We start from the raw sequence: 72,089 nt of genomic DNA, 5'->3' as shown, positions 1-72,089 counted from the left end.
GAAGAACAACAAGAACAACATGAACAACAAGAACAATAAGAACAACAAGAACAACAAGAACAACAACAAGATCAACAAGAACAAGTACAACAAGATCAACAAGAACAACAAGAACAAGTACAACAAGATCAACAAGAACAACAGCAACATGAACAACAAGAAAAACAAGAACAACAAGAACAACAAGAACAACAGGAACAACAAGAACAACAAGAACAACAAGAACAACAACAACAATAACAACAACAAGAACAACAAGAACAAGAAGAGCAAGAAGAACAACAAGAACAACAAGAGCAACAAGAACAACAAGAACAACAAGAACAACAAGAACAACAAGAACAACAAGAACAACAAGAACAACAAGAACAACAAGAACAACATGACCAGCAAGAACAACAAGAACAACAAGAACAAGAACAGCAAGAAAAACAACAACAACGACAACAAAAATAAGAACAACAACAACAACAAGAGCAACAACATGAACAACCGGAACAACAAGAACAACCAGAACAACAACAACAAGAACAACTAGCACAACAACAACAAGAACAACAAGAACAACAAGAACAATAAGAACAACTAGAACAACAAGGACAACAAGACAACATGAACAGCAAGAACAACAAGAACAACAAGGACAACAACAACAACAACAAGAACAACAAGAACAACAAGAACAACAAGAACAACAAGAACAGCAAGAACAACAAGAACAACAAGAACAACAAGAACAACAAGAACAACAAGAACAACGAGAACAACGAGAACAACGAGAACAACGAGAACAACGAGAACAACGAGAACAACGAGAACAACAACAACAAGGACAACTAGAACAACAACAAGAAGAACAACAAGAACAACATGAACAACAAGAACAATAAGAACAACAAGAACAACTAGAACTACAAGGACAAAAAGAATAACAAGAACAAGAAGAACAACAAGAACAACAAGAGCAACAAGAGCAACAAGAACAACAAGAACAACAAGAACAACAAGAACAACAAGAAAAACAAGAACAAGAACAACAACATCAACCAGAACAACAACAACAACATCAACCAGAACAAGAACACCAAGAACAACAAGAACAACAAGAACAACAAGAACAACAAGAACATCAAGAACAACAAGAACAACAAGACGAAGAACAACAACAACAACAACAACAAGAACAAAAAGAACAACAACAACATAAACAACAAGAACATCAACAACCAGAACAACAACAGCAACAACAGCAACAAGAGCAACAAGAGCAACAAGAGCAACAAGAGCAACAAGAGCAACAAGAGCAACAAGAGCAACAAGAGCAACAAGAGCAACAAGAACAACAAGAACAACAACAACAACAACAACTAGAACAACAAGAACAACAAGAACACCAAGAACAACAAGAACAACAAGATCAACAAGAACAACAAGATCAACAAGAAGAACAACAAGAACAACAAGAAGGAGAACAAGAACAACAAGAACAACAAGAAGAACAACAAGAACAACAACAAGAACAACAACAACAACAACTAGAACAACAAGAACAACAAGAACACCAAGAACAACAAGAACAACAAGAACAACAAGAACAACAAGATCAACAACAACATGAACAACAAGAACATCAACAACCAGAACAACAAGAACAACAACAGCAACAAGAGCAACAAAAGCAACAAGAGCAACAAGAACAACAAGAGCAACAAGAACAACAAGAGCAACAAGAACAACAAGAACAACAAGAACAACAAGAACAACAAGAACAACAAGAACAACAAGAACAACAAGAACAACAAGAACAACAAGAACAACAAGAACAACAAGAACAACAAGAACAACAAGAACAACAAGAACAACAAGAACAACAAGAACAACATGAACAGAAAGAACAGCAAGAACAACAAGAACAACAAGAACAACAAGAACAACAAGAACAAGAACAGGAAGAACAACAACAACAAGAACAACAAAAACAAGAACAACAACAAGAACAACACGAACAACAACAAGAACAACAACAACAACAAGAACAACAAGAACAGCAAGAACAACAAGAACAACAAGAACAACAAGAACAACAGGAACGACAAGAACAACAAGAACAACAAGAACAACAGGAGCAACAAGAGCAACAAGAACAAGAACAGCAAGAACAACAACAACAACAACAACAAGAACAACAGGAACGACAACAGCAAGAACAACAAGAACAACAAGAACAACAAGAGCAACAAGAACAACAAGAACAAGAACAACAACATCTACCAGAACCACAACAACATGAACAGCAAGAACAAGAACAACAACAACAAGAACAACAACAACAAGAACAACGGGAACAACAACAGCAAGAACAACAAGGACAAAAAGAATAACAAGAACAAGAAGAACAACAAGAACAACAAGAGCAACAAGAGCAACAAGAACAACAAGAACAAAAAGAACAACAAGAACAACAAGAACAACAAGAACAAGAACAACAACATCAACCAGAACAACAACAACAACATCAACCAGAACAACAACAACATGAACAACAAGAACAACAACAGCAACAACAACAACAAGGACAACAAGAACAACAAGAACAAAAAGATCAACAAGAACAACGAGAACAACGAGAACAACGAGATCAACGAGAACAACAACAAGAACAACAAGAACAACAAGAACAACAAGAACAACATGAACAACAAGAACACCAAGAACAACAAGAACAACAAGAACAACAAGAACATCAAGAACAACAAGAACAACAAGACCAAGAACAACAACAACAACAACAAGAACAAAAAGAACAACAACAACATAAACAACAAGAACATCAACAACCAGAACAACAACAGCAACAACAGCAACAAGAGCAACAAGAGCAACAAGAGCAACAAGAGCAACAAGAGCAACAAGAGCAACAAGAACAACAAGAACAACAAGAACAACAACAACAACAACAACTAGAACAACAAGAACAACAAGAACACCAAGAACAACAAGAACAACAAGAACAACAACAACAACAACAACGAGAACAACAAGAACAACAAGAACACCAAGAACAACAAGAACAACAAGATCAACAAGAACAACAAGAACATCGAGAACAACAACAACATGAACGACAAGAACATCAACAACCAGAACAACAAGAACAACAACAGCAACAAGTGCAACAAGAGCAATAAGAGCAACAAGAGCAACAAGAGCAACAAGAACAACAAGAACAACAAGAACAACAAGATCAACAAGAACAACAAGAACAACAAGGACAACAACAACAATAACAACAAGAACAGCAAGGACAACAAGAACAACAAGAACAAGAACAGCAAGAACAACAACAAGAAGAACTACATGAACAACAACAACAAGAACAACAAGAACAACAACAACAACAGGAACAACAAGAACAACAACAACAACAACAAGAATAACATAAACAAGAACAACAACAACAAGAAGAAGAACAACAAGAAGAACAACAAGAACAACAAGAACAGCAAGAGCAACAACAACAACAACATCAACAACAACAAGAACAACAAGAACAGCAAGAACAGCAACAACAACCAGAACAACAACAACAACAACATGAACAACAAGAACAACAACAACATGAACAACAAGAACATCAACAATCAGAACAACAAGAACAACAACAGCAACAAGAGCAACAAGAACAACAAGAACAACAAGAACAACAAGAACAACAAGAACAACAAGAGCAACAAGAACAACAAGAACAACAAGGACAACAACAACAACAACAACAACAACAACAACAACAAGAACATCAAGAACAACAAGAGCAACAAGAACAAGAACAGCAAGAACAACAACAACAACAACAAGAACAACAAAAACAAGAACAACAACAACAACAAGATCAACCGGAACAACAAGAACAACAAGAACAGAAAGAACAGCAAGAACAACAAGAACAACAAGAACAACAAGAACAAGAACAGGAAGAACAACAACAACAACAACAAAAACAAGAACAACAACAAGAACAACACGAACAACAACAAGAACAACAACAACAGCAAGAACAACAAGAACAACAAGAACAACAAGAACAACAAGAACAACAAGAGCAACAAGAACAAGAACAGCAAGAACAACAAGAACAACAAGAGCAACAAGAACAACAAGAACAAGAACAACAACATCTACCAGAACCACAACAACATGAACAACAAGAACAACAAGAACAACAAGAACATCAAGAACAACAAGAACAACAAGACCAAGAACAACAACAACAACAACAACAAGAACAAAAAGAACAACAACAACATAAACAACAAGAACATCAACAACCAGAACAACAACAGCAACAACAGCAACAACAGCAACAAGAGCAACAAGAGCAACAAGAGCAACAAGAGCAACAAGAGCAACAAGAGCAACAAGAACAACAACAACAACAACGACAACAAGAACAACAACAACAACAACAAGAACAAGAACAACGGGAACAACAACAACAAAAACAACAAGAACAAGAACAACGGGAACAACAACGACGAGAGCAACAAGAACAACAAGAACAACAAGAACAATAAGAACAACAAGAACAACAAGGACAACAACAACAACAACAACAAGAACATCAAGAGCAACAAGAGCAACAAGAACAAGAACAGCAAGAACAACAACAACAACAACAAGAACAACAAAAACAAGAACAACAACAACAACAAGAACAACCGGAACAACAAGAACAACAAGAACAGAAAGAACAGCAAGAACAACAAGAACAACAAGAACAACAAGAACAACAAGAACAAGAACAGGAAGAACAACAACAACAACACCAAAAACAAGAACAACAACAAGAACAACACGAACAACAACAAGAACAACAACAACAGCAAGAACAACAAGAACAACAAGAACAACAAGAACAACAAGAACAACAAGAGCAACAAGAGCAGCAAGAACAACAAGAACAACAAGAACAACAAGAGCAACAAGAACAACAAGAACAAGAACAACAACATCTACCAGAACCACAACAACATGAAGAGCAAGAACAAGAACAACAACAACAACAACAAGAACAACAACAACAAGAACAACGGGAACAACAACAGCAAGAACAACAAGGACAATAAGAATAACAAGAACAAGAAGAACAACAAGAACAACAAGAGCAACAAGAGCAACAATTACAACAAGAACAACAAGAACAACAAGAAAAACAAGAACAAGAACAACAACATCAACCAGAACAACAACAACATGAACAACAAGAACAACAACAGCAGCAACAACAACAAGGACAACAAGAACAACAAGAACAAAAAGAACAACAAGAACAACGAGAACAACGAGGACAACAACAAGAACAACAACAACAACAACAACAACTAGAACAACAAGAACAACAAGAACACCAAGAACAACAAGAACAACAAGAACATCAAGAACAACAAGAACAACAAGACCAAGAACAACAACAACAACAACAACAAAAAGAACAACAACAACATAAACAACAAGAACATCAACAACCAGAACAACAACAGCAACAAAAGCAACAAGAGCAACAAAAGCAACAAGAGCAACAAGAACAACAAGAACATCAAGAACAACAAGAACAACAAGACCAAGAGCAACAACAACAACAACAACAACAAAAAAAACAACAACATAAACAACAAGAACATCAAGAACCAGAACAACAACAGCAACAACAGCAACAAGAGCAACAAGAGCAACAAGAGCAACAAGAGCCACAAGAGCAACAACAGCAACAAGAACAACAAGATCAACAAGAACAACAAGGACAACAACAACAATAACAACAACAAGAACAACAAGAACAGCAAGAGCAACAACAAGAACAACAAGAACAACAACAACAAGAACAACGGGAACAACAACAGCATGAACAACAAGGACAAAAAGAATAACAAGAACAAGAAGAACAACAAGAACAACAAGAGCAACAAGAGCAACAAGAACAACAAGAACAACAAGAACAACAAGATCAACAAGAAAAACAAGAACAAGAACAACAACATCAACCAGAACAACAACAACATGAACAACAAGAATAACAACAGCAACAAGAACAACAAGAACACCAAGAACAACAAGAACAACAAGAACATCAAGAACAACAAGAACAACAAGACCAAGAACAACAACAACAACAACAACAAAAAGAACAACAACAACATAAACAACAAGAACATCAACAACCAGAACAACAACAGCAACAACAGCAACAAGAGCAACAAGAGCAACAAGAGCAACAAGAGCCACAAGAGCAACAAGAGCAACAAGAACAACAAGAACAACAAGAACAACAACAACAACAATTAGAACAACAAGAACAACAAGAACAACAAGAACAACAAGATCAACAAGAACAACAAGAACATCAAGAACAACAACAACATGAACAACAAGAACATCAACAACCAGAACAACAAGAACAACAACAGCAACAAGTGCAACAAGAGCAATAAGAGCAACAAGAGCAACAAGAGCAACAAGAGCAACAAGAACAACAAGAACAACAAGAACAACAAGAACAACAAGATCAACAAGAACAACAAGAACAACAAGGACAACAACAACAATAACAACAAGAACAGCAAGGACAACAAGTACAACAAGAACAAGAACAGCAAGAACAACAACAAGAAGAACTACATGAACAACAACAACAAGAACAACAAGAACAACAACAACAACAGGAACAACAAGAACAACAACAACAACAAGAATAACATAAACAAGAACAACAACAACAAGAAGAAGAACAACAAGAAGAACAACAAGAACAACAAGAACAGCAAGAGCAACAACAACAACAACATCGACAACAACAAGAACAACAAGAACAGCAAGAACAACAACAACCAGAACAACAACAACAACAATAAGAATAACAAGAACAACAACAACATGAACAACAAGAACATCAACAATCAGAACAACAAGAACAACAACAGCAACAAGAGCAACAAGAACAACAAGAACAACAAGAACAACAAGAACAACAAGAACAACAAGAGCAAGAACAACAAGGACAAAAAGAATAACAAGGACAAGAAGAACAACAAGAACAACAAGAGCAACAAGAGCAACAAGAACAACAACAACAACAAGAACAACAAGATCAACAAGAAAAACAAGAACAAGAACAACAACATCAACCAGAACAACAACAACATGAACAACAAGAACAACAACAGCAACAACATCAACAAGGACAACAAGAACAACAAGAACAAAAAGAACAACAAGAACAACGAGAACAACGAGAACAACGAGAACAACGAGAACAACAACAAGAACAACAACAACAACAACAACAACTAGAACAACAAGAACAACAAGAACATCAAGAACAACAAGAACAACAAGACCAAGAACAACAACAACAACAACAACAACAACAAAAAGAACAACAACAACATAAACAACAAGAACATCAACAACCAGAACAACAAGAGCAACAAGAGCAACAAGAACAACAAGAACAACAAGATCAACAAGAACAACAAGAACAACAAGGACAACAACAACAATAACAACAAGAACAGCAAGGACAACAAGTACAACAAGAACAAGAACAGCAAGAACAACAACAAGAAGAACTACATGAACAACAACAACAAGAACAACAAGAACAACAACAACAACAGGAACAACAAGAACAACAACAACAACAAGAATAACATAAACAAGAACAACAACAACAAGAAGAAGAACAACAAGAAGAACAACAAGAACAACAAGAACAGCAAGAGCAACAACAACAACAACATCAACAACAACAAGAACAACAAGAACAGCAAGAACAACAACAACCAGAACAACAACAACAACAATAAGAACAACAAGAACAACAACAACATGAACAACAAGAACATCAACAATCAGAACAACAAGAACAACAACAGCAACAAGAGCAACAAGAACAACAAGAACAACAAGAACAACAAGAACAACAAGAACAACAAGAGCAAGAACAACAAGGACAAAAAGAATAACAAGGACAAGAAGAACAACAAGAACAACAAGAGCAACAAGAGCAACAAGAACAACAACAACAACAAGAACAACAAGATCAACAAGAAAAACAAGAACAAGAACAACAACATCAACCAGAACAACAACAACATGAACAACAAGAACAACAACAGCAACAACATCAACAAGGACAACAAGAACAACAAGAACAAAAAGAACAACAAGAACAACGAGAACAACGAGAACAACGAGAACAACGAGAACAACAACAAGAACAACAACAACAACAACAACAACTAGAACAACAAGAACAACAAGAACATCAAGAACAACAAGAACAACAAGACCAAGAACAACAACAACAACAACAACAAAAAGAACAACAACAACATAAACAACAAGAACATCAACAACCAGAACAACAACAGCAACAACAGCAACAAGAGCAACAAGAGCAACAAGAGCAACAAGAGCCACAAGAGCAACAAGAGCAACAAGAACAACAAGAACAACAAGAACAACAACAACAACAACAATTAGAACAACAAGAACAACAAGAACACCAAGAACAACAAGAACAACAAGATCAACAAGAACAACAAGAACATCAAGAACAACAACAACATGAACAACAAGAACATCAACAACCAGAACAACAAGAACAACAACAGCAACAAGTGCAACAAGAGCAATAAGAGCAACAAGAGCAACAAGAGCAACAAGAACAACAAGAACAACAAGAACAACAAGAACAACAACAGCAACAAGAGCAACAAGAACAACAAGAACAACAAGAACAACAAGAACAACAAGAACAACAAGAGCAACAAGAGCAACAAGAACAACAAGGACAACAACAACAACAACAACAACAAGAACATCAAGAACAACAAGAGCAACAAGAACAAGAACAGCAAGAACAACAACAACAACAACAAGAACAACAAAAACAAGAACAACAACAACAACAACAACAACCGGAACAACAAGAACAACAAGAACAGAAAGAACAGCAAGAACAACAAGAACAACAAGAACAACAAGAACAACAAGAACAACAAGAACATCAAGAACAACAAGAACAACAAGACCAAGAACAACAACAACAACAACAACAAGAACAAAAAGAACAACAACAACATGAACAACAAGAACATCAACAACCAGAACAACAAGAGCAACAAGAGCAACAAGAGCAACAAGAGCAACAAGAGCAACAAGAGCAACAAGAGCCACAAGAGCAACAAGAGCAACAAGAACAACAAGAACAACAAGAACAACAACAACAACAATTAGAACAACAAGAACAACAAGAACAACAAAAACAACAAGATCAACAAGAACAACAAGAACATCAAGAACAACAACAACATGAACAACAAGAACATCAACAACCAGAACAACAAGAACAACAACAGCAACAAGTGCAACAAGAGCAATAAGAGCAACAAGAGCAACAAGAGCAACAAGAACAACAAGAACAACAAGAACAACAAGAACAACAAGATCAACAAGAACAACAAGAACAACAAGGACAACAACAATAACAACAAGAACAGCAAGGACAACAAGTACAACAAGAACAAGAACAGCAAGAACAACAACAAGAAGAACTACATGAACAACAACAACAAGAACAACAAGAACAACAACAACAACAGGAACAACAAGAACAACAACAACAACAAGAATAACATAAACAAGAACAACAACAACAAGAAGAAGAACAACAAGAAGAACAACAAGAACAACAAGAACAGCAAGAGCAACAACAACAACAACATCAACAACAACAAGAACAACAAGAACAGCAAGAACAACAACAACCAGAACAACAACAACAACAATAAGAACAACAAGAACAACAACAACATGAACAACAAGAACATCAACAATCAGAACAACAAGAACAACAACAGCAACAAGAGCAACAAGAACAACAAGAACAACAAGAACAACAAGAACAACAAGAACAACAAGAACAACAAGAACAACAAGAACATCAAGAACAACAAGAACAACAAGACCAAGAACAACAACAACAACAACAACAAGAACAAAAAGAACAACAACAACATGAACAACAAGAACAACAAGAACAACAAGAACAACAAGAACAACAAGAACAACCGGAACAACAAGAACAACAAGAACAACCAGAACAACAACAACAAGAACAAGAACAACAAGAACATCAACAACCAGAACAACAACAGCAACAAGAGCAACAAGAGCAACAAGAGCAACAAGAGCAACAAGATCATCAAGAGCAACAAGAGCAACAAGAACAACAAGAATAACAAGAACAACAACAACAACAACTAGAACAACAAGAACAACAAGAACACCAAGAACAACAAGAACAACAAGATCAACAAGAACAACAAGAACATCAAGAACAACAACAACATGAACAACAAGAACATCAACAACCAGAACAACAACAACAACAACAACAAGAACAAAAAGAACAACAACAACATGAACAACAAGAACATCAACAACCAGAACAACAAGAACAACAACAGCAACAAGAGCAACAAGAGCAACAAGAGCAACAAGAACAACAAGAACAACAACGACAACAAGAACAACAAGAACATCAAGAACAACAAGAACAACAACAACATGAACAACAAGAACATCAACAACCAGAACAACAAGAACAACAACAGCAACAAGTGCAACAAGAGCAACAAGAGCAACAAGAGCAACAAGAGCAACAAGAGCAACAAGAACAACAAGAACAACAAGAACAACAACAACAACAACAATTAGAACAACAAGAACAACAAGAACACCAAGAACAACAAGAACAACAAGATCAACAAGAACAACAAGAACATCAAGAACAACAACAACATGAACAACAAGAACATCAACAACCAGAACAACAAGAACAACAACAGCAACAAGTGCAACAAGAGCAATAAGAGCAACAAGAGCAACAAGAGCAACAAGAACAACAAGAACAACAAGAACAACAAGAACAACAACAGCAACAAGAGCAACAAGAACAACAAGAACAACAAGAACAACAAGAACAACAAGAACAACAAGAGCAACAAGAGCAACAAGAACAACAAGGACAACAACAACAACAACAACAACAAGAACATCAAGAACAACAAGAGCAACAAGAACAAGAACAGCAAGAACAACAACAACAACAACAAGAACAACAAAAACAAGAACAACAACAACAACAACAACAACCGGAACAACAAGAACAACAAGAACAGAAAGAACAGCAAGAACAACAAGAACAACAAGAACAACAAGAACAACAAGAACAACAAGAACATCAAGAACAACAAGAACAACAAGACCAAGAACAACAACAACAACAACAAGAACAAAAAGAACAACAACAACATGAACAACAAGAACATCAACAACCAGAACAACAAGAGCAACAAGAGCAACAAGAGCAACAAGAGCAACAAGAGCAACAAGAACAACAAGAACAACAAGATCAACAAGAACAACAAGGACAACAACAATAACAACAAGAACAGCAAGGACAACAAGTACAACAAGAACAAGAACAGCAAGAACAACAACAAGAAGAACTACATGAACAACAACAACAAGAACAACAACAACAACAACAACTAGAACAACAAGAACAACAAGAACACCAAGAACAACAAGAACAACAAGAACATCAAGAACAACAAGAACAACAAGACCAAGAACAACAACAACAACAACAACAAAAAGAACAACAACAACGTAAACAACAAGAACATCAACAACCAGAACAACAACAGCAACAACAGCAACAAGAGCAACAAGAGCAACAAGAGCAACAAGAGCCACAAGAGCAACAAGAGCAACAAGAACAACAAGAACAACAAGAACAACAACAACAACAATTAGAACAACAAGAACAACAAGAACAACAAGAACAACAAGATCAACAAGAACAACAAGAACATCAAGAACAACAACAACATGAACAACAAGAACATCAACAACCAGAACAACAAGAACAACAACAGCAACAAGTGCAACAAGAGCAATAAGAGCAACAAGAGCAACAAGAGCAACAAGAGCAACAAGAACAACAAGAACAACAAGAACAACAAGAACAACAAGATCAACAAGAACAACAAGAACAACAAGGACAACAACAACAATAACAACAAGAACAGCAAGGACAACAAGTACAACAAGAACAAGAACAGCAAGAACAACAACAAGAAGAACTACATGAACAACAACAACAAGAACAACAAGAACAACAACAACAACAGGAACAACAAGAACAACAACAACAACAAGAATAACATAAACAAGAACAACAACAACAAGAAGAAGAACAACAAGAAGAACAACAAGAACAACAAGAACAGCAAGAGCAACAACAACAACAACATCAACAACAACAAGAACAACAAGAACAGCAAGAACAACAACAACCAGAACAACAACAACAACAATAAGAACAACAAGAACAACAACAACATGAACAACAAGAACATCAACAATCAGAACAACAAGAACAACAACAGCAACAAGAGCAACAAGAACAACAAGAACAACAAGAACAACAAGAACAACAAGAACAACAAGAGCAAGAACAACAAGGACAAAAAGAATAACAAGGACAAGAAGAACAACAAGAACAACAAGAGCAACAAGAGCAACAAGAACAACAAGAACAACAAGAACAACAAGAACAACAAGAACAACAAGAACAACAAGAACAACAAGAACATCAAGAACAACAAGACCAAGAACAACAACAACAACAACAACAAGAACAAAAAGAACAACAACAACATGAACAACAAGAACATCAACAACCAGAACAACAACAGCAACAAGAGCAACAAGAGCAACAAGAGCAACAAGAGCAACAAGAGCAACAAGAACAACAAGAATAACAAGAACAACAACAACAACAACAACTAGAACAACAAGAACAACAAGAACACCAAGAACAACAAGATCAACAAGAACAACAAGAACATCATCAACCAGAACAACAAAAACAACAAGATCAACAAGAACAACAAGAACAACAAGAACAACAAGGACAACAACAACAAGAACAGCAAGGACAACAAGAATAACAAGAACAAGAACAGCAAGAACAACAACAAGAAGAACTACATGAACAACAACAACAAGAACAACAAGAACAACAACAACAACAGGAACAACAAGAACAACAAGAACAACAACAACAAGAATAACATAAACAAGAACAACAACAACAAGAAGAAGAACAACAAGAACAACAAGTACAGCAAGAGCAACAACATCAACAACATCAACAACAACAAGAACAACAAGAACAGCAAGAACAACAACAACAACAACCAGAACAACAACAACAACAACATGAACAACAAGAACATCAACAATCAGAACAACAAGAACAACAACAGCAACAAGAGCAACAAGAGCAACAAGAGCAACAAGAGCAACAAGAACAACAACAGCAACAAGAGCAACAAGAGCAACAAGAGCAACAAGAGCAACAAGAGCAACAAGAGCAACAAGAACAACAAGAACAACAAGATCAACAAGAACAACAAGAACAACAAGAACAACAAGAACAAGAACAGCAAGAACAACAAGAACAACAAGAACAACAAGAACAACAAGAACAACAAGAACAACAAGAACAACAAGAACAACAAGAACAACAAGAACAACAAGAGCAACAAGAACAACAAGAACAACAAGAACAACAAGAACAACAAGAACAACAAGAGCAACAAGAACAACAAGAACAACAAGGACAACAACAACAACAACAACAAGAACAAGAACAGCAAGAACAACAACAACAACAACAACAACAACAACAACAACAACAACAACAACAAGAACAAGAACAACAAGAACAACAAGAACAACAAGAACAACAAGAACAACAAGAACAACAAGAACAACAAGAACAACAAGAACAACAAGAACAACAAGAACAACAAGAACAACAAGAACAACAAGAACAACAAGAACAACAAGAACAACAAGAACAACAAGAACAACAAGAACAACAAGAACAACAAGAACATCAAGAACAACAACAACATGAACAACAAGAACATCAACAACCAGAACAACAACTGCAACAACAGCAAGAAGAGCAACAAGAGCAAGAAGAGCAACAAGAGCAACAAGAGCAACAAGAGCAACAAGAACAACGAGAATAACAAGAACAACAACAACAACAACAACAACAACTAGAACAACAAGAACAACAAGAACAACAAGAACAACAAGAACAGCAAGAACAACCAGGACAACAACAAGAACAACAAGAACAACAAGAACAACATGAACAGAAAGAACAGCAAGAACAACAAGAGCAACAAGAACAACAAGAACAACAAGATCAACAAGAACAACAAGAACAACAAGAACAACAAGAACAACAAGAACAACAAGAACAAGAACAGGAAGAACAACAACAACAACAAGAACAACAAAAACAAGAACAACAACAAGAACAACACGAACAACAACAAGAACAATAACAACAACAAGAACAAGAAGAACAACAAGAACAACAAGAACAACAAGAGCAACAAGAACAAGAACAACAAGAACAGCAACAACAAGAACAACGGGAACAACAACAGCAAGAACAACAAGGACAAGAAGAATAACAAGAACAAGAAGAACAACAAGAACAACAAGAGCAACAAGAGCAACAAGAACAACAAGAACAACAAGAACAACAAGATCAACAAGAAAAACAAGAACAAGAACAACAACATCAACCAGAACAACAACAACATGAACAACAAGAACAACAACAGCAACAACAACAACAAGGACAACAAGAACAACAAGAACAAAAAGAACAACAAGAACAACGAGAACAACGAGAACAACGTGAACAACAACAAGAACAACAACAACAACAACAACAACTAGAGCAACAAGAACACCAAGAACAACAAGAACAACAAGAACAACAAGAAGAACAAGAACATCAAGAACAACAAGACCAACAAGACCAAGAACAACAACAACAACAACAAGAACAAAAAGAACAACAACAACATAAACAACAAGAACATCAACAACCAGATCAACAACAGCAACAACAGCAACAAGAGCAACAAGAGCAACAAGAGCCACAAGAGCAACAAGAGCAACAAGAACAACAAGAACAACAAGAACAACAACAACAACAACAACTGGAACAACAAGAACAACAAGAACAGCAAGAACAACAACAAGAAGAACTACATGAACAACAACAACAAGAACAACAAGAACAACAACAACAACAGGAACAACAAGAACAACAACAACAACAAGAATAACATAAACAAGAACAACAACAACAAGAAGAAGAACAACAAGAAGAACAACAAGAACAACAAGAACAGCAAGAGCAACAACAACAACAACATCAACAACAACAAGAACAACAAGAACAGCAAGAACAACAACAACAACAACCAGAACAACAAGAACAACAACAAGAACAACAAGAACAACAACAACATGAACAACAAGAACAACAACAGCAACAAGAGCAACAAGAACAACAAGAACAACAAGAACAACAAGAACAACAAGAACAACAACAACATGAACAACAAGAACATCAACAACCAGAACAACAACAGCAACAAGAGCAACAAGAGCAACAAGAGCAACAAGAACAACAAGAATAACAAGAACAACAACAACAACAACAACTAGAACAACAAGAACAACAAGAACACCAAGAACAAAAAGAACAACAAGAACAACGAGAACAACGAGGAGAACAACAAGAACAACAACAACAACAACAACTAGAACAACAAGAACAACAAGAACAAAAAGAACAACAAGAACATCAAGAACAACAAGAACAACAAGACCAAGAACAACAACAACAACAATAACAAGAACAAAAAGAACAACAACAACATGAACAACAAGAACATCAACAAACAGAACAACAACAGCAACAAGAGCAACAAGAGCAACAAGAGCAACAAGAGCAACAAGAGCAACAAGAGCAACAAGAGCAACAAGAGCAACAAGAACAACAAGAATAACAAGAACAACAACAACAACAACTAGAACAACAAGAACAACAAGAACACCAAGAACAACATGATCAACAAGAACAACAAGAGCATCAAGAACAACAACAACATGAACAACAAGAACATCAACAACCAGAACAACAACAACAACAACAACAAGAACAACAAGAACAACAACAACATGAACTACAAAAACATCATCAACCAGAACAACAAGAACAACAAGATCAACAAGAACAACAAGAACAACAAGAACAACAAGGACAACAACAACAAGAACAGCAAGGACAACAAGAACAACAAGAACAAGAACAGCAAGAACAACGACAAGAAGAACTACATGAACAACAACAACAAGAACAACAAGAACAACAACAACAACAAGAATAACATAAACAAGAACAACAACAACAAGAAGAAGAACAACAAGAAGAACAACAAGAACAACAAGAACAGCAAGAGCAACAACAACAACAACATCAACAACAACAAGAACAACAAGAACAGCAAGAACAACAACAACAACAACCAGAACAACAACAACAACAACAAGAACAACAAGAACAACAACAACATGAACAAAAAGAACATCAACAATCAGAACAACAAGAACAACAACAGCAACAAGAGCAACAAGAGCAACAAGAGCAACAAGAGCAACAAGAGCAACAAGAGCAACAAGAGCAACAAGAACAACAAGAACAACAAGATCAACAAGAACAACAAGAACAACAAGAACAAGAACAGCAAGAACAACAAGAACAACAAGAACAACAAGAACAACAAGAACAACAAGAACAACAAGAACAACAAGAACAACAAGAACAACAAGAACAACAAGAACAACAAGAACAACAAGAACAACAAGAACAACAAGAACAACAAGAACATCAAGAGCAACAAGAACAACAAGAACAACAAGGACAACAACAACAACAAGAACATCAAGAACAACAAGAGCAACAAGAACAAGAACAGCAAGAACAACAACAACAACAACAAGAACAACAAAAACAAGAACAACAACAACAACAAGAACAACCGGAACAACAAGAACAACAAGAACAACCAGAACAACAACAACAAGAACAAGAACAACTAGAACATCAACAACCAGAACAACAACAGCAACAAGAGCAACAAGAGCAACAAGAGCAACAAGAGCAACAAGAACAACAAGAATAACAAGAACAACAACAACAACAACAACTAGAACAACAAGAACAACAAGAACACCAAGAACAACAAGATCAACAAGAACAACAAGAACATCAAGAACAACAACAACATGAACAACAAGAACATCAACAACCAGAACAACAACAACAACAACAACAAGAACAACAAGAACAACAACAACATGAACTACAAGAACATCATCAACCAGAACAACAAGAACATCAAGATCAACAAGAACAACAAGAACAACGAGAACAACAAGGACAACAACAACAAGAACAGCAAGGACAACAAGAACAACAAGAACAAGAACAGCAAGAACAACAACAAGAAGAACTACATGAACAACAACAACAAGAACAACAAGAACAACAACAACAACAGGAACAACCAGAACAACAACAACAGCAAGAATAACATAAACAAGAACAACAACAACAAGAAGAAGAACAACAAGAAGAACAACAAGAACAACAAGAACTGCAAGAGCAACAACAACAACAACATCAACAACAACAACAACAACAAGAACAGCACGAACAAGAACAGCAAGAACAACAACAACAACAACAACAAGAACAACAAGAACAACAACAACATGAACAACAAGAACATCAACAATCAGAACAACAAGAACAACAACAGCAACAAGAGCAACAAGAACAACAAGAACAACAAGAACAACAAGAACAACAAGAACAACAAGAGCAACAAGAACAACAAGAACAACAAGGACAACAACAACAACAAGAACAACAAGGACAACAACAACAATAACAACAAGAACAGCAAGGACAACAAGAACAACAAGAACAAGAACAGCAAGAACAACAACAAGAAGAACTACATGAACAACAACAACAAGAACAACAAGAACAACAACAACAACAGGAACAACAAGAACAACAACAACAACAAGAATAACATAAACAAGAACAACAACAAGAATAACATAAACAAGAACAACAACAACAACAACAAGAACAACAAGAAGAACAACAAGAACAACAAGAACAGCAAGAGCAACAACAACAACATCAACAACAACAAGAACAACAAGAACAGCAAGAACAACAACAACAACAACAACAAGAACAACACGAACAACAACAACATGAACAACAAGAACATCAACAATCAGAACAACAAGAACAACAACAGCAACAAGAGCAACAAGAGCAACAAGAGCAACAAGAGCAACAAGAACAACAAGAACAACAAGATCAACAAGAACAACAAGAACAACAAGAACAAGAACAGCAAGAACAACAAGAACAACAAGAACAACAAGAACACCAAGAACAACAAGAACAACAAGAACAACAAGAACAACAAGAACAACAAGAACAACAAGAACAACAAGAACACCAAGAACAACAAGATCAACAAGAACAACAAGAACAACAAGGACAACAAGAACAACAACAACATGAACAACAAGGACAACAAGAACAACAACAACATGAACAACAAGAACATCAACAATCAGAACAACAAGAACAACAACAGCAACAAGAGCAACAAGAGCAACAAGAGCAACAAGAGCAACAAGAGCAACAATAACAACAAGAACAACAAGAACAACAAGAAAGACAAGAACAAGAACAACAACATCAACCAGAACAACAACAACATGAACAACAAGAACAACAACAGCAACAACAACAACAAGGACAACAAGAACAACAAGAACAAAAAGAACAACAAGAACAACGAGAACAACGAGGACAACAACAAGAACAACAACAACAACAACAACAACAACTAGAACAACAAGAACAACAAGAACACCAAGAACAACAAGAACAAAAAGAACAACAAGAACATCAAGAACAACAAGAACAACAAGACCAAGAACAACAACAACAACAACAACAACAAGAACAAAAAGAACAACAACAACATGAACAACAAGAACATCAACAACCAGAACAACAACAGCAACAAGAGCAACAAGAGCAACAAGAGCAACAAGAGCAACAAGAGCAACAAGAGCAACAAGAGCAACAAGAGCAACAAGAGCAACAAGAACAACAAGAATAACAAGAACAACAACAACAACAACAACTAGAACAACAAGAACAACAAGAACACCAAGAACAAAAAGAACAACAAGAACAACGAGAACAACGAGGAGAACAACAAGAACAACAACAACAACAACAACTAGAACAACAAGAACAACAAGAACAAAAAGAACAACAAGAACATCAACAATCAGAACAACAAGAACAACAACAGCAACAAGAGCAACAAGAGCAACAAGAGCAACAAGAGCAACAAGAGCAACAATAACAACAAGAACAACAAGAACAACAAGAAAGACAAGAACAAGAACAACAACATCAACCAGAACAACAACAACATGAACAACAAGAACAACAACAGCAACAACAACAACAAGGACAACAAGAACAACAAGAACAAAAAGAACAACAAGAACAACGAGAACAACGAGGACAACAACAAGAACAACAACAACAACAACAACAACAACTAGAACAACAAGAACAACAAGAACACCAAGAACAACAAGAACAAAAAGAACAACAAGAACATCAAGAACAACAAGAACAACAAGACCAAGAACAACAACAACAACAACAACAACAAGAACAAAAAGAACAACAACAACATGAACAACAAGAACATCAACAACCAGAACAACAACAGCAACAAGAGCAACAAGAGCAACAAGAGCAACAAGAGCAACAAGAGCAACAAGAGCAACAAGAGCAACAAGAGCAACAAGAGCAACAAGAACAACAAGAATAACAAGAACAACAACAACAACAACAACTAGAACAACAAGAACAACAAGAACACCAAGAACAAAAAGAACAACAAGAACAACGAGAACAACGAGGAGAACAACAAGAACAACAACAACAACAACAACTAGAACAACAAGAACAACAAGAACAAAAAGAACAACAAGAACATCAAGAACAACAAGAACAACAAGACCAAGAACAACAACAACAACAATAACAAGAACAAAAAGAACAACAACAACATGAACAACAAGAACATCAACAAACAGAACAACAACAGCAACAAGAGCAACAAGAGCAACAAGAGCAACAAGAGCAACAAGAGCAACAAGAGCAACAAGAGCAACAAGAACAACAAGAATAACAAGAACAACAACAACAACAACTAGAACAACAAGAACAACAAGAACACCAAGAACAACATGATCAACAAGAACAACAAGAGCATCAAGAACAACAACAACATGAACAACAAGAACATCAACAACCAGAACAACAACAACAACAAGAACAACAAGAACAACAACAACATGAACTACAAAAACATCATCAACCAGAACAACAAGAACAACAAGATCAACAAGAACAACAAGAACAACAAGAACAACAAGGACAACAACAACAAGAACAGCAAGGACAACAAGAACAACAAGAACAAGAACAGCAAGAACAACGACAAGAAGAACTACATGAACAACAACAACAAGAACAACAAGAACAACAACAACAACAGGAACAACGAGAACAACAACAACAACAAGAATAACATAAACAAGAACAACAACAACAAGAAGAAGAACAACAAGAAGAACAACAAGAACAACAAGAACAGCAAGAGCAACAACAACAACAACATCAACAACAACAAGAACAACAAGAACAGCAAGAACAACAACAACAACAACCAGAACAACAACAACAACAACAAGAACAACAAGAACAACAACAACATGAACAAAAAGAACATCAACAATCAGAACAACAAGAACAACAACAGCAACAAGAGCAACAAGAGCAACAAGAGCAACAAGAGCAACAAGAGCAACAAGAGCAACAAGAGCAACAAGAACAACAAGAACAACAAGATCAACAAGAACAACAAGAACAACAAGAACAAGAACAGCAAGAACAACAAGAACAACAAGAACAACAAGAACCACAAGAACAACAAGAACAACAAGAACAACAAGAACAACAAGAACAACAAGAACAACAAGAACAACAAGAACAACAAGAACAACAAGAACAACAAGAACAACAAGAACAACAAGAACAACAAGAACATCAAGAGCAACAAGAACAACAAGAACAACAAGGACAACAACAACAACAAGAACATCAAGAACAACAAGAGCAACAAGAACAAGAACAGCAAGAACAACAACAACAACAACAAGAACAACAAAAACAAGAACAACAACAACAACAAGAACAACCGGAACAACAAGAACAACAAGAACAACCAGAACAACAACAACAAGAACAAGAACAACTAGAACATCAACAACCAGAACAACAACAGCAACAAGAGCAACAAGAGCAACAAGAGCAACAAGAGCAACAAGAACAACAAGAATAACAAGAACAACAACAACAACAACAACTAGAACAACAAGAACAACAAGAACACCAAGAACAACAAGATCAACAAGAACAACAAGAACATCAAGAACAACAACAACATGAACAACAAGAACATCAACAACCAGAACAACAACAACAACAACAACAAGAACAACAAGAACAACAACAACATGAACTACAAGAACATCATCAACCAGAACAACAAGAACATCAAGATCAACAAGAACAACAAGAACAACGAGAACAACAAGGACAACAACAACAAGAACAGCAAGGACAACAAGAACAACAAGAACAAGAACAGCAAGAACAACAACAAGAAGAACTACATGAACAACAACAACAAGAACAACAAGAACAACAACAACAACAGGAACAACCAGAACAACAACAACAGCAAGAATAACATAAACAAGAACAACAACAACAAGAAGAAGAACAACAAGAAGAACAACAAGAACAACAAGAACAGCAAGAGCAACAACAACAACAACATCAACAACAACAAGAACAACAAGAACAGCAAGAACAAGAACAGCAAGAACAACAACAACAACAACAACAAGAACAACAAGAACAACAACAACATGAACAACAAGAACATCAACAATCAGAACAACAAGAACAACAACAGCAACAAGAGCAACAAGAACAACAAGAACAACAAGAACAACAAGAACAACAAGAACAACAAGAGCAACAAGAACAACAAGAACAACAAGGACAACAACAACAACAAGAACAACAAGGACAACAACAACAATAACAACAAGAACAGCAAGGACAACAAGAACAACAAGAACAAGAACAGCAAGAACAACAACAAGAAGAACTACATGAACAACAACAACAAGAACAACAAGAACAACAACAACAACAGGAACAACAAGAACAACAACAACAACAAGAATAACATAAACAAGAACAACAACAAGAATAACATAAACAAGAACAACAACAACAACAACAAGAACAACAAGAAGAACAACAAGAACAACAAGAACAGCAAGAGCAACAACAACAACATCAACAACAACAAGAACAACAAGAACAGCAAGAACAACAACAACAACAACAAGAACAACACGAACAACAACAACATGAACAACAAGAACATCAACAATCAGAACAACAAGAACAACAACAGCAACAAGAGCAACAAGAGCAACAAGAGCAACAAGAGCAACAAGAACAACAAGAACAACAAGATCAACAAGAACAACAAGAACAACAAGAACAAGAACAGCAAGAACAACAAGAACAACAAGAACAACAAGAACACCAAGAACAACAAGAACAACAAGAACAACAAGAACAACAAGAACAACAAGAACAACAAGAACAACAAGAACAACAAGAACAACAAGAACAACAAGAACAACAAGGACAACAACAACAACAACAAGAACATCAAGAACAACAAGAGCAACAAGAAAAAGAACAGCAAGAACAACAACAACAACAACAACAAGAACAACAAAAACAAGAACAACAACAACAACAAGAACAACCGGAACAACAAGAACAACAAGAACAACCAGAACAACAACAGCAAGAACAAGAACAACAAGAACAACAAGAACAACAAGAACAACAAGAACAACAAGAACAACAAGAACAACAAGAACAACAAGAACAACAAGAACAACAAGAACAACAAGAACAAGAACAGGAAGAACAACAACAACAACAACAAGAACAACAAAAACAAGAACAACAACAAGAACAACACGAACAACAACAAGAACAAGAACAACCGGAACAACAAGAACAACAAGAACAACCAGAACAACAACAACAAGAACAAGAACAACAAGAACATCAACAACCAGAACAACAACAGCAACAAGAGCAACAAGAGCAACAAGAGCAACAAGAGCAACAACAGCAACAAGAGCAACAAGAGCAACAAGAACAACAAGAATAACAAGAACAACAACAACAACAACAACTAGAACAACAAGAACAACAAGAACACCAAGAACAAGAACAGCAAGAAAAACAACAACAACGACAACAAAAATAAGAACAACAACAAGAACAACAACATGAACAACCGGAACAACAAGAACACCAAGAACAACCAGAACAACAAGAACAACAAGATCAACAAGAACAACAAGAACATCAAGAACAACAACAACATGAACAACAAGAACATCAACAACCAGAACAACAACTACAACAACTACAAGAACAAAAAGAACAACAACAACATGAACAACAAGAACATCAACAACCAGAACAACAAGAACAACAACAGCAACAAGAGCAACAAGAGCAACAAGAGCAACAAGAGCAACAAGAACAACAAGAACAACAACGACAACAAGAACAACAAGAACATCAAGAACAACAAGAACAACAACAACATGAACAACAAGAACATCGACAACCAGAACAACAAGAACAACAACAGCAACAAGTGCAACAAGAGCAACAAGAGCAACAAGAGCAACAAGAACAACAAGAACAACAAGAACAACAAGATCAACAAGAACAACAAGAACAACAAGAACAACAACAACAACAGGAACAACAAGAACAACAACAACAACAAGAATAACATAAACAAGAACAACAACAACAAGAAGAACAACAAGAAGAACAACAAGAACAACAAGAACAGCAAGAGCAACAACAACAACATCAACAACAACAAGAACAACAAGAACAGCAAGAACAACAACAACAACAACCAGAACAACAACAACAACAAGAACAACAAGAACAACAACAACATGAACAACAAGAACATCAACAATCAGAACAACAACAGCAACGAGAGCAACAAGAGCAACAAGAGCAACAAGAGCAACAAGAGCAACAAGAACAACAAGATCAACAAGAACAACAAGAACAACAAGAACAAGAACAGGAAGAACAACAAGAACAACAAGAACAACAAGAACAACAAGAACAACAAGAACAACAAGAACAACAAGAACAACAAGAACAACAAGAACAACAAGAACAACAAGAACAACAAGAACAACAAGAACAACAAGAACAACAAGAACAACAAGGACAACAACAACAACAACAACATCAAGAACAACAAGAGCAACAAGAACAAGAACAGCAAGAACAACAACAACAACAACAACAAGAACAACAAAAACAAGAACAACAACAACAACAAGAACAACCGGAACAACAAGAACAACAAGAACAACCAGAACAACAACAACAAGAACAAGAACAACAAGAACAACAAGAACAACAAGAACAACAAGAACAACAAGAACAACAAGAACAACAAGAACAACAAGAACAACAAGAACAACAAGAACAACAAGAACAACAAGAACAACAAGAACAACAAGAACAACCAGAACAACAAGAACAAGAACAGGAAGAACAACAACAACAAGAACAACAAAAACAAGAACAACAACAAGAACAACACGAACAACAACAAGAACAGCAACAACAACAAGAACAACAAGAACAACAAGAACAACAAGAACAACAAGAGCAACAAGAACAAGAACAGCAAGAACAACAACAACAAGAACAGGAAGAACAACAACAACAACAACAACAACAACAGGAACAACAACAGCAAGAACAACAAGAACAACAAGAACAACATGAGCAACAAGAACAACAAGAACAAGAACAACAACATCTACCAGAACCGCAACAACATGAACAACAAGAACAAGAACAACAACAACAACAACAACAACAAGAACAACGGGAACAACAACAGCAAGAACAACAAGGACAAAAAGAATAACAAGAACAAGAAGAACAACAAGAACAACAAGAGCAACAAGAGCAACAATAACAACAAGAACAACAAGAACAACAAGAAAAACAAGAACAAGACCAACAACATCAACCAGAACAACAACAACATGAACAACAAGAACAACAACAGCAACAACAACAACAAGGACAACAAGAACAAAAAGAACAAAAAGAACAATAAGAACAACGAGAACAACGAGAACAACGAGAACAACGAGTACAACGAGAACAACGAGAACAACAACAAGAACAACAACAACAACTAGAACAACAAGAACAACAAGAACACCAAGAACAACAAGAACAACAAGAACAACAAGAACAACAAGAACAACAAGAACAACAAGAACATCAAGAACAACAACAACATGAACAACAAGAGCATCAACAACCAGAACAACAACAACAACAACATCAACAAGAACAAAAAGAACAACAACAACATGAACAACAAGAACATCAACAACAAGAACAACAACAGCAACAAGAGCAACAAGAGCAACAAGAGCAACAAGAGCAACAAGAGCAACAAGAACAACAAGAACAACAACGACAACAAGAACAACAAGAAGATCAAGAACAACAAGAACAACAACAACATGAACAACAAGAACATCAACAACCAGAACAACCAGAACAACAAGAACAACAAGAACAACAAGAACAACAAGAACAACAAGAACAACAAGAACAACAAGAACAACAAGAACAACCAGAACAACAAGAACAACAAGAACAACAAGAACAACGAGAACAACGAGAACAACGAGAACAACGAGAACAACGAGAACAACGAGAACAACGAGAACAACGAGAACAACGAGAACAACGAGAACAACAAGAAGAACAAGAACAACCAGAACAGCAAGAACAACAACAAGAACAACAAGAACACCAAGAACAACAAGAACAACAAGAACACCAAGAACAACAAGAACAACAAGAACAACAAGAACAACAAGAACATCAAGAACAACAACAACATGAACAACAAGAGCATCAACAACCACAACAACAACAACAACAACATCAACAAGAACAAAAAGAACAACAACAAGAACATCAACAACCAGAACAACAAGAACAACAACAGCAACAAGTGCAACAAGAGCAACAAGAGCAACAAGAGCAACAAGAACAACAAGAACAACAACGACAACAAGAACAACAAGAAGATCAAGAACAACAAGAACAACAACAACATGAACAACAAGAACATCAACAACCAGAACAACAAGAACTACAACAACAACAAGGACAACAACAACAACTACAACAAGAACAGCAAAGAACAACAACAACAACAACAACAACAAGAACAACAAGAACAACAAGAACAACAACAACAAGTACAACAAGAACAACAAGAACAACAAGAACAACAACAACCAGAACAACAAGAACAACAAGAACAACAAGAACAACAAGAACAACAAGAACAACAAGAACAACAAGAACAACAAGAACAACAAGAACAACAAGAACAACAAGAGCAACAAGAACAACAAGAACAACAAGAACAACAAGAACAACAAGAACAACAAGAACAACAAGAACAACAAGAACAACAAGAACAACAAGAACAACAAGAACAACAAGAACAACGAGAACAACGAGAACAACGAGAACAACGAGAACAACGAGAACAACGAGAACAACGAGAACAACGAGAACAACGAGAACAACGATAATAACAAGAACAACAAGAACAACCAGAACAGCAAGAAGAACCACAAGAACAACAAGAACAACGAGAAGAACAAGAAGAACAACAACAAGAACAACAACAACAACAACTAGAACAAGAAGAACAACAAGAACAACAAGAACACCAAGAACAACAAGAACAACAAGAACAACAAGAACAACAAGAACAACAAGAACAACAAGAACAACAAGAGCAACAAGAACAACAAGAACAACAAGAACAACGAGAACAACAAGAACAACAAGAACAACAAGAACAACAAGAACAACAAGAGCAACAAGAACAACAAGAACAACAAGAACAACGAGAACAACAAGAACAACAAGAACAACAAGAACAACAAGAACAAGAACAGCAAGAACAACAAGAACAACAAGAAAAACAAGAACAACGAGAACAACGAGAACAACGAGAACAACGAGAACAACGAGAACAACGAGAACAACGAGAACAACCAGAACAACAAGAACAACAAGAACAAGAACAGGAAGAACAACAACAACAACAAGAACAACAAAAACAAGAACAACAACAAGAACAACACGAACAACAACAAGAACAACAACAACAACAAGAACAACAAGAACAACAAGAACAACAAGAACAACAAGAACAACAAGAACAACAACAACATGAACAAAAAGAACATCAACAATCAGAACAACAAGAACAACAACAGCAACAAGAGCAACAATAGCAACAAGAGCAACAAGAGCAACAAGAGCAACAAGAACAACAAGAACAACAAGATCAACAAGAACAACAAGAACAACAAGAACAAGAACAGCAAGAACAACAAGAACAACAAGAACAACAAGAACAACAAGAACAACAAGAACAACAAGAACAACAAGAACAACAAGAACAACAAGAACAACAAGAACAACAAGAACAACAAGAACAACAAGAACATCAAGAGCAACAAGAACAACAAGAACAACAAGGACAACAACAACAACAAGAACAACAACAACAACAACCAGAACAACAACAACAACAAGAACAACAAGAACAACAACAACATGAACAACAAGAACATCAACAATCAGAACAACAACAGCAACGAGAGCAACAAGAGCAACAAGAGCAACAAGAGCAACAAGAGCAACAAGAACAACAAGATCAACAAGAACAACAAGAACAACAAGAACAAGAACAGGAAGAACAACAAGAACAACAAGAACAACAAGAACAACAAGAACAACAAGAACAACAAGAACAACAAGAACAACAAGAACAACAAGAACAACAAGAACAACAAGAACAACAAGAACAACAAGAACAACAAGAACAACAAGAACAACAAGGACAACAACAACAACAACAACATCAAGAACAACAAGAGCAACAAGAACAAGAACAGCAAGAACAACAACAACAACAACAACAAGAACAACGGGAACAACAACAGCAAGAACAACAAGGACAAAAAGAATAACAAGAACAAGAAGAACAACAAGAACAACAAGAGCAACAAGAGCAACAATAACAACAAGAACAACAAGAACAACAAGAAAAACAAGAACAAGACCAACAACATCAACCAGAACAACAACAACATGAACAACAAGAACAACAACAGCAACAACAACAACAAGGACAACAAGAACAAAAAGAACAAAAAGAACAATAAGAACAACGAGAACAACGAGAACAACGAGAACAACGAGTACAACGAGAACAACGAGAACAACAACAAGAACAACAACAACAACTAGAACAACAAGAACAACAAGAACACCAAGAACAACAAGAACAACAAGAACAACAAGAACAACAAGAACAACAAGAACAACAAGAACATCAAGAACAACAACAACATGAACAACAAGAGCATCAACAACCAGAACAACAACAACAACAACATCAACAAGAACAAAAAGAACAACAACAACATGAACAACAAGAACATCAACAACAAGAACAACAACAGCAACAAGAGCAACAAGAGCAACAAGAGCAACAAGAGCAACAAGAGCAACAAGAACAACAAGAACAACAACGACAACAAGAACAACAAGAAGATCAAGAACAACAAGAACAACAACAACATGAACAACAAGAACATCAACAACCAGAACAACCAGAACAACAAGAACAACAAGAACAACAAGAACAACAAGAACAACAAGAACAACAAGAACAACAAGAACAACAAGAACAACCAGAACAACAAGAACAACAAGAACAACAAGAACAACGAGAACAACGAGAACAACGAGAACAACGAGAACAACGAGAACAACGAGAACAACGAGAACAACGAGAACAACGAGAACAACGAGAACAACAAGAAGAACAAGAACAACCAGAACAGCAAGAACAACAACAAGAACAACAAGAACACCAAGAACAACAAGAACAACAAGAACACCAAGAACAACAAGAACAACAAGAACAACAAGAACAACAAGAACATCAAGAACAACAACAACATGAACAACAAGAGCATCAACAACCACAACAACAACAACAACAACATCAACAAGAACAAAAAGAACAACAACAAGAACATCAACAACCAGAACAACAAGAACAACAACAGCAACAAGTGCAACAAGAGCAACAAGAGCAACAAGAGCAACAAGAACAACAAGAACAACAACGACAACAAGAACAACAAGAAGATCAAGAACAACAAGAACAACAACAACATGAACAACAAGAACATCAACAACCAGAACAACAAGAACTACAACAACAACAAGGACAACAACAACAACTACAACAAGAACAGCAAAGAACAACAACAACAACAACAACAACAAGAACAACAAGAACAACAAGAACAACAACAACAAGTACAACAAGAACAACAAGAACAACAAGAACAACAACAACCAGAACAACAAGAACAACAAGAACAACAAGAACAACAAGAACAACAAGAACAACAAGAACAACAAGAACAACAAGAACAACAAGAACAACAAGAACAACAAGAGCAACAAGAACAACAAGAACAACAAGAACAACAAGAACAACAAGAACAACAAGAACAACAAGAACAACAAGAACAACAAGAACAACAAGAACAACAAGAACAACAAGAACAACGAGAACAACGAGAACAACGAGAACAACGAGAACAACGAGAACAACGAGAACAACGAGAACAACGAGAACAACGAGAACAACGATAATAACAAGAACAACAAGAACAACCAGAACAGCAAGAAGAACCACAAGAACAACAAGAACAACGAGAAGAACAAGAAGAACAACAACAAGAACAACAACAACAACAACTAGAACAAGAAGAACAACAAGAACAACAAGAACACCAAGAACAACAAGAACAACAAGAACAACAAGAACAACAAGAACAACAAGAACAACAAGAACAACAAGAGCAACAAGAACAACAAGAACAACAAGAACAACGAGAACAACAAGAACAACAAGAACAACAAGAACAACAAGAACAACAAGAGCAACAAGAACAACAAGAACAACAAGGACAACAACAACAACAAGAACAACAAGGACAACAACAACAATAACAACAAGAACAGCAAGGACAACAAGAACAACAAGAACAAGAACAGCAAGAACAACAACAAGAAGAACTACATGAACAACAACAACAAGAACAACAAGAACAACAACAACAACAGGCACAACAAGAACAACAACAACAACAAGAATAACATAAACAAGAACAACAACAAGAATAACATAAACAAGAACAACAACAACAACAACAAGAACAACAAGAAGAACAACAAGAACAACAAGAACAGCAAGAGCAACAACAACAACATCAACAACAACAAGAACAACAAGAATAGCAAGAACAACAACAACAACAACAACAAGAACAACACGAACAACAACAACATGAACAACAAGAACATCAACAATCAGAACAACAAGAAGAACAACAGCAACAAGAGCAACAAGAGCAACAAGAGCAACAAGAGCAACAAGAACAACAAGAACAACAAGATCAACAAGAACAACAAGAACAACAAGAACAAGAACAGCAAGAACAACAAGAGCAACAAGAACAACAAGAACACCAAGAACAACAAGAACAACAAGAGCAACAAGAACAACAAGAACAACAAGAACAACAAGAACAACAAGAACAACAAGAACAACAAGAACAACAAGGACAACAACAACAACAACAAGAACATCAAGAACAACAAGAGCAACAAGAACAAGAACAGCAAGAACAACAACAACAACAACAACAAGAACAACAAAAACAAGAACAACAACAACAACAAGAACAACCGGAACAACAAGAACAACAAGAACAACCAGAACAACAACAGCAAGAACAAGAACAACAAGAACAACAAGAACAACAAGAACAACAAGAACAACAAGAACAACAAGAACAACAAGAACAACAAGAACAACAAGAACAACAAGAACAACAAGATCAACAAGAACAACAAGAACAACAAGAACAACAATAACAACAAGAACAGCAAGAACAACAAGAACATCAAGAACAACAACAACATGAACAACAAGAACATCAACAACCAGAACAACAACAGCAACAACAGCAACAAGAGCAAGAAGAGCAACAAGAGCAACAAGAGCAACAAGAGCAACAAGAACAACGAGAATAACAAGAACAACAACAACAACAACAACAACAACAACAACTAGAACAACAAGAACAACAAGAACAACAAGAACAACAAGAACAACAAGAACAACAAGAACAACAAGAACAACAAGAACAACAAGAACAAGAACAGGAAGAACAACAACAACAACAACAAGAACAACAAAAACAAGAACAACAACAAGAACAACACGAACAACAACAAGAACAAGAACAACCGGAACAACAAGAACAACAAGAACAACAAGAGCAACAAGAGCAACAACAGCAACAAGAGCAACAAGAGCAACAAGAACAACAAGAATAACAAGAACAACAACAACAACAACAACTAGAACAACAAGAACAACAAGAACACCAAGAACAAGAACAGCAAGAAAAACAACAACAACGACAACAAAAATAAGAACAACAACAAGAACAACAACATGAACAACCGGAACAACAAGAACACCAAGAACAACCAGAACAACAAGAACAACAAGATCAACAAGAACAACAAGAACATCAAGAACAACAACAACATGAACAACAAGAACATCAACAACCAGAACAACAACAACAACAACTACAAGAACAAAAAGAACAACAACAACATGAACAACAAGAACATCAACAACCAGAACAACAAGAACAACAACAGCAACAAGAGCAACAAGAGCAACAAGAGCAACAAGAACAACAAGAACAACAACGACAACAAGAACAACAAGAACATCAAGAACAACAAGAACAACAACAACATGAACGACAAGAACATCAACAACCAGAACAACAAGAACAACAACAGCAACAAGTGCAACAAGAGCAACAAGAGCAACAAGAGCAACAAGAGCAACAAGAACAACAAGAACAACAAGAACAACAAGATCAACAAGAACAACAAGAACAACAAGAACAACAAGGACAACAACAACAATAACAACAAGAACAGCAAGGACAACAACAAGAAGAACTACATGAACAACAACATCAAGAACAACAAGAACAACAACAACAACAGGAACAACAAGAACAACAACAACAACAAGAATAACATAAACAAGAACAACAACAACAAGAAGAACAACAAGAAGAACAACAAGAACAACAAGAACAGCAAGAGCAACAACAACAACATCAACAACAACAAGAACAACAAGAACAGCAAGAACAACAACAACAACAACCAGAACAACAACAACAACAACAAGAACAACAAGAACAACAACAACATGAACAACAAGAACATCAACAATCAGAACAACAACAGCAACAAGAGCAACAAGAGCAACAAGAGCAACAAGAGCAACAAGAGCAACAAGAGCAACAAGAACAACAAGATCAACAAGAACAACAAGAACAACAAGAACAAGAACAGGAAGAACAACAAGAACAACAAGAACAACAAGAACAACAAGAACAACAAGAACAACAAGAACAACAAGAACAACAAGAACAACAAGAACAACAAGAACAACAAGAACAACAAGAACAACAAGAACAACAAGAACAACAAGAACAACAAGAACAACAAGAACAACAAGAACAACAAGAACAACAAGAACAACAAGAACAACAAGAACAACAAGAACAACAAGAACAACAAGAACAACAAGAACAACAAGAACAACAAGAACAACAAGAACAACAAGAACAACAAGAACAACAAGAACAACAAGAACAACAAGAACAACAAGAACAACAACAACAAGAACAACAAAAACAAGAACAACAACAACAACAAGAACAACCGGAACAACAAGAACAACAAGAACAACCAGAACAACAACAAGAACAAGAACAACAAGAACAACAAGAACAACAAGAACAACAAGAACAACAAGAACAACAAGAACAACAAGAACAACAAGAACAACAAGAACAACAAGAACAACAAGAACAACAAGAACAACAAGAACAACAAGAACAACAAGAACAACAAGAACAACAAGAACAACAAGAACAACAAGAACAACAAGAACAACAAGAACAACAAGAACAACAAGAACAACAAGAACAACAATAACAACAAGAACAACAAGAACAACAAGAACATCAAGAACAACAAGAACAACAAGAACAACAAGAACAACAAGAACAACAAGAACAACAAGAGCAACAAGAACAAGAACAGCAAGAACAACAACAACAAGAACAGGAAGAACAACAACAACAACAACAACAACAACAACAACAGGAACAACAACAGCAAGAACAACAAGAACAACAAGAACAACATGAGCAACAAGAACAACAAGAACAAGAACAACAACATCTACCAGAACCGCAACAACATGAACAACAAGAACAAGAACAACAACAACAACAACAACAACAAGAACAACGGGAACAACAACAGCAAGAACAACAAGGACAAAAAGAATAACAAGAACAACAAGAACAACAAGAACAACAAGAGCAACAAGAGCAACAATAACAACAAGAACAACAAGAACAACAAGAAAAACAAGAACAAGAACAACAACATCAACCAGAACAACAACAACATGAACAACAAGAACAACAACAGCAACAACAACAACAAGGACAACAAGAACAACAAGAACAAAAAGAACAATAAGAACAACGAGAACAACGAGAACAACGAGTACAACGAGAACAACGAGAACAACAACAAGAACAACAACAACAACTAGAACAACAAGAACAACAAGAACACCAAGAACAACAAGAACAACAAGAACAACAAGAACAACAAGAACAACAAGAACATCAAGAACAACAACAACATGAACAACAAGAGCATCAACAACCAGAACAACAACAACAACAACATCAACAAGAACAAAAAGAACAACAACAACATGAACAACAAGAACATCAACAACCAGAACAACAAGAACAACAACAGCAACAAGAGCAACAAGAGCAACAAGAGCAACAAGAGCAACAAGAGCAACAAGAACAACAAGAACAACAACGACAACAAGAACAACAAGAAGATCAAGAACAACAAGAACAACAACAACATGAACAACAAGAACATCAACAACCAGAACAACAAGAACAACAAGAACAACAAGAACAACAAGAACAACAAGAACAACAAGAACAACAAGAACAACAAGAACAACAAGAACAACAAGAACAACAAGAACAACAAGAACAACGAGAACAACGAGAACAACGAGAACAACGAGAACAACGAGAACAACGAGAACAACGAGAACAACGAGAACAACAAGAAGAACAAGAACAACCAGAACAGCAAGAACAACAACAAGAACAACAAGAACACCAAGAACAACAAGAACAACAAGAACACCAAGAACAACAAGAACAACAAGAACAACAAGAACAACAAGAACATCAAGAACAACAACAACATGAACAACAAGAACATCAACAACCACAACAACAACAACAACAACATCAACAAGAACAAAAAGAACAACAACAACATCAACATCAAGAACATCAACAACCAGAACAACAAGAACAACAACAGCAACAAGTGCAACAAGAGCAACATGAGCAACAAGAGCAACAAGAACAACAAGAACAACAACGACAACAAGAACAACAAGAACATCAAGAACAACAAGAACAACAACAACATGAACAACAAGAACATCAACAACCAGAACAACAAGAACTACAACAACAACAAGGACAACAACAACAACTACAACAAGAACAGCAAGAACAATAACAACAACAACAACAACAACAACAAGAACAACAAGAACAACAAGAACAACAACAACAAGTACAACAAGAACAACAAGAACAACAAGAACAACAACAACCAGAACAACAAGAACAACAAGAACAACAAGAACAACAAGAACAACAAGAACAACAAGAACAACAAGAACAACAAGAACAACAAGAACAACAAGAGCAACAAGAACAACAAGAACAAGAAGAACAACAAGAACAACAAGAACAACAAGAACAACAAGAACAACAAGAACAACAAGAACAACAAGAACAACAAGAACAACAAGAACAACGAGAACAACGAGAACAACGAGAACAACGAGAACAACGAGAACAACGAGAACAACGAGAACAACGAGAACAACGAGAACAACGAGAACAACGAGAACAACGATAATAACAAGAACAACAAGAACAACCAGAACAGCAAGAAGAACAAGAACAACGAGAAGAACAAGAAGAACAACAACAAGAACAACAAGAACAAGAACAGCAAGAACAACAAGAACAACAAGAAAAACAAGAACAACGAGAACAACGAGAACAACGAGAACAACGAGAACAACGAGAACAACGAGAACAACGAGAACAACGAGAACAACAAGAACAACAAGAACAACAAGAACAAGAACAGGAAGAACAACAACAACAACAAGAACAACAAAAACAAGAACAACAACAAGAACAACACGAACAACAACAAGAACAACAACAACAACAAGAACAACAAGAACAACAAGAACAACAAGAACAACAAGAACATCAAGAACAACAAGAACAACAACAACATGAACAACAAGAACATCAACAACATGAACAACAAGAAAAACAACAGCAACAAGTGCAACAAGAGCAACAAGAGCAACAACAGCAACAAGTGCAACAAGATCAACAAGAGCAACAAGAGCAACAAGAGCTACAAGAACAACAAGAACAACAAGAACAACAAGATCAACAAGAACAACAAGAACAACAAGAACAACAAGGACAACAAGGACAACAACAACAATAACAACAAGAACAGCAAGGACAACAAGAACAACAAGAACAAGAACAGCAAGAACAACAACAAGAAGAACTACATGAACAACAACAACAAGAACAACAAGAACAACAACAACAACAGGAACAACAAGAACAACAACAACAACAAGAATAACATAAACAAGAACAACAACAACAAGAAGAAGAACAACAAGAAGAACAACAAGAACAACAAGAACAGCAAGAGCAACAACAACAACAACATCAACAACAACAAGAACAACAAGAACAGCAAGAACAACAACAACAACAACCAGAACAACAACAACAACAAGAACAACAAGAACAACAACAACATGAACAACAAGAACATCAACAATCAGAACAACAAGAACAACAACAGCAACAAGAGCAACAAGAGCAACAAGAGCAATAAGAACAACAAGAACAACAAGATCAACAAGAACAACAAGAACAACAAGAACAACAAGAACAAGAACAGCAAGAACAACAAGAACAACAAGAACAACAAGAACAACAAGAACAACAAGAACAACAAGGACAACAAGAACAACAAGAACAACAAGAACAACAAGAACAACAAGAACAACAAGAACAACAAGAACAACAAGAACAACAAGAACATCAAGAGCAATAAGAACAACAAGAACAACAAGGACAACAACAACAACAACAACAACAACAAGAACATCAAGAACAACAAGAGCAACAAGAACAAGAACAGCAAGAACAACAACAACAACAACAACAAGAACAACAAAAACAAGAACAACAACAACAACAAGAACAACCGGAACAACGAGAACAACAAGAACAACCAGAACAACCAGAACAACAACAAGAACAAGAACAACAAGAACAACAAGAACAACAAGAACAACAAGTACAACAAGAACAACAAGAACAACAAGAACAACTAGAACAACAAGTACAACAAGAACAACAAGAACAACAAGAACAACAAGAACAACAAGAACAACAAGAACAACAAGAACAACAAGAACAACAAGAACAACAAGAACAACAAGAACAACAAGAACAACAAGAACGACAAGGACAACAACAACAACAACAACAACAACAACAACAACAACAAGAACGACATGACCAGCAAGAACAACAAGAACAACAAGAACAAGAACAGCAAGAAAAACAACAACAACAACAAAAATAAGAACAACAAGAACAACAACATGAACAACCGGAACAACAAGAACAACAAGAACAACCAGAACAACAACAACAAGAACAACTAGAACAACAACAATAAGAACAACAAGAACAACAAGAACAACTAGAACAACGAGGACAACAAGACAACATGAACAACTAGAACAACAACAATAAGAACAACAAGAACAACAAGAACAACTAGAACAACAAGGACAGCAAGACAACATGAACAGCAAGAACAACAAGAACAAGAGCAACAAGAACAACAAGAACAACCAGAACAACAACAACAAGGACAACTAGAACAACAACAACAAGAACAACAAGAGCAACAAGAACAACAAGAACAACAAGAACAACAAGAACAACAAGAACAACAAGAACAACAAGAACAACAAGAACAACAAGAACAACAAGAAGAACAAGAACAACAAGAACAACAAGAACAACAAGAACAACAAGAACAACAAGAACAACGAGAACAACGAGAACAACGAGAACAACGAGAACAACGAGAACAACGAGAACAACGAGAACAACGAGAACAACGAGAACAACAAGAATAACAAGAACAACAAGGTTCGCATTGTTATCGAGCTAAATCATGTGTTTCGCGTTGATTTGAAGCTAAATCATGTGTTTCGCATTGATTTGAAGTTAACTCGTTTGTTAAGAGTGCTTTTGAAGATATATCATTTATATCGCAAGTATTTGAAGTATTTGGTGCTAAACCATTTGATTCGCATGGATTTGTAGCTAAGCCTTCTACTTCGCATTGTTATCAAGCTAAATCATGTGTTTCGCATGCATTTGAAGCTGACTCGTTTGTTTCACCTGCATTTGAAGCTATATCACTTATATCGCAAGTATTTGAATGTAAATCATTTGATTCGCGCGGATTTGAAGCTAAACCTTCTACATCGCATTGGTTTGAAGCTAAATCATGTGTTTCGCATGAATTTGAAGCTAGCTCGTTTGTTTCGCATGCAGTGGTAGCTAAATAATGTATATCACAAGTATTTCTAGCTAAACCATTTATTTCGCATGGATTTGAAGCTAAGCCTTCTACTTCGCATTGATTTGAAGCTAAATCATGTGTTTCGCGTGGTTTTGAAGGTAGCTGGTTTGTTTCGCATGCAGTTGAAGCTATATCACCTTTATCCCAAGTCTTTGAAGCTCAATCATTTGTTTCGCATGGATTTGAAGCTAAACCTTCTACATCCCATGGATTTGAAGCTAAATCATGTGTTTCGCATGGATTTGAAGCTAACTCGTTCGTTTCGCATGCATTTGAAGCTGTATCCCTCATATTCGCAAGTATTTGAAGCTAAATCATTTGTTTCGCATTGATTTGAATCCAACCTGCTACTTCGCGTTGATTTGAAGCTAAATCATGTGTTTCGCATTGATTTGAAGCTAACTCGTTTGCTTCGCCTGCGTTTGCAGCTATATCATTTATATCGCAAGTATTTGAAGATAAACCATTTGTTCCGCATGGATTTGAAGCTAAGACTTCTACTTCGCATTGATTGGAAGCTAAATCATGTGTTCTACATGGATTTTAAGCTAACTCGTTTGTTTCGGCTGCATTTGAAGCTCTTTCATTTATACTGCAAGTATTTGAAGCTAAGCCTTCTAATTCGCACTCTTTTGAAGCTAAATAATGTATTTCGCGTGGATTAGAAGTTAACTCGTCTGTTTCGAATTTAGCTGAAGCTAAATCATGTATATCACAAGTATTTTAAGCTAAACGATTTGTATCGCATGCATTTGATGCTAAACCATGTGTTTCGCATGTATTTGAAGATAAATCATGTGTTTCGCATGCATTTGAAGCTTAATCATGTGTTTGGCATGGATTTGAAGCAAACTCGTTTGTGTCGCCTGTATTTGAAGCTATATCACTTATATTCGCAAGTATTTAAAGCTAAATCTTTCGTTTCGCATGGATTTGAAGCTGAGCCTTCTACTTCGCATTGATTTGAAGCTAAATCATTTGTTTCGCATGGTTTTGAAGCTAAGACTTCTAGTTCGCATTGATTTGAAGCTAAATCATGAGTTTCGCATTGATTTGAAGCTAACTCGTTTGTTACGTCTGCAGTTGAATCTATATCACTAATATCACAAGTATTTGAAGCTAAGTCATTTGTTCCGCATGGATTTGAAGCTAAGCCTTCTAGGTCGCATTGATTTGCATATAAATCATGTGTTTCGCATAGATTTGAAGCTAACTCGTTTGTTTCGTCTGCATTTGAAGCTATATCACTTATATGGCAAGTATTTGAAGTTAAATCAGTTGTGTCGCTTGGATTTGAAGCTACCTCGTTTGTTTCGCCTGCAGTTGAAGCTAAATCATGTATATCCGAAGTATTTGGAGCTAAACCATTTGATTCGCATGGATTTGAAGCAGAGCCTTCTACTTCGCATGTATTCGAAGCTAAACCACGTGTTTCCCATGAATTTGAACCTAAATCATGTTTTTCGCATGCATTTTTAGCTTACTCACGTGTTTTGCATGGATTTGAGGCTAACTCGTTTGTGTCGCCTACATTTGAAGCTATAGCACTTACATTCGCAAGTATTTGAAGCTAAATCTTTCGTTTCGCATGGATTTGAAGCTAAGCCTTCTACTTCGCACTGTTTTGAAGCTATATAATGCATTTCGCGTGGATTTGAAGCTAACTCGTCTGTTTCGAATGCAGCTGAATCTAAATCAGGTATATCACAAGTATTTGAAGCTAAACGATTTGTATCGCATGGATTTGAAGCTAAACCTTCTACATCGCATTGATTTGCAGCTTAATCATGTCTTTTGCATGTATTTAAAGCTAACCCGTTTGTTTCCCCTGCATTTGTAGCTATATCAATTATATAACAAGTATCTGATGCTAAATCATTTGTTTCGCATGGATTTGAAGCCAAACCTTCCACGTCGCTTTGATTTGAAGCTAAATCTAGTGTTTATCATGGATTTGAAGCTAACTCGTTTGTTTCCCCTGCATTTGAAGCTATATCGCTTATACCGCAAGTGTCTGAAGCTAAATCAATTATTTCTCATGTATTTGAAGCTAAGCCTTCTAATTCGCATTGCTTTGAAGCTAAATCATGTGTTTCGCTTGGATTTGAAGCTGAGCCTTATACTTCGCATTGATCAGAAGCTAAATCAGGTGTTTCGCATAGATTGAAAGCTAAATCATGTGTTTTGCATGGATTTGAAGCTAACTCGTTTGCTTCGCCTGCATTTGAAGCTATTTCATTTATACCGCAAGTATTTGAAGCTAAATCATTCGTTTGGCATGGATTTGACGCTAAACCTTCTACATCGCATTGATTTGCAGCTAAACAGTTGATTCGCATGGATTTGAAGCTAAGCCTTCTACTTGGCATTGAATTGAAGCTAAATCGTGTGTTTTGCATGGATTTGAAGCTAACTCGTTTGTGTCGCCTGCATTTGAAGCGATATCATTTATATCGCATGTATTTGATGCTCAATCAGTTGTGTCGCATGGATTTGAAGCTTTGCCTTCTACTTCGTATTGATATGAAGCTAAATCATGTATTTCGCATGGATCTGAAGCTAACCCGTTTGTTTTTCCTGCTTTTGAACCAACTTCATTTATATCGCAAGTATTTGAAGCTAACTCGTTTGTTTCGCATGCAGTTGAAGCTAAATCATGTATATCATAAGTATCTGCGGCTAAACAATTTGTTTCGCATGCATTTGATGCTAAACCATGTGTTTCGCATGTATTTGAAGATAAATCATGTGTTTCGCATGCATTTGAAGCTTAATCATGTGTTTTGCATAAATTTGAAGCTAACTCGTTTGTTTCGCATGCAGTTGAAGCTATTTCATTTATATCGCAAGTATTTGACGCGAATCCATTTGTTTCGCATGGATTTGAAGCCAAGCCTTGTACTTCGCAATTATTTGAAGCTAAATCATGTGTTTCGCATGGATTTGAAGCTTACTCGTTTGATTCGTCTGCATTTGAAGCTATATCACTTATATCGCAAGCATTTGATGCTAAATCATTTGTATCGCATGGATATGAAGCTAACTCGTTTGTTTCGCCTGCAGTTGAGTCTATATCACTTATATCACAAGTATTTGAAGCTAAATCATTTGTTTCGCATGTATTTGAAGCTAATCCATCTACATCGCATTGATTTGAAGCTAAATCAAGTGTTTCGCCTGGATTTGTAGCTAAACCTTCTAGATCGCGTTCATTAGTATCTAAGACATGTGTTTCGCATGGATTTGAAGCTAACTCTTTCGTTTCGCCTGCATTTGAAGCTATATCCCTCTTATCGCAAGTATATGAAGCTAAATCATTTGTTTCGCATGGATTAGAAGCTAAACATTCTACATCGCATTGATTTGCAGCTAAATCATGTGTTTCGCATGGATTTGAAGCTAATCCTTCTACTTCGCATTGATTTGAAGCTAAGTCATGTGTAACGCATGGATTTTGAAACTAACTCGTTTGATTTTTCTGCATTTGGAGCTATATCACTTATATCCTAAGTGTTTGAAGCTAAATCATTTGTTTCGCATGGATTTGAAGCCAAACCTTCTACATAGCATTGATTTGAAGCTAAACCTTCTACATCGCATTGATTTGCAGCTAAGTCATGTGTTTCGCATGGATTTGAAGCTAACTCGTTTGTTTTCCATGCATTTGTAGCTATATCACTTAAATAACAAGTATCTGATGCTAAATCATTTGATTCGCATGGATTTCAAGCTAAACATCCTACATCGCATTGATTTGCATCTAAATCATGTGTTTCGCATGGACTTGAAGCTAGCTCGTTCGTTTCGCCTGCATTTGAATCTATATCACTTATATCGCAAGTATTTGAAGCTAAATCATTTGTTTCGGGCGGATTTGAAGCTAAACCTTTTACATCGCATTGATTTGAAGCTAATTCAAGTGTTTCGCATGGATTTGAAGGTAACTGATTTGTCTCTCCTGCATTCGAAGCTATATCACTTATATCGCAAGTATTTGAATGTAAATCATTTGTTTCTCGCGGATTTGAAGCTAAGCCTTCTACATCACATTGGTGTGAAGCTAAATCATGTGTTTCGCTTGGATCTGAAGCTAAATCATGTGTTTGGCATGGATTTGAAGCAAACTCGTTTGTGTCGCCTGTATTTGAAGCTATATCACTTATATTCGCAAGTATTTAAAGCTAAATCTTTCGTTTCGCATGGATTTGAAGCTGAGCCTTCTACTTCGCATTGATTTGAAGCTAAATCATTTGTTTCGCATGGTTTTGAAGCTAAGACTTCTAGTTCGCATTGATTTGAAGCTAAATCATGAGTTTCGCATTGATTTGAAGCTAACTCGTTTGTTACGTCTGCAGTTGAATCTATATCACTAATATCACAAGTATTTGAAGCTAAATCATTTGTTCCGCATGGATTTGAAGCAAAGCCTTCTAGGTCGCATTGATTTGCATATACATCATGTGTTTCGCATAGATTTGAAGCTAACTCGTTTGTTTCGTCTGCATTTGAAGCTATATCACTTATATGGCAAGTATTTGAAGTTAAATCAGTTGTGTCGCTTGGATTTGAAGCTACCTCGTTTGTTTCGCCTGCAGTTGAAGCTAAATCATGTATATCCGAAGTATTTGGAGCTAAACCATTTGATTCGCATGGATTTGAAGCAGAGCCTTCTACTTCGCATGTATTTGAAGCTAAACCACGTGTTTCCCATGAATTTGAACCTAAATCATGTTTTTCGCATGCATTTTTAGCTTACTCACGTGTTTTGCATGGATTTGAGGCTAACTCGTTTGTATCGCCTACATTTGAAGCTATAGCACTTACATTCGCAAGTATTTGAAGCTAAATCTTTCGTTTCGCATGGATTTGAAGCTAAGCCTTCTACTTCGCACTGTTTTGAAGCTATATAATGCATTTCGCGTGGATTTGAAGCTAACTCGTCTGTTTCGAATGCAGCTGAATCTAAATCAGGTATATCACAAGTATTTGAAGCTAAACGATTTGTATCGCATGGATTTGAAGCTAAACCTTCTACATCGCATTGATTTGCAGCTTAATCATGTCTTTTGCATGTATTGAAAGCTAACCCGTTTGTTTCCCCTGCATTTGTAGCTATATCAATTATATAACAAGTATCTGATGCTAAATCATTTGTTTCGCATGGATTTGAAGCCAAACCTTCCACGTCGCTTTGATTTGAAGCTAAATCTAGTGTTTATCATGCATTTGAAGCTAACTCGTTTGTTTCCCCTGCATTTGAAGCTATATCGCTTATACCGCAAGTGTCTGAAGCTAAATCAATTATTTCTCATGTATTTGAAGCTAAGCCTTCTAATTCGCATTGCTTTGAAGCTAAATCATGTGTTTTGCATGGATTTGAAGCTAACTCGTTTGCTTCGCCTGCATTTGAAGCTATTTCATTTATACCGCAAGTATTTGAAGCTAAATCATTCGTTTGGCATGGATTTGAAGCTAAACCTTCTACATCGCATTGATTTGCAGCTAAACAGTTGATTCGCCTGGATTTGAAGCTAAGCCTTCTACTTGGCATTGAATTGAAGCTAAATCGTGTGTTTTGCATGGATTTGAAGCTAACTCGTTTGTTTCTCCTGTATTTGAAGCTATATCATTTATATCGCAAGTATTTGAAGCTAAAGCATATGTTTCGCATGGATTTGAAGTTAAGGCTTCTACTTCGCATTGATTGGATCCTAAATCACGTGTTTTGCATGGATTTGAATCTAAGCCTTCTACATCGCATTGATTTGCAGCTGAATCATGTGTTTCGCATGGATTTGAATCTAACTCGTTTGTGTCGCATGCAGTTGTAGCTTCATAATGTATATCACAAGTATTTTTGTAGCTAAACCATTTGTTTCGCATGGATTTGAAGCTAAGCCTTCTACTTCGCATTGATTTGAAGCTAAGTCATGTGTAACGCATGGATTTTGAAACTAACTCGTTTGATTTTTCTGCATTTGGAGCTATATCACTTATATCCTAAGTGTTTGAAGCTAAATCATTTGTTTCGCATGGATTTGAAGCCAAACCTTCTACATAGCATTGATTTGAAGCTAAACCTTCTACATCGCATTGATTTGCAGCTAAGTCATGTGTTTCGCATGGATTTGAAGCTAACTCGTTTGTTTTCCATGCATTTGTAGCTATATCACTTAAATAACAAGTATCTGATGCTAAATCATTTGATTCGCATGGATTTCAAGCTAAACATCCTACATCGCATTGATTTGCATCTAAATCATGTGTTTCGCATGGACTTGAAGCTAGCTCGTTCGTTTCGCCTGCATTTGAATCTATATCACTTATATCGCAAGTATTTGAAGCTAAATCATTTGTTTCGGGCGGATTTGAAGCTAAACCTTTTACATCGCATTGTTTTGAAGCTAAATCATGTGTTCCGCATGGATTTGAAGCTAACTCGTTTGTGTCGCATGCAGTTGTAGCTTCATAATGTATATCACAAGTATTTGTAGCTAAACCATTTGTTTCGCATGGATATGAAGCTAAGCCTTCTACTTCGCATTGATTTGAAGCTAAATCATTTGTTTCACATGGAATTGGAGCTACCTCGTTTGTTCCTCCAGCTTTTGAAGCTATATCACTTATATCGCAAGTATTTGAAGCTAAATCATATGTGTCGCATGGATTTGAAGCTAACCCTTCTACTTGGCATTGAATTGAAGCTAAATCGTGTGTTTCGCTTGGATTTGTAGCTAACTCGTTTGTTTCTCCTGTATTTGACGCTGTATCATTTATATCGCAAGTATTAGAAGCTAAATCATTTGTTTCGCATGGATTTGAAGGAAGACCTTCTACATCGCATTGATTTGAAGCTAAATTATGTGTTTCGCTTAGATTTGAAGCTAACTCGTTTGTTTCGTCTGCATTTGAAGCTATGTCACTCATATCGCAAGTATCTGATGCTAAATCATTTGTGTTGTATTGTTTTTTAAGCTAAACCATCTACATAGCATTGATTTGAAGCTTAATCGTGCGTTTTGCATGGATTTGAAGCTAACTCGTTTGTTTCCACTGCATTTGGAGCTATATCACTTATATCGCAAGGATCTGATGCTAAATCATTTGTTTCGCATGGATTTGAAGCTAATCCTTCTACTTCGCTTTGATTTGAAGCTAAATCATGCGTATCGCATGGATTTTGAAGCTAACTCGTTTGATTCGTCTGCATTTGAAGCTATATCGCTTATATCCCAAGTGTTTGAAGCTAAATCATTTGTTTCGCTTGGATTTGAAGCTAAACCTTCTACATAAAATTGATTTGAAACTTAATCATGTGTTTTGCATGGATTTGAAGCCATCTCGTTCGTTCCACCTGTATTTGAAGCTGTATCATTTATATCGCAAGTATTTGAAGCTAAACCATTTGTTTCGCATGGATTTGAAGCTAAGCCTTCTACTTCGCATTGATTGGATCCTAAATCATGTGTTTTGCATGGATTTGAAACTTGGCCTATTACATCACATTGATTTGAAGCTAAATCATGTGTTTCGCGTGGATTTGAAGGTAACTCGTTTGTTTCGCATGCAGTTGAAGCTAAATCATGTCTTTCACAAGTATTTGAAGATGAACCACTTTAATCGCATGGCTTTGAACCTGAGCCTTCTACTTCCCACTGATTTGCACCTAACAAATGTCTTTCGCATGGATTTGAAGCTAACTCGTTTGTGTCGAATGCAGTTGAAGCTAAATCATGTATATAACAAGTATTTGTAGCTAAACCATTTGTTTCGCATGGATTTGAAGCTAAGTCTTCTACTTCGCATTGATTGGATCCTAAATCACGTGTTTTGCATGGATTTGAAGCTAAGCCTTCTACTTCGCACCTATTTGAAGTTAAATCATGTGTTTCGCGTGGATTTGGAGCTAACTCGTTTGTTTCGAATGCAGTTGAAGCTAAATCATGTCTTTCACAAGTATTTGAAGATGAACCATTTGAATCGCATGGCTTTGAACCTGAGCCTTCTATTTCACACTGATTTGAACCTAAATAATATGATTCGCATTGATTTGAAGCTAAACCTTCTACATCCCATGGATTTGAAGCTAAATCATGTGTTCCGCATGGATTTGAAGCTAAACCTGCTACTTCGCATTGATTTGAAGCTAAAATATGTGTTTCGCATGGATTTGAAGGTAACTCGTTGTTTCGCATGCAGTTGAAGCTAAATCACGCATTTCACAAATATTTGAAGCCGAACCATTAGTTTCGCATGGATTTGAAGCTAAGCCTTCTACTTCGCACTGATTTGAAGTTAAATCATGTGTTTCGCGTGGATTTGGAGCTAACTCGTTTGCTTCGAATGTAGTTGAAACTAAATCATGTATATCACAAGTATTTGAAGTTAAACCATTTGTATCGCATGGATTTGAAGCTAAGGCTTCTACTTCGCATTGATTGGATCCTAAATCACGTGTTTTGCATGGATTTGAATCCAAGCCTTCTACATCGCATTGATTTGCAGCTGAATCATGTGTTTCGCATGGATTTGAAGCTAACTCGTTCGTTTCTCCCGCATTTGAAACTATATCACTTATATCGCAAGTATTTGAAGCTAAATCATGTGTTTCGTTTGGATTTGAATCTAACTCATTTGTTTCGCATGCAGTTGAAGCTATATCACATATATCCCAAGTGTAGGAAGCTCAATCATTTGTTTCGCATGGATTTGAAGCTAAACCTGCTACTTCGCATTGACTTGAAGCTAAATTATGTGTTTCGCGTGGATTTGAAGGTAACTCGTTGTTTCGCATGCAGTTGAAGCTAAATCATGCATTTCACAAGTATTTGAAGCCGAATCATTAGATTCGCATGGATTTGAAGCTAAGCCTTCTACTTCGCACTGATATGACGTTGAATCATGTGTTTCGCGTGGATTTGGAGCTAACTCGTTTGCTTCGAATGCAGTTGAAGCTAAATCATGTATATCACAAGTATTTGCAGCTAAATTGATTCGCATCGATTTGAAGCTGAGCCTTCTACTTCGCACTGATTGAAGCTAAATCATGTGTCTCGCGTGGAATTGAAGCTACCTCGTTTGTTCCTCCAGATTTTGAAGCTATATCACTTATATCGCAAGTATTTGAAGCTAAATCATGTGCGTCCCATGGATTTGAAGCTGAACTTGCTACATCGCATTGATTTGAAGCTAAATCTCGTCTATCGCATGGATTTGCGGCTAAACCCTCTACATCGCATTGATTTGCAACTAAATCATGTGTTTCGCATGGATCTGAAGCTAACTCGTTTGTTTCGCCTGCATTTGAAGCTATATCACTTATATTCGCAAGTATTTGATGCTAAATCATTCGTTTCGCATGGATTTGATGCTAAGCCTTTTACTTCGCATTGATTTGAAGCTAAATCATGTGTTTCCCTTGGATTTGAAGTTGTATCGTTTTTTTCGCATGCAGTTGAAACTATATCATTTATATCGCAAGTATCTGAAGCTAAATCATTTGTTTCTGATGGATTTGAAGCTAAACCTTATACATCCCATGGATTTGAAGCTAAATCATGTGTTTGGCATGGATTTGAAGCTAAACCTTCTACATCGCATTGATTTGCATCTGAATCATGTGTTTCGCATGGATTTGAAGCTAACTCGTTTGTGTCGAATGCAGTTGAAGCTAAATCATGTATATCACAAGTATTTGTAGCTAAACCATTTGTTTCGCATGGATTTGAAGCTAAGCCTTCTACTTCGCACCTATTTGAAGTTAAATCATGTGTTTCGCGTGGATTTGGAGCTAACTCGTTTGTTTCGAATGCAGTTGAAGCTAAATCATGTCTTTCACAAGTATTTGAAGATGAACCATTTGAATCGCATGGCTTTGAACCTGAGCCTTCTATTTCACACTGATTTGAACCTAAATAATATGATTCGCATTGATTTGAAGCTAAACCTTCTACATCCCATGGATTTGAAGCTAAATCATGTGTTTCGCATGGATTTGAAGCTAAACCTTCTACATCGCATTGATTTGCATCTGAATCATGTGTTTCGCATGGATTTGAAGCTAACTCGTTTGTGTCGAATGCAGTTGAAGCTAAATCATGTATATCACAAGTATTTGTAGCTAAACCATTTGTTTCGCATGGATTTGAAGCTAAGCCTTCTACTTCGCACCTATTTGAAGTTAAATCATGTGTTTCGCGTGGATTTGGAGCTAACTCGTTTGTTTCGAATGCAGTTGAAGCTAAATCATGTCTTTCACAAGTATTTGAAGATGAACCATTTGAATCGCATGGCTTTGAACCTGAGCCTTCTATTTCACACTGATTTGAACCTAAATAATATGATTCGCATTGATTTGAAGCTAAACCTTCTACATCCCATGGATTTGAAGCTAAATCATGTGTTTCGCATGGATTTGAAGCTAAACCTGCTACTTCGCATTGATTTGAAGCTAAAATATGTGTTTCGCATGGATTTGAAGGTAACTCGTTGTTTCGCATGCAGTTGAAGCTAAATCATGCATTTCACAAATATTTGAAGCCGAACCATTAGATTCGCATGGATTTGAAGCTAAGCCTTCTACTTCGCACTGATTTGAAGTTAAATCATGTGTTTCGCGTGGATTTGGAGCTAACTCGTTTGCTTCGAATGCAGTTGAAACTAAATCATGTATATCACAAGTATTTGAAGTTAAACCATTTGTATCGCATGGATTTGAAGCTAAGGCTTCTACTTCGCATTGATTGGATCCTAAATCACGTGTTTTGCATGGATTTGAATCCAAGCCTTCTACATCGCATTGATTTGCAGCTGAATCATGTGTTTCGCATGGATTTGAAGCTAACTCGTTCGTTTCTCCTGCATTTGAAACTATATTACTTATATCGCAAGTATTTGAAGCTAAATCATGTGTTTCGTTTGGATTTGAATCTAACTCATTTGTTTCGCATGCAGTTGAAGCTATATCACATATATCCCAAGTGTAGGAAGCTCAATCATTTGTTTCGCATGGATTTGAAGCTAAACCTGCTACTTCGCATTGACTTGAAGCTAAATTATGTGTTTCGCGTGGATTTGAAGGTAACTCGTTGTTTCGCATGCAGTTGAAGCTAAATCATGCATTTCACAAGTATTTGAAGCCGAATCATTAGATTCGCATGGATTTGAAGCTAAGCCTTCTACTTCGCACTGATTTGACGTTGAATCATGTGTTTCGCGTGGATTTGGAGCTAACTCGTTTGCTTCGAATGCAGTTGAAGCTAAATCATGTATATCACAAGTATTTGCAGCTAAATTGATTCGCATCGATTTGAAGCTGAGCCTTCTACTTCGCACTGATTGAAGCTAAATCAAGTGTCTCGCGTGAAATTGAAGCTACCTCGTTTGTTCCTCCAGATTTTGAAGCTATATCACTTATATCGCAAGTATTTGAAGCTAAATCATGTGCGTCCCATGGATTTGAAGATGAACTTGCTACATCGCATTGATTTGAAGCTAAATCTCGTCTATCGCATGGATTTGCGGCTAAACCCCCTACATCGCATTGATTTGCAACTAAATCATGTGTTTCGCATGGATCTGAAGCTAACTCGTTTGTTTCGCCTGCATATGAAGCTATATCACTTATATTCGCAAGTATTTGATGCTAAATCATTCGTTTCGCATGGATTTGATGCTAAGCCTTTTACTTCGCATTGATTTGAAGCTAAATCATGTGTTTCCCTTGGATTTGAAGCTGTATCGTTTTTTTCGCATGCAGTTGAAACTATATCATTTATATCGCAAGTATCTGAAGCTAAATCATTTGTTTCTGATGGATTTGAAGCTAAACCTTATACATCCCATGGATTTGAAGCTAAATCATGTGTTTGGCATGGATTTGAAGCTAAACCTTCTACATCGCATTGATTTGCATCTGAATCATGTGTTTCGCATGGATTTGAAGCTAACTCGTTTGTGTCGAATGCAGTTAAAGCTAAATCATGTATATCACAAGTATTTGTAGCTAAACCATTTGTTTCGCATGGATTTGAAGCAAAGTCTTCTACTTCGCATTGATTGGATCCTAAATCACGTGTTTTGCATGGATTTGGAGCTAACTCGTTTGTTTCGAATGCAGTTGAAGCTAAATCATGTCTTTCACAAGTATTTGAAGATGAACCATTTGAATCGCATGGCTTTGAACCTGAGCCTTCTATTTCACACTGATATGAACCTAAATAATATGATTCGCATTGATTTGAAGCTAAACCTTCTACATCCCATGGATTTGAAGCTAAATCATGTGTTTCGCATGGATTTGAAGCTAAACCTGCTACTTCGCATTGATTTGAAGCTAAAATATGTGTTTCGCATGGATTTGAAGGTAACTCGTTGTTTCGCATGCATTTCACAAATATTTGAAGCCGAACCATTAGCTTCGCATGGATTTGAAGCTAAGCCTTCTACATCGCATTGATTTGAAGCTAAATCATATGTTTCGCGTTGAGTTGAAGGTAACTCGTTCGTTTCGCCTGCAGGTGAATGTAGATCACTTATATCACAAGTTTTTGAAGCATAACCATTTGTTCCGCACGGATTTGAAGCTACGCCTTCTACTTCGCATTGATTTGAAGCTAAATCATCTGTTTCGCTTGGATTTGAAGCTAACACGTTTGTTTCATATGCAGTTGAAGCTAAATCATGTATTTCACAAGAATTTGATGCCGGACTATTAGATTCGCATCGATTTGAAGCTGAGCCTTCTACTTCGCACTGATTGAAGCTAAATCATGTGTCTCGCGTGGAATTGAAGCTACCTCGTTTGTTCCTCCAGATTTTGAAGCTATATCACTTATATCGCAAGTATTGAAGCTAAATCATGTGCGTCCCATGGATTTGAAGCTGAACTTGCTACATCGCATTGATTTGAAGCTAAATCTTGTCTATCGCATGGATTTGCGGCTAAACCCTCTACATCGCATTGATTTGCAACTAAATCATGTGTTTCGCATGGATCTGAAGCTAACTCGTTTGTTTCGCCTGCATTTGAAGCTATATCACTTATATTCGCAAGTATTTGGTGCTAAATCATTCGTTTCGCATGGATTTGATGCTAAGCCTTTTACTTCGCATTGATTTGAAGCTAAATCATGTGTTTCCCTTGGATTTGAAGCTGTATCGTTTTTTTCGCATGCAGTTGAAACTATATCATTTATATCGCAAGTATCTGAAGCTAAATCATTTGTTTCTGATGGATTTGAAGCTAAACCTTATACATCCCATGGATTTGAAGCTAAATCATGTGTTTGGCATGGATTTGAAGCTAAACCTTCTACATCGCATTGATTTGCATCTGAATCATGTGTTTCGCATGGATTTGAAGCTAAGCCTTCTACTTCGCACCGATTTGAAGTTAAATCATGTGTTTCGCGTGGATTTGGAGCTAACTCGTTTGTTTCGAATGCAGTTGAAGCTAAATCATGTCTTTCACAAGTATTTGAAGATGAACCATTTGAATCGCATGGCTTTGAACCTGAGCCTTCTATTTCACACTGATTTGAACCTAAATAATATGATTCGCATTGATTTGAAGCTAAACCTTCTACATCCCATGGATTTGAAGCTAAATCATGTGTTTCGCATGGATTTGAAGCTAAACCTGCTACTTCGCATTGATTTGAAGCTAAAATATGTGTTTCGCATGGATTTGAAGGTAACTCGTTGTTTCGCATGCAGTTGAAGCTAAATCATGCATTTCACAAATATTTGAAGCCGAACCATTAGATTCGCATGGATTTGAAGCTAAGCCTTCTACTTCGCACTGATTTGAAGTTAAATCATGTGTTTCGCGTGGATTTGGAGCTAACTCGTTTGCATCGAATGCAGTTGAAACTAAATCATGTATATCACAAGTATTTGAAGTTAAACCATTTGTATCGCATGGATTTGAAGCTAAGGCTTCTACTTCGCATTGATTGGATCCTAAATCACGTGTTTTGCATGGATTTGAATCTAAGCCTTCTACATCGCATTGATTTGCAGCTGAATCATGTGTTTCGCATGGATTTGAAGCTAACTCGTTCGTTTCTCCTGCATTTGAAACTATATCACTTATATCGCAAGTATTTGAAGCTAAATCATGTGTTTCGTTTGGATTTGAATCTAACTCATTTGTTTCGCATGCAGTTGAAGCTATATCACATATATCCCAAGTGTAGGAAGCTCAATCATTCGTTTCGCATGGATTTGAAGCTAAACCTGCTACTTCGCATTGACTTGAAGCTAAATTATGTGTTTCGCGTGGATTTGAAGGTAACTCGTTGTTTCGCATGCAGTTGAAGCTAAATCATGCATTTCACAAGTATTTGAAGCCGAACCATTAGATTCGCATGGATTTGAAGCTAAGCCTTCTACTTCGCACTGATTTGAAGTTGAATCATGTGTTTCGCGTGGATTTGTATCTAACTCGTTTGTTTCACATGCATATGATGCTATATCACTTATTTCGCAAGTATCTGAACCTAAATCATTTGTATCGCATGGATTTGAAGCTAATCCATCTACATCGCATTGATTTGAAGCTAATTCAAGTGTTTCGCTTGGATTTGAAGCTAACTCGTTTGTTTCGTCAGCATTTGAAGCTATATCAGTTATATCGCAAGCATCTGAAGCTAAATCATTTATTTCCCATGGATTTGAAGCTAACTCGTTTGTTACGCCTGCAGTTGAATCTATATCACTTATATCACAAGTATTTGAAGCTAAATCATTTGTTCTGCATGGATTTGAAGCGAAGCCTTCTACGTCGCATTGATTTGCATATAAATCATGTGTTTCGCATGGATTTGAAGCTAACCCTTTTGTTTCGCCTGCATTTGAAGCTGTATCCCTTATATTCGCAAGTATTTGAAGCTAAATCATTCGTTTCGCATGGATTTGGAGCTAAGCCTTCTACGTCGCATTGATTTGCATCTAAATCATGTGTTTCGCATGGATTTGAAGCTAACTCGTTTGTTTCGCCTGCATTTGAAGCTATATCATTTATATCGCAAGTATATGATGCTCAATCAGTTGTGTCGCATGGATTTGAAGATAAGCCTTCTACTTCGCATTGCTTTGAAGCTAAATCATGTGTATCGCTTGGATTTTGCAGCTAACTCGTTTGATTCGTCTGCATTTGGAGCTATATCAGATATATCGCAAGTATATGATGCTAAATCGTTTGTTTTGCATGGATTTGAAGCTAAACCTTCTACGTCGCATTGATTTGAAGTTAAATCATGTGTTTCACATGGATTTGTATCTAACTCATTTGTTTCACATGCATATGATGCTATATCACTTATTTCGCAAGTATCTGAACCTAAATCATTTGTATCGCATGGATTTGAAGCTAATCCATCTACATCGCATTGATTTGAAGCTAATTCAAGTGTTTCGCTTGGATTTGAAGCTAACTCGTTTGTTTCGTCAGCATTTGAAGCTATATCACTTATATCGCAAGCATCTGAAGCTAAATCATTTATTTCCCATGGATTTAAAGCTAACTCGTTTGTTACGCCTGCAGTTGAATCTATATCACTTATATCACAAGTATTTGAAGCTAAATCATTTGTTCTGCATGGATTTGAAGCGAAGCCTTCTACGTCGCATTGATTTGCATCTAAATCATGTGTTTCGCATGGATTTGAAGCTAACTCGTTTGTTTCGCCTGCATTTGAAGCTATATCATTTATATCGCAAGTATTTGATGCTCAATCAGTTGTGTCGCATGGATTTGAAGATAAGCCTTCTACTTCGCATTGCTTTCAAGGTAAATCATGTGTATAGCTTGGATTTTGCAGCTAACTCGTTTGATTCGTCTGCATTTGGAGCTATATCAGTTATATCGCAAGTATATGATGCTAAATCGTTTGTTTTGCATGGATTTGAAGCTAAACCTTCTACGTCGCATTGATTTGAAGTTAAATCATGTGTTTCACATGGATTTGTATCTAACTCGTTTGTTTCACATGCATATGATGCTATATCACTTATTTCGCAAGTATCTGAACCTAAATCATTTGTATCGCATGGATTTGAAGCTAATACATCTACATCGCATTGATTTGAAGCTAATTCAAGTGTTTCGCTTGGATTTGAAGCTAACTCGTTTGTTTCGTCAGCATTTGAAGCTATATCACTTATATCTCAAGCATCTGAAGCTAAATCATTTATATCCCATGGATTTGAAGTTAACTCGTTTGTTACGCCTGCAGTTGAATCTATATCACTTATATCACAAGTATTTGAAGCTAAATCATTTGTTCTGCATGGATTTGAAGCGAAGCCTTCTACGTCGCATTGATTTGCATCTAAATCATGTGTTTCGCATGGATTTGAAGCTAATTCGTTTGTTTCGCCTGCATTTGAAGCTATATCATTTATATCGCAAGTATTTGATGCTCAATCAGTTGTGTCGCATGGATTTGAAGATAAGCCTTCTACTTCGCATTGCTTTCAAGGTAAATCATGTGTATAGCTTGGATTTTGCAGCTAACTCGTTTGATTCGTCTGCATTTGGAGCTATATCAGTTATATCGCAAGTATATGATGCTAAATCGTTTGTTTTGCATGGATTTGAAGCTAAACCTTCTACGTCGCATTGATTTGAAGTTAAATCATGTGTTTCACATGGATTTGTATCTAACTCGTTTGTTTCACATGCATATGATGCTATATCACTTATTTCGCAAGTATCTGAACCTAAATCATTTGTATCGCATGGATTTGAAGCTAATACATCTACATCGCATTGATTTGAAGCTAATTCAAGTGTTTCGCTTGGATTTGAAGCTAACTCGTTTGTTTCGTCAGCATTTGAAGCTATATCACTTATATCTCAAGCATCTGAAGCTAAATCATTTATTTCCCATGGATTTGAAGTTAACTCGTTTGCTACGCCTGCAGTTGAATCTATATCACTTATATCACAAGTATTTGAAGCTAAATCATTTGTTCTGCATGGATTTGAAGCTAAGCCTTCTACGTCGCATTGATTTGCATATAAATCATGTGTTTCGCATGGATTTGAAGCTAACTCGTTTGTTTCGCATGCATTTGAAGCTGTATCATTTATATCGCAAGTATTTGAAGCTAAATCATTCGTTTCGCATGGATTTGGAGCTAAGCCTTCTACGTCGCATTGATTTGCATCTAAATCATTTGTTTCGCATGGATTTGAAGCTAACTCGTTTGTTTCGCATGCATTTGAAGCTGTATCCCTTATATTCGCAAGTATTTGAAGCTAGATCATTCGTTTCGCATGGATTTGGAGCTAAGCCTTCTACGTCGCATTGATTTGCATCTAAATCATGTGTTTCGCATGGATTTGAAGCTAACTCGTTTGTTTCGCATGCATTTGAAGCTGTATCCCTTATATTCGCAAGTATTTGAAGCTAAATCATTCGTTTCGCATGGATTTGGAGCTAAGCCTTCTACGTCGCATTGATTTGCATCTAAATCATGTGTTTCGCATGGATTTGAAGCTAACTCGTTTGTTTCGCCTGCATTTGAAGCTATATCATTTATGTCGCAAGTATTTGATGCTCAATCAGTTGTGTCGCATGGATTTGAAGATAAGCCTTCTACTTCGCATTGCTTTGAAGCTAAATCATGTGTATCGCTTGTATTTTGCAGCTAACTCGTTTGATTCGTCTGCATTTGGAGCTATATGAGTTATATCGCAAGTATATGATGCTAAATCGTTTGTTTTGCATGGATTTGAAGCTAAACCTTCTACGTCGCATTGATTTGCATCAAAATCATGTGTTTCGCATGGATTTGAAGCTAACTCGTTTGTTTCGCCTGCATTTGATGCTATATCATTTATATCGCAAGTATTTGATGCACAATCAGTTGTGTCGCATGGATTTGAAGATAAGCCTTCTACTTCGCATTGCTTTGAAGCTAAATCATTTGTATCGCATGGATTTGAAGCTAAGACATCTAGTTCGCGTTGATTTGAAGCTAAATCATGAGTTTCGCATTTATTTGAAGCTAAATCATGTATATCGCATGGCTTTTGAAGCTAACTCGTTTGATTCGTCTGCATTTGAAGCTATATCACTTGTATCGCAAGTATTTGAAGCTAAATCATATGTTTGGCATGGATTTGAAGCTAACTCGTTTGTTTCGCCTGCATATGAAGCTATATCATTTATATCGCAAGTATTTGATGCTCAATCAGTTGTGTCGCATGGATTTGAAGATAAGCCTTCTACTTCGCATTGCTTTGAAGCTAAATCATGTGTATCGCTTGGATTTTGCAGCTAACACGTTTGATTCGTCTGCATTTGGAGCTATATCAGTTATATCGCAAGTATATGATGCTAAATCGTTTGTTTTGCATGGCTTTGAAGCTAAACCTTCTACGCCGCATTGATTTGAAGCTAATTCAAGTGTTTCGCTTGGATTTGAAGCTAAACCTTCTACATCCCATTGATTTGAAGCTAAATCAAGTGTTTCGCATGGATTTGAAGCTAAGCATTCTACTTCACACTGATTTGAAGCTAAATCATGTGTCTCGCTTGGATTTGGAGCTAATCCCTCTACTTCGCATTGATTTGAAGCTAAATCATTTGTTTCGCATGGATTTGAAGCTACCTCGTTTGTTCCTCCAGCTTTTGAAGCTATATCACTTATATCGCAAGTATCTGAAGCTAAATCATTTGTTTCTCATGGATTCGAAGTTAAACCTTCTACATCCCATGGATTTGAAGCTAAATCATGTGTTTGGCATTGGATTTGAAGCTAAACCTTCTACATCGCATTGATTTGAAGCTAAATCATGTGTTTCGCGTGGATTTGAAGGTAACTCGTTTGTTTCGCATGCAGTTGAAGCTATATCACCTTTATCCCAAGTGTTTGAAGCTCAATCATTTGTATCGCATGGATTTGAAGCTAAACCTTCTACATCGCATTGATTTGAAGCTATATCATGTGTTTTGCATGGATTTGAAGCTAACTCGTTTGCTTCGCATGCAGTTGTAGCAAAATATTGTATATCACAAGTATTTGTAGCTATACCTTTTGTTTCTCATGGATTTGAAGCTAAGCCTTCTACTTCGCATTGATTTGAAGCTAAATCATATGTTTCGCATAGAATTGAAGCTACCTCGTTTGTTCCTCCTGCTTTCGAAGCTATATCACTTATATCGCAAGTATTTGAAACTAAATCATATGTGTCGCACGGATTTGAAACTGAACCTTCTACATCGAATTGATTTGAAGCTAAATCTTGTGTATCGCATGGATTTGAAGCTAAACCCTCTACATCGCATTGATTTGCAACTAAATCATGTGTTTCGCATGGATCTGAAGCTAACTCGTTTGTTTCGCCAACATTTGAAGCTATATCACTTATATTCGCAAGTATTTGATGCTAAATCATTCGTTTCGCATGGATTTGAAGCTAAGCCTTTTACTTCGCATTGATTTGAAGTTAAATCATGTGTTTCCCTTGGATTTGAAGCTGAATCGTTTTTTTCGCATGCAGTTGAATCTATATCATTTATATCGCAAATATCTGAAGCTAAATCATTTGTTTCTCATGGATTTGAAGCTAAACCTTCTACATCCCATGGATTTGAAGCTAAATCATGTGTTTGGCATGGATTTGAAGCTAAACCTTCTACATCGCATTGATTTGCATCTGAATCATGTGTTTCGCATGGATTTGAAGCTAACTCGTTTGTGTCGCATGCAGTCGAAGCTAAATCATGTATATCACAAGTATTTGAATCTAAACCATTTGATTCGCATGGCATTTGATGCTAAGCCTTCTACTGCACACTGATTTGAAGCTTAATCATGTGTTTTGCATGGATTTGAATCTAACTTGATGGTATCCTCAGAATTTGAAGTTGCTTCATTTATATCGCAAGTATTTGAAGCTAAATCATATGTGTTTCGCTTGGATTTAATGCTAAACCTTCTACATCGCATTGATTTGAAGCTAAATCATTTGTTTCGCATAGAACTGAAGCTAAGCCTTCTACTTCGCATTAATTGGAAGCTAAATCACGTTATTTGCATGGATTTAATGCTGAACCTTCTACATCGCATTGATTTGCAAATGAATCATGTGTTTCGCATGGATTTGATGTTAACTCGTTCGTTTCGCCTGTATTTGAATCTATATCACTTATATCGCAAGTATTTGAAGCTAAATCATGTGTTTCGCTTGGATTTGAAGCTAAACCTTCTACATCGCATTCATTTGAAGCTAAATCATATGTTTCGCGTGGATTTGAAGGTAACTCGTTTGTTTCGCATGCAGTTGAATCTATATCACCTTGATCCCAAGTGTTTGAAGCTCAATCATTTGTTTCGCATGGATTTGAAGCTAAACCTTCTACATCGCATTGATTTGAAGCTAACTCATGTGTTTCGCGTGGATTTGAAGGTAACTCGTTTGTTTCGCATGCAGTTGGAGCTATACCACCTATATCCCAAGTGTTTGAAGCTCAATCATTTGTTTCGCATGGTTTTGATGCTAAATCTTCTACATCGCATTGATTGTAAGCTAAATCATGTGTTTCGCATGGATTTGAAGCTAACTCGTTTGTTTCGCATGCAGTTGTAGCTAAATAATGTATATCACAAGTATTTGTGACTAAATCATTTGTTTCGCATGGATTTGAAGCTAAGCCTTCTACTTCGCATTGATTTGAAGCTAAATCATTTGTTTCGCATAGAACTGAAGCTACCTCGTTTGTTCCTCCTGCTTTTGAAGCTATATCACTTATATCGCAAGTATTTGAAGCTAAATCATATGTGTAGCATGGATTTTAAGCTGAACCTTCTACATCGAATTGATTTGAAGCTAAATCTTGTGTATCGCATGGATTTGAAGCTAAACCTTCTACATCGCATTGATTTGAAGCTAAATCATGTGTTTCGCATGGATTTGAGGCTAACTCGTTTGTTTCGCATGCAGTTGTAGCTAAATAATGTATATCACAAGTATCTGTAGCTAAACCATTTGATTCGCATGGATTTGAAGCTAAGCCTTCTACTTCGCATTGATTTGAAGCTAAATCATTTGTTTCGCATGGATTTGAAGCTAAACCTTCTACATCGCATTGATTTGAAGCTAAATCATGTGTTTCGCGTTGATTTAAATATAACTCGTTTGTTTCGCATGCAGTTAAAGCTATATCACCTATATCCCAAGTGTTTGAAACACAATCATTTGTTTCGCATGGATTTGAATCTAAACCTTCTACATCGCATTGATTTGAAGCTAAATCGTGTGTTTCGCATGGATTTGAAGCTAAGCCTTCTACTTCGCATTGTTTTGAAACTTAATCATGTGTGTTGCATGGATTTGAAGCTATCTCGTTTGTTTCGCCTGCAGTTGAATCTATATCACTTGTATCACAAGTTTTTGAAGCATAACCATTTGTTCCGCACGGATTTGAAGCTACGCCTTCTACTTCGCATTGATTTGGAGCTAAATCATGTGTTTGGCATGGATTTGAAGCTAAACCTTCTACATCGTATTGAGTTGCATCTGAATCATGTGTTTCGCATGGATTTGAAGCTAACTCGTTTGAGTCGCATGCAGTTGAAGGTAAATCATGTATATCACAAGTATTTGAATCTAAACCATTTGTTTCGCATGTATGTGAAGCTAAATCATGTGTTTACCATGACAATGAACCTAAATCATGTGTTGCCCATGGATTTGAAGCTTAATCATGTGTTTTGCATGGATTTGAAGCTAACTTGATTGTATCCTCTGCATTTGAAGTTACTTCATTTATATCGCAAGTATTTTAAGCTAAATCATATGTGTTTCGCATAGATTTGAAGCTAAGCCTTCTACTTCGCATTGATTTGAAGCTAAATCGTCTGTTTCGCATAGAACTGAAGCTACCTCGTTTTTTCCTCCTGCTTTTGAAGCTATATCACTTATATCGCAAGTATTTGAAGCTAAATCATATGTGTCGCATGGATTTGATGCTGAACCTACTACATCGCATGATTTAAAGCAAATCTTGTGTATCGCATGGATTTGAAGCTAAACCTTCTACATCGCATTGATTTGAACCTAAATCATGTGTTTCGCATGGATTTGAAGCTAACTCGTTTGTTTCGCATGCAGTTGAAGCTAAATCATGTCTTTCTCAAGTATTTGAAGATGAACCATTTGAATCGCATTGATTTGAATATGAGCCTACTACTTCGCACTGATTTGCAGCTAAATAATGTGTTTCGCATGGATTTGAAGCTAACTCGTTTCTTTCGCATGCAGTTGTAGCTAAATAATGTATATCACAAGCATTTGTAGCTTATCCATTTGTTTCGCATGGATTTGAAGCTAAGCCTTCTACTTCGCATTGATTTGAAGCTAAATCATCTGTTTCACTTGGATTTGAAGCTAACACGTTTGTTTCACATGCAGTTGAAGCTAAATCATGTATTTCGCATGGATCTGAAGCTAACTCGTTTGTTTCGCCTGCATTTGAAGCTATATCACTTATATTCGCAAGTATTTGATGCTAAATCATTCGTTTCGCATGGATTTGAAGCTAACCCTCTTACTTCGCATTGATTTGAAGTTAAATCATGTGCTTCGCTTTGATTTGAAGGTAACTCGTTTGATTCGCATGCAGTTGAAGCTATATGACCTATATCCCAAGTGTTTGAAACACAATCATTTGTTTCGCATGGATTTGAATCTAAACCTTCTACATCGCATTGCTTTGAAGCTAAATCGTGTGTTTCGCATGGATTTGAAGCTAAGCCTTCCACTTCGCATTGTTTTGAAGCTTAATCATGTGTGTTGCATGGATTTGAAGCTATCTCGTTTGTTTCGCCTGCAGTTGAATCTATATCACTTACATCACAAGTTTTTGAAGCATAACCATATGTTCCGCACGGATTTGAAGCTACGCCTTCTACTTCGCATTGATTTGGAGCTAAATCATGTGTTTGGCATGGATTTGAAGCTAAACCTTCTACATCGCAATGATTTGCAGCTGAAGCATGTGTTTCGCATGGATTTGAAGCTAACTCGTTTGTGTCGCATGTAGTTGAAGCTAAATCATGTATATCACAAGTATTTGAATCTAAACCATTTGATTCGCATGGGATTTGATGCTAAGCCTTCTATTTCACACTGATTTGAAGCTAAATCATGTGTTTCGCATGGATTTGAAGCTAACTCATTTGTTTCGCATGCAGTTGTAGCTAAATAATGTAGATCACAAGTTTTTGTAGCTAAACCATTTGTTTCGCATGGATTTGAAGCTAAGCCTTCTACTTCGCATTGATTTGATGCTAAATCATTTGTTTCGCATGGATTTGAAGCTAAACCTTCTATATCGCATTGATTTGATGCTAAATCATGTGTTTCGCGTTGATTTGAAGGTAACTCGTTTGTTTCGCATGCAGTTGAAGCTATATCACCTATATCCCAAGTGTTTGAAACACAATCATTTGTTTCGGATGGATTTGAATCTAAACCTTCTACATCGCATTGATTTGAAGCTAAATCGTGTGTTCCGCACGGATTTGAAGCTACGCCTTCTACTTCGCATTGATTTGGAGCTAAATCATGTGTTTCGCGTTGATTTAAATATAACTCGTTTGTTTCGCATGCAGTTAAAGCTATATCACCTATATCCCAAGTGTTTGAAACACAATCATTTGTTTCGCATGGATTTGAATCTAAACCTTCTACATCGCATTGATTTGAAGCTAAATCGTGTGTTTCGCATGGATTTGAAGCTAAGCCTTCTACTTCGCATTGTTTTGAAACTTAATCATGTGTGTTGCATGGATTTGAAGCTATCTCGTTTGTTTCGCCTGCAGTTGAATCTATATCACTTGTATCACAAGTTTTTGAAGCATAACCATTTGTTCCGCACGGATTTGAAGCTACGCCTTCTACTTCGCATTGATTTGGAGCTAAATCATGTGTTTGGCATGGATTTGAAGCTAAACCTTCTACATCGTATTGAGTTGCATCTGAATCATGTGTTTCGCATGGATTTGAAGCTAACTCGTTTGAGTCGCATGCAGTTGAAGGTAAATCATGTATATCACAAGTATTTGAATCTAAACCATTTGTTTCGCATGTATGTGAAGCTAAATCATGTGTTTACCATGACAATGAACCTAAATCATGTGTTGCCCATGGATTTGAAGCTTAATCATGTGTTTTGCATGGATTTGAAGCTAACTTGATTGTATCCTCTGCATTTGAAGTTACTTCATTTATATCGCAAGTATTTTAAGCTAAATCATATGTGTTTCGCATAGATTTGAAGCTAAGCCTTCTACTTCGCATTGATTTGAAGCTAAATCGTCTGTTTCGCATAGAACTGAAGCTACCTCGTTTTTTCCTCCTGCTTTTGAAGCTATATCACTTATATCGCAAGTATTTGAAGCTAAATCATATGTGTCGCATGGATTTGATGCTGAACCTACTACATCGCATGATTTAAAGCAAATCTTGTGTATCGCATGGATTTGAAGCTAAACCTTCTACATCGCATTGATTTGAACCTAAATCATGTGTTTCGCATGGATTTGAAGCTAACTCGTTTGTTTCGCATGCAGTTGAAGCTAAATCATGTCTTTCTCAAGTATTTGAAGATGAACCATTTGAATCGCATTGATTTGAATATGAGCCTACTACTTCGCACTGATTTGCAGCTAAATAATGTGTTTCGCATGGATTTGAAGCTAACTCGTTTCTTTCGCATGCAGTTGTAGCTAAATAATGTATATCACAAGCATTTGTAGCTTATCCATTTGTTTCGCATGGATTTGAAGCTAAGCCTTCTACTTCGCATTGATTTGAAGCTAAATCATCTGTTTCACTTGGATTTGAAGCTAACACGTTTGTTTCACATGCAGTTGAAGCTAAATCATGTATTTCGCATGGATCTGAAGCTAACTCGTTTGTTTCGCCTGCATTTGAAGCTATATCACTTATATTCGCAAGTATTTGATGCTAAATCATTCGTTTCGCATGGATTTGAAGCTAACCCTCTTACTTCGCATTGATTTGAAGTTAAATCATGTGCTTCGCTTTGATTTGAAGGTAACTCGTTTGATTCGCATGCAGTTGAAGCTATATGACCTATATCCCAAGTGTTTGAAACACAATCATTTGTTTCGCATGGATTTGAATCTAAACCTTCTACATCGCATTGCTTTGAAGCTAAATCGTGTGTTTCGCATGGATTTGAAGCTAAGCCTTCCACTTCGCATTGTTTTGAAGCTTAATCATGTGTGTTGCATGGATTTGAAGCTATCTCGTTTGTTTCGCCTGCAGTTGAATCTATATCACTTACATCACAAGTTTTTGAAGCATAACCATATGTTCCGCACGGATTTGAAGCTAAACCTTCTACATCCCATGGATTTGGAGCTAAATCATGTGTTTGGCATGGATTTGAAGCTAAACCTTCTACATCGCAATGATTTGCAGCTGAAGCATGTGTTTCGCATGGATTTGAAGCTAACTCGTTTGTGTCGCATGTAGTTGAAGCTAAATCATGTATATCACAAGTATTTGAATCTAAACCATTTGATTCGCATGGGATTTGATGCTAAGCCTTCTATTTCACACTGATTTGAAGCTAAATCATGTGTTTCGCATGGATTTGAAGCTAACTCATTTGTTTCGCATGCAGTTGTAGCTAAATAATGTAGATCACAAGTTTTTGTAGCTAAACCATTTGTTTCGCATGGATTTGAAGCTAAGCCTTCTACTTCGCATTGATTTGATGCTAAATCATTTGTTTCGCATGGATTTGAAGCTAAACCTTCTATATCGCATTGATTTGATGCTAAATCATGTGTTTCGCGTTGATTTGAAGGTAACTCGTTTGTTTCGCATGCAGTTGAAGCTATATCACCTATATCCCAAGTGTTTGAAACACAATCATTTGTTTCGGATGGATTTGAATCTAAACCTTCTACATCGCATTGATTTGAAGCTAAATCGTGTGTTCCGCACGGATTTGAAGCTACGCCTTCTACTTCGCATTGATTTGGAGCTAAATCATGTGTTTGGCATGGATTTGAAGCTAAACCTTCTACATCGTATTGAGTTGCATCTGAATCATGTGTTTCGCATGGATTTGAAGCTAACTCGTTTGAGTCGCATGCAGTTGAAGGTAAATCATGTATATCACAAGTATTTGAATCTAAACCATTTGTTTCGCATGTATGTGAAGCTAAACCATGTGTTTACCATGACAATGAACCTAAATCATGTGTTGCCCATGGATTTGAAGCTTAATCATGTGTTTTGCATGGATTTGAAGCTAACTTGATTGTATCCTCTGCATTTGAAGTTACTGCATTTATATCGCAAGTATTTTAAGCTAAATCATATGTGTTTCGCATGGATTTGAAGCTAATCCCTCTACATCGCATAGATTTGCAGCTATATCATGTGTTTCGCATGGATTTGGAGCTAAATGATTTGTTTCACATGGATTTGAAGCTAACTCGTTTGTTTCGTCAGCATTTGAAGCTATATCACTTTTATCGCAAGTATTTGAAGCTAAATCATTTATAACGCGCAGATTTGAAGCTAAACCTTCTTCATATCATTGATTTGAATCTAAATCAAGTGTTTCGCGTGGACTTGAAGCTAACTCGTTGATTTCGCATGCAGTTGAAGCCAAATTATGTATATCGTAAGTATCTGAAACTTATCCCTTTGTTCCGCTTGGATTTGAAGCTAAGGCTTCTATTTCGCATTGATTAGAAGCTAAATCATGTGTTTCACATAGATTCGTAGCTAACCCGTTTGTTTCGTCAGCATTTGAAGCTATATCACTTATATCGCAAGCATCTGAAGCTAAATCATTTGTTTCGCATGGATTTGAAGCTAACTCGATTGTTTCTTCTGCATTTGAAGCTATATCACTAATATCGAGAGTTTTGAAGCTAAATCATTTGTTTCGCACAGATTTGAAGCTAAACATTCTACATCGCATTGATTTGAAGCTAAATCATATGTTTCGCATGGATTTGTAGCTAACCCTTTTGTTTCGCCTGCATTTGAAGCTATATCACATATATTGCAAGTAATTGAAGCTAAATCTTTCGTTTCGCATGGATTTGAAGCTAACACGTTTGAGTCGCATGCAGTTGAAGGTAAATCATGTATATCATAAGTATTTGAATCTAAACCATTTGTTTCGCATGTATGTGAAGCTAAATCATGTGTTTACCATGACAATGAACCTAAATCATGTGTTGCCCATGGATTTGAAGCTTAATCATGTGTTTTGCATGGATTTGAAGCTAACTTGATTGTATCCTCTGTATTTGAAGTTACTTCATTATATCGCAAGTATTTTAAGCTAAATCATATGTGTTTCGCATAGATTTGAAGCTAAGCCTTCTACTTCGCATTGATTTGAAGCTAAATCGTCTGTTTCGCATAGAACTGAAGCTACCTCGTTTTTTCCTCCTGCTCAAAAGCAGGATATATCAATTATATCGCAAGTATTTGAAGCTAAATCATATGTGTCGCATGGATTTGAAGCTGAACCTACTACATCGCATGATTTAAAGCAAATCTTGTGTATCGCATGGATTTGAAGCTAAACCTTCTACATCGCATTGATTTGCATCTGAATTTATGTGTTTCGCATGGATTTGAAGCTAACTCGTTTGTGTCGCATGCAGTTGAAGCTAAATCATGTATATCACAAGTATTTGAATCTAAACCACTTGATTCGCATGGTATTTGATGCTAAGCCTGCTACTTCACACTGATTTGATGCTGAATCATGTCTTTCGCATGGATTTGAAGCTAACTCGTTTGTTTCGCATGCAGTTGGAGCTATATCATTTATATATCAACTATTAGAAGCTAAACCATTTGTTTCCAATGTATGTGAAGCTAAATCATGTGTTTAACATGACAATGAATCTAAATCATGTGTTGCCCATGGATTTGAAGCTTAATCATGTGTTTTGCATGGATTTGAAGCTAACTTGATTGTATCCACAGCATTTGAAGTTACTTCATTTATATCGCAAGTATTTAAAGCTAAATCATATGTGTTTCGCTTGGATGTGAAGCTAAACCTTCTACATCGCATTGATTTGAAGCTAAATCATGTGTTTCGCATGGATTTGAAGCTAACTCGTTTGTTTCGCAGGCAGTTGTAGCTAAATAATGTATATCACAAGTATTTGTAGCTAAACCATTTGTTTCGCATGGATTTGTTGCTAATCCTTCTACTTCGCATTGATTTGAAGCTAAATCATTTGTTTCGCATGGAATTGAAGCTACCTCGTTTGTTCCTCCAGCTTTTGAAGCAATATCACTTATGTCGCAAGTATTTAAAGCTAAATCATATGTGTCGCATGCATTTGAAGCTAAACCTTCTACATCGCATTGATTTGAAGCTAAATCTTGTGTATCGCATGGATTTGAAGCTAAACCTTCTACATCGCATTGATTTGCAACTAAATCAAGTGTTTCGCATGGATTTGAAGGTAACTCGTCTGTTTTGCATGCAGTTGAAGCTACACCACCTATATCCCAAGTGTTTGAAGCTAAATCATGTGTTTCGCATGGATTTGAAGCTAACTCGTTTGTTTCGCATGCAGTTGTAGCTAATTAATGTATATCACAAGTATTTGTAGCTAAACCATTTGTTTCGCATGGATTTGGAGCTAAGCCTTCTACTTCGCATTTATTTGAAGCTAAACCATTTGTTTCGCATGGAATTGAAGCTACCTCGTTTGGTCCACCTGCTTTTGAAGCTATATCACTTATATCGCAAGTATTTGAAGCTAAACCATTTGTTTCGCATGGATTTGAAGCTCAGCCTTCTACTTCGCATTGATTGCATCCTAAATCACGTGTTTTGCACGGATTTCAAGCTAAGCCTTCTACATCGCATTGATTTGCAGCTGAATCATGTGTTTCGCATGGATTTGAAGCTAACTCGTCCGTTTCGTCTGCATTTGAAACTATATCAAGTATATCGCAAGTATTGGAAGCTAACTCATGTGTCTCGCTTGGATTTGAAGATAATCCTTCTACATCGCATTGATTTGAAGCTAAATTATGTGTTTCGCGTGGATTTGAAGGTAATTCGTTGTTTCGCCTGCGTTTGAAGCTATATCATTTACATCGCAAGTATTTGAAGATAAACCATTTGTTCCGCATGGATTTGAAGCTAAGACTTCTACTTCGCATTGATTGCAAGCTAAATCATGTGTTCTACATGGATTTTAAGCTAACTCGTTTGTTTCGGCTGCATTTGAAGCTCTTTCATTTATACTGCAAGTATTTGAAGCTAAGCCTTCTAATTCGCACTCTTTTGAAGCTAAATAATGTATTTCGCGTGGATTAGAAGTTAACTCGTCTGTTTCGAATTTAGCTGAAGATAAATCATGTATATCACAAGTATTTGAAGCTAAACGATTTGTATCGCATGGATTTGAAGCTAAGCCTTCTACTTCGCATTGATTTGTAGTTAAATCATGTGTTCCGCATGGATTTGACGCTAACTCTTTTGTTTCGCCCGCATTTGAAGCTATATCACTTATATCGCAAGTATTTGAAGCTAAATCATTTGTTTCGGGCGGATTTGAAGCTAAACCTTCTTCATCGCATTGATTTGAAGCTAATTCATGTGTTTCTCATGGATTTGAAGCTAAACCTTCTACATGACATTGATTTGTTGCTAAATCATGTGTTTCGCATGGATTTGAAGCTAACTCGTTTGTTTCGCATGCAGTTGAATCTAAATCATGTCTTTCACAAGTATTTGAAGATGAACCATTTGAATCGCATGGATTTGAACCTGAGCCTTCTACTTCGCACTGATTTGCAGCTACATAATGTGTTTCGCATGGATTTGAAGCTAAATCATCTACATCCCATGGATTTGTTGCTAACTCGTTCGTTTCGCCTGTATTTGAAGCTGTATCACTTATATCGCAAGTATTTGAAGCTAAATCATGTGTTTCGATGGATTTGAAGCTAAACCTTCTACATCGCATTGATTTGAAGCTAAATCATGTGTTTCGCATGGATTTGAAGCTAACTCGTTTGTTTCGCATGCAGTTGTAACTAAATAATGTATATCACAAGTATTTGTAGCTAAACCATTTGTTTCCCATGGATTTGAAGCTAAACCATCTACAACGCAGTGATTTGAAGCTAAATCGTGTGTTTCGCTTGGATTTGATGCTAACACGTTTGTTTCGTCTGCATTTGAAGCAGCATCACTTATATCGCAAGTATCTGATGCTAAATCATTTGTTTCGCTTGGATTTCAAGCTAAACCTTCTACACAGCATTGATTTGAAGGTTAATCATGTGTTTTGCATGGATTTGAAGCTATCTCATTTTTTCCCCAGCATTTGAAGCTATATCACTTATATAGCAAGTATCTGATGCTAAATCATTTGTTTCGCATGGATTTGATGCTAAACCTCCTACATCGCATTAGTTTGCAGATAAATCATGTGTTTCGCATAAACTTGAAGCTAACTCGTTTGTTTTGCATGCAGCTGAAGCCATATCACCTATAACCGAAGTGTTTGAAGCTCAATCGTTTGATCGGCATGGATTTGAAGATAAACCGTCTGCATCGCATTGATTTGTATCTAAATCATGTGTATCGCATCGATTTGAAGCTAACTCGTTTGTTTCGCATGCAGTTGAAACTAAATCATGTATATCACAAGTACTTGCAGCTAAACAATTGATTCGCATGGATTTGAAGCTAAGCCTTCTACTTGGCATTGAATTGAAGCTAAATCGTGTGTTTTGCATGGATTTGAAGCTAACTCGTTTGTTTCTCCTGTATTTGAAGCTGTATCATTTATATCGCAAGTATTTGAAGCTAACCATTTGTTTCGCACGGATTTGAAGCTATGCCTTCTACTTGGCATTGAATTGAAGCTAAATCGTGTGTTTTGCATGGATTTGAAGCTAACTCGTTTGTTTCTCCTGTATTTGAAGCTGTATCATTTAGATCGCAAGTATTTGAAGCTAAACCATTTGTTTCGCATGGATTTGAAGCTCAGCCTTCTACTTGGCTTTGAATTGAAGCTAAATCGTTGGTTTTGCATGGATTTGAAGCTAACTCGTTTGTTTCTCCTGCATTTGACGCTGTATCATTTATATCGCAAGTATTTGAAGCTAAACCATTTGTTTCGCATGGATTTGAAGCTAAGCCTTCTACTTCGCACTGATTTGAAGTTAAATCATGTGTTTCGCCTGGATTTGGAGCTAACTCGTTTGTTTCGAATGCAGTTGAAGCTAAATCATGTCTTTCACAAGTATTTGATGATGAACCATTTGAATTGCATGGCTTTGAACCTGAGCCTTCTATTTCGCACTGATTTGAACCTAAATAATATGTTTCGCATGGATTTGAAGCTAACTCGTTTGCTTCGAATGCAGTTGAAGCTTAATCATGTATATCACAAGTATTTGAAGCTAAGACAATTGTATCGCATGGATTTGAAGCTCTGCCTTCTACTTCGCATTGATTTGACGCTAAATATTGTGTTTCGGATGGATTTGAAGCTAACTCGTTTGTTTCGCATGCAGTTGAAACTAATTCATGTATATCACAAGTATTTGCAGCTAAATAATTGATTCGCATGGATTTGAAGCTAAGTATTCTTCTTGGCATTGAATTGAAGCTAAATCGTGTGTTTTGCATAGATTTGAAGCTAACTCGTTTGTTTCTCCTGTATTTCAAGCTATATCAATTATATCGCAAGTATTTGAAGCTAAAGCATTTGTTTCGCATGGATTTGAAGCTAAGCCTTCTACTTCGCATTGATTGGATCCTAAATCACGTGTTTTGCATGGATTTGGAGCTAACTCGTTTGTTTCGAATGCAGTTGAAGCTAAATCATGTCTTTCACAAAGTATTTTAAGCTAAACCATTTGTATCGCATGGATTTGAAGCTCTGCCGTCTACTTCGCATTGATTTGACGCTAAATATTGTGTTTCGCATGAATTTGAAGCTAACTCGTTTGTTTCGCATGCAGTTGAAACTAAATCATGTATATCACAAGTATTTGCAGCTAAACAATTGATTGGCATGGATTTGAAGCTAAGCCTTCTACTTGGCATTGAATTGAAGCTAAATCGTGTATTTTGCATGGATTTGAAGCTAACTCGTTTGTTTCTCCTGTATTTGAAGCTGTATCATTTAAATCGCAAGTATTTGAGCTAAACCACTTGTTTCGCATGGATTTGAAGCTAAGCCTTCTACTTCGCATTGATTGGATGCTAAATCGAGTGTTTTGCATGGATTTGAAGCTTGGCCTTCTACATCACATTGATTTGAAGCTAAATCATGTGTTTCGCGTGGATTTGAAGGTAACTCGTTTGTTTCGCATGCAGTTGAAGCTAAATCATGTCTTTCACAAGTATATGAAGATGAACCACTTGAATCGCATGGCTTTGAACCTGAGCCTTCTACTTCCCACTGATTTGCACCTAACAAATGTGTTTCGCATGGATTTGAAGCTAAACCTTCTACATCCCATGGATTTGAAGCTAAACCTTCTACATCCCATAGATTTGAAGCTAAATCATGTGTTTGGCATGGATTTGAAGCTAAACCTTCTACATCCCATAGATTTGAAGCTAAATCATGTGTTTGGCATGGATTTGAAGCTAAACCTTCTACATCGCATTGATTTGCAGCTGAATCATGTGTTTGGCATGGATTTGAAGCTAACTCGTTCGTTTCGCCTTTTTTAAAAGCTAGATCACTTATATCGCAAGTATTTGAAGCTAAAGCATGTGTTTCGCTTGGATTTGAAGTTAAACCTTCTACATCGCAGTGATTTGAAGCTCAACCATTTGTTTCGCATGGATTTGAAGCTAAACCTTCTACATCGCATTGATTTGCTGCTAAATCATGTGTTTCGCATGTATTTGAAGCTGACTCGTTTGTTGCGCATGCAATTGAATCTAAATAACGTATAACACAAGTATTTGTAGCTAAACAATTTGTTTGGCATGGATTTGAATCTAAGCCGTGTACTTCGAATTGATTTGAAGGTAAATCATGTGTTACGCACGGATTTGAAGCTAAACCTTCTACATCGCATTGATTTGCAGCTAAATCATTTGTTTGGCATGGATTTGAAGCTATCTCGTTTGTTTCGCCAGCACTTGAAACTATATCATTTACATCGCAAGTATCTGAAGCAAAACCATTCGTTTCGCAAGAATATGAAGCTAATCCATGTGTTTCGCATGAATTTTAATCTAAATCATGTGTTTCGCAAGCATTTGAAGATAACTCGACTATTCCGCCTGCTTTTGAATCTAAATCATTAGTTTCGCACGGAGTTGAAGCTAAACCTTCTACATCGCATTGATTTGAAGCTAAATCGTGTGTTTCGCATGGATTTGAAGCTAACTCGTTTGTTTCGCATGCAGTTGTAGCTAAATATTGTATATCACAAGTATTTGTAGCTAAACCATTTGTTTCGCACGTATTTGAAGCTAAGCCTTCTACTTCGCACTGATTTGCAGCTAAATCACGTCTCTCGCTTGGATTTGAAGCTAACTCGTTTGTTTCGCATGCAGCTCAAGCTAAATCATGTATATCACAAGTATCT

This window comes from Megalopta genalis, unplaced genomic scaffold, assembly GCF_051020955.1.
Source record: "Megalopta genalis isolate 19385.01 unplaced genomic scaffold, iyMegGena1_principal scaffold0035, whole genome shotgun sequence".
In the NCBI taxonomy this organism is placed as follows: Eukaryota; Metazoa; Arthropoda; class Insecta; order Hymenoptera; family Halictidae; genus Megalopta; species Megalopta genalis.
The sequence above is the reverse complement of the archived record's forward strand: the minus strand, read 5'-3'. Positions refer to the sequence as shown.